The sequence below is a fragment of the Oncorhynchus tshawytscha genome, linkage group LG29 (assembly GCF_018296145.1).
Source record: "Oncorhynchus tshawytscha isolate Ot180627B linkage group LG29, Otsh_v2.0, whole genome shotgun sequence".
In the NCBI taxonomy this organism is placed as follows: Eukaryota; Metazoa; Chordata; class Actinopteri; order Salmoniformes; family Salmonidae; genus Oncorhynchus; species Oncorhynchus tshawytscha.
The window spans coordinates 28,829,524-28,890,471 of NC_056457.1; the positions used below are offsets into that span (position 1 = coordinate 28,829,524).

At 46.7% G+C, this 60,948-nt stretch overlaps 1 protein-coding gene across 1 annotated transcript; it reads right to left on the bottom strand.

Annotated features, from left to right (window-relative positions):
* Window positions 1-26,290: 26,290 nt before the first annotated feature.
* Window positions 26,291-55,646, bottom strand: LOC112227520 (aristaless-related homeobox protein). Its single transcript, XM_024392325.2, has 5 exons — window positions 55,335-55,646; window positions 54,347-54,911; window positions 51,474-51,519; window positions 46,396-46,709; window positions 26,291-27,930 (listed from the first exon to the last, which is right to left on the bottom strand). Exons 1-5 carry the CDS (start codon window positions 55,519-55,521, stop codon window positions 27,675-27,677), a joined length of 1,368 nt encoding a protein of 455 aa, XP_024248093.2. The 5' UTR covers window positions 55,522-55,646; the 3' UTR covers window positions 26,291-27,674.
* Window positions 55,647-60,948: the final 5,302 nt, after the last annotated feature.

Below are 60,948 nucleotides of genomic sequence, written 5' to 3' on the forward strand. Positions count from 1 at the left end.
TCATACTTGTCATGTTCACTTGCATAGCAGAGGGAAGTGCATCTATACTATGGTGGTGTGGTGCAGATCTGGTGAGGGGTTAGTTAGCAGGGGGATTGGGCGGGTGGCAGGGGGGTTGTTCACTCCCAGAGAGGCAATTTCACAGCTGGTTTGCTCTTTAGGCAGCCAGGCTGAAAAAGCAGCAGATTTGTGGTGCAAATTGAAATTGTGTCAGTACAGGAACAAAGCACTGAGCCGAATGATAATGGGAGTGTGTGGGAAAGTGTGTGAGCACTGTAAATTCAATAACTACCTGTGACACCTTTAGCCACGCCTCTTTGACACCTGTCAGTCAAGTCCTGTGTGTGTGCTGCGTTGGCACTGTTAACCGAGGGATGCGTTTTTGGTAGTTGACCAGACCACACAGCTGTGGGCATCGCATGGGAGTAGAGGGCAATTACACACACACACACACACACACGCACACACACACGCGAACACACTCACACCAAACACTACACACATCCATTAATAGACAATGAAGACACAACCCATAAGCTGACACCCTGTGCACCATGTACACCCTATACACCCTATACACCCTGTACACCCTGTACACCCTATACACCCTATACATTCTATACACCCTATACATTCTATACACCCTATACATTCTATACACCCTATACACCCTATACACCCTATACATTCTATACATTCTATACACCCTATACATTCTATACACCCTATACACCCTATACACCCTATACATTCTATACACCCTATACACCCTATACACCCTATACATTCTATACATTCTATACACCCTATACACTCTATACACCCTGTACACCTTATACACCCTGTACACTATTTACACCCTATATATGCTATACACCCTATATACCCTGTACATTCTATATACCCTGTACATTCTATACACCCTGTACACCCTATACACCCTATAAATTCTATACACCATGTATTTTCTATTAACCCTATACACCCTATACATTCAATACACCCTAATCACCCTATACAACTATGCCCTGTACACCCTATACACCCAATATAATTTCTATACACCCTACACACCCTGTACACCCTATACACCCTATTCACCCAAGGTTTTCTATACACCCTGTGCACCCTATATATTATATACATCCTACACACTCTGTACACACTATACTTTCTATACACCCTATATTTTCTATACGCCCTGTACACACTGTACACCCCAAACATTCTATTCACCATATACTTCCTATACACCCTTTACATTCTATACATTCTATACACCCTATACATTATATACACCCTGTACATTATATACACCCTATACATTCTATACACCACATACATTCTATACATCCTAGACACCCTTTACATTCTATACACCCTATACATTCTATACACCCTATACATTCTATACACCCTATACATTCTATACACCCTTTACATTCTATACATTCTATACATTCTATACACCCTATACATTCTATACATTCTATACATTCTATACATTCTATACATTCTATACATTCTATACATTCTATACACCCGAAAGACACTGTGCACCATGTACACCCGATACATTCTATACACCCTATACACCTTATACATTCCATACACCCTGTACATTTTATACAATTTCACATTGATTAGTGTTTTGTAAAATATTTTTATTGTACTAATATTTTGTGTATATGTATATACACACACCAAGTGATGACACTATTCAGAAACCTATATAGCACTTCCCAGTCCTAAACAGACACACTACTGTAACAAGACTGTATGTGACTACATACACTCGCCCTGTCAGCACACACACCCTCGCTTTGCTCAGACTGGGATAACTGTAGGTCCAGCGGTAGAGAAACTACTACATCCTCATACTTGAGTAAAAGTAAAGATACTTTCGTAGAAAGTCAGAAAGTAAAATACTACTTGAGTAAAGATCTAAAAGTATTTGGCTTTAAATATACTTATGTATCAAAAGTAAATGAAAAAGTATGAATATTTAAGCAAACCAGACTGTTGACTTGTTTTTTTATTTATTTATGGATAGTCAGGGTCACAGTCCAACACTCAGACATTATTTACAGATAGCCAGGGTCACAGTCCAACACTCAGACATTATTTACAGATAGTCAGGGTCACAGTCCAACACTCAGACATTATTTACAGATAGTCAGGGTCACAGTCCAACACTCAGACATGATTTACAGATAGCCAGGGTCACAGTCCAACACTCAGACATTATTTACAGATAGCCAGGGTCACAGTCCAACACTCAGACATTATTTACAGATAGTCAGGGTCACAGTCCAACACTCAGACATTATTTACAGATAGCCAGGGTCACAGTCCAACACTCAGACATTATTTACAGATAGTCAGGGTCACAGTCCAACACTCAGACATTATTTACAGATAGCCAGGGTCACAGTCCAACACTCAGACATTATTTACAGATAGCCAGGGTCACAGTCCAACACTCAGACATTATTTACAGATAGCCAGGGTCACAGTCCAACACTCAGACATTATTTACAGATAGTCAGGGTCAGGGTCACAGTCCAACACTCAGACATTATTTACAGATAGCCAGGGTCACAGTCCAACACTCAGACATGATTTACAGATAGCCAGGGTCACAGTCCAACACTCAGACATTATTTACAGATAGCCAGGGTCACAGTCCAACACTCAGCATATCGATTGCGCAACCAGGGCTGGAAAAACCTTGGATCACTGCTATTCTAACTTCCGTGACGCGTATAAGGCCCTGCCCCGCCCTCCTTTCGGAAATTGCTGACCACGACTCCATTTTGTTGATCCTTGCCTACAGACAGAAACTAAAACAAGAAGCTCCCGCGCTGAGGTCTGTTCAACGCTGGTCCGACCAATCTGATTCCACACTCCAAGACTGCTTCCATCACGTGGACTGGGATATGTTTCGTATTGCGTCAGACAACAACATTGACGAATACGCTGATTCGGTGAGCAAGTTCATCAGAACATGCGTTGAAGATGTCGTTCCCATAGCAACGATTAAAACATTCCCAAACCAGAAACCGTGGATTGATGGCAGCATTCGCGTGAAACTGAAAGCCTGAACCACTGCTTTTAATCAGGGCAAGGTGACCGGAAACATGACCGAATACAAACAGTGTAACTATTCCCTCCGCAAGGAAATCAAACAAGCTAAGCGTCAGTATAGAGACAAAGTAGAATCTCAATTCAACGGCTCAGACACAAGAGGTATGTGGCAGGGTCTACAGTCAATCACGGATTACAAAAAGAAAACCAGCCCCGTCACGGACCAGGATGTCTTGCTCCCAGGCAGACTAAATAACTTTTTTGCCCGCTTTGAGGACAATACAGTGCTACTGACACGGCCCGCAACGAAAACATGCGGACTCTCCTTCACTGCAGCCGACGTGAGGAAAACATTTAAACGTGTCAACCCTCGCAAGGCTGCAGGCCCAGACGGCATCGCCAGCCGGGCCCTCAGAGCATGCGCAGACCAGCTGGCTGGTGTGTTTACGGACATATTCAATCAATCCCTATCCCAGTCTGTTGTTCCCACATGCTTCAAGAGGGCCACCATTGTTCCTGTTCCCAAGAAAGCTAAGGTAACTGAGCTAAACGACTACCGCCCCGTAGCACTCACTTCCGTCATCATGAAGTGCTTTGAGAGACTAGTCAAGGACCATATCACCTCCACCCTACCTGACACCCTAGACCCACTCCAATTTGCTTACCACCCAAATAGGTCCACAGACGATGCAATCTCAACCACACTGCACACTGCCCTAACCCATCTGGACAAGAGGAATACCTATGTGAGAATGCTGTTCATTGACTACAGCTCGGCATTTAACACCATAGTGCCCTCCAAGCTCGTCATCAAGCTCGAAACCCTGGGTCTCGACCCCGCCCTGTGCAACTGGGTGCTGGACTTCCTGACGGACCGCCCCCAGGTGGTGAGGGTAGGCAACAACATTTCCACCCCGCTGATCCCCACAAATGTGCGTTCTGAGCCCTCTCCTGTACTCCTTGTTCACCCACGACTGCGTGGCCACGCACGCCTCCAACTCAATCATCAAGTTTGCGGACGACACAACAGTGGTAGGCTTGATTACCAACAACGACGAGACGGCCTACAGGGAGGAGGTGAGGGCCCTCGGAGTGTGGTGTCAGGAAAATAACCTCACACTCAACGTCAACAAAACTAAGGAGATGATTGTGGACTTCAGGAAATAGCAGAGGGAACACCCCCCTATCCACATCGATGGAACAGTAGTGGAGAGGGTAGTAAGTTTTAAGTTCCTCGGCGTACACATCACAGACAAACTGAATTGGTCCACCCACATAGACAGCATCGTGAAGAAGGCGCAGCAGCGCCTCTTCAACCTCAGGAGGCTGAAGAAATTCGGCTTGTCACCAAAAGCACTCACAAACTTCTACAGATGCACAATCGAGAGCATCCTGTCGGGCTGTATCACCACCTGGTACGGCAACTGCTCCGCCCACAACCGTAAGGCTCTCCAGAGGGTAGTGAGGTCTGCACAACGCATCACCGGGGGCAAACTACCTGCCCTCCAGGACACCTACACCACCCGATGTCACAGGAAGGCCATAAAGATCATCAAGGACAACAACCACACGAGCCACTGCCTGTTCACCCCGCTATCATCCAGAAGGTGAGGTCAGTACAGGTGCATCAAAGCTGGGACCGAGAGACTGAAAAACAGCTTCTATCTCAAGGCCATCAGACTGTTAAACAGCCACCACTAACATTGAGTGGCTGCTGCCAACACACTGACTCAACTCCAGCCACTTTAATAATGGAAATTGATGGGAATTGATGTAAAATATATCACTAGCTACTTTAAACAATGCTACCTTATATAATGTTACTTACCCTACATTATTCATCTCATATGCATACGTAGATACTGTACTCTATATCATCGACTGCATCCTTATGTAATACATGTATCACTAGCCACTTTAACTATGCCACTTTGTTTACATACTCATCTCATATGTATATACTGTACTCAATACCACCTACTGTATCTTGCCTATGCCGCTCTGTACCATCACTCATTCATATATCTTTATGTACATATTCTTTATCCCCTTACACTTGTGTCTATAAGGTAGTAGTTCTGGAATTGTTAGCTAGATTACTTGTTGGTTATTACTGCATTGTTGGAACTAGAAGCACAAGCATTTCGCTACACTCGCATTAACATCTGCTAACCATGTGTATGTGACAAATAAAATTTGATTTGATTTGATGATTTACGGATAGCCAGGGTCACAGTCCAACACTCAGACATGATTTAAAAACAAAGTATTTGTGTTTAGTGAGTCTGCCAGATCAGAGGCAGTAAGGATGACCAGGGATGTTCTCTTGATAAGTGTGCAAATTGGACCATTTTCTGTCCTGCTAAGCATTCAGAATGTAACGAGTACTTTTGGGTGTCAGGGAAAATGTATGGAGTAAAAAGTACATTATTTTCTTTTAGGGATGTAGTGAAATAAAAGTGAAAGTTGTCAAAAATATAAATAGTAAAGTACAGATACCCCCCCAAAATACTTAAGTAGTACTTAAGTAAAATACTTTTTAAGTACTTTACACCACTGTGTAGGTGGGACTGTATTAGTGAACTGGGAGGTCTCTCATACACAGACCCTCGCTTCACTCAGACTGGGATAACTGTAGGTGGGACTGTATTACTGAACTGGGAGGTCTCTCATACACAGACCCTCACTTCACTCAGACTGGGATAACTCTAGGTGGGACTGTATTAGTGAACTGGGAGGTCTCTCATACACAGACCCTCACTTCACTCAGACTGGGATAACTCTAGGTGGGACTGTATTAGTGAACTGGGAGGTCTCATACACAGACCCTCACTTCACTCAGACTGGGATAACTCTAGGTGGGACTGTATTAGTGAACTAATACTCTACACTTTTTGCCATGCAGTTGAGAGAAAATGCTGCAGTTTTAAAGCAAGTTATGTGATTCTACATATTCTGCCATGGAGCTGAGAGAACATTTAGCCATTTTAAAGCTAATTTCCAGCAATTCTATGCATTTTGCAATGGCTAATACTGTGTTCTTTTGCTCAAACATAATAACAAAATATATACTGCTAAATTCATTGTTTTGGGAAGTTTCAATTCTCCCTGACTGTCAATCTTTTATTTCGGTGATTGATAGTTCTCAAAGATTATATTACAAAAAAATATATATAGGTCCATTATCTTAGTCATGTATTTATCCTCTTCAGACGACACAAATAAAATGAGCTTTTGCAGCTTTTGTTTGTCAGATTTATTTCTACACATTTTACAAACACAGCTTTTGTTTTTTACGAAAGTAGTTACAGAGATAGAATAAAGTAATTTGATGTACATTACATCTGGATAGATAGTACTTATACATTATACATCCTGTTTTCAGTCTTAACTGTTATAGAATATGAGCTTTGAACCCCACCCTCAGCTACTCTCAGTCCATCCCACCTATCACCTTAACCCCACCCCTCAGCTACTCTCAGTCCATCCCACCTATCACCTTAACCCCACCCCTCAGCTACTCTCAGTCCATCCCACCTATCACCTTAACCCCACCCTCAGCTACTCTCAGTCCATCCCACCTATCACCTTAACCCCACCCCTCAGCTACTCTCAGTCCATCCCACCTATCACCTTAACCCCACCCCTCAGCTACTCTCAGTCCATCCCACCTATCACCTTAACCCCACCCCTCAGCTACTCTCAGTCCATCCCACCTTAACCCCACCCTTCAGCTACTCAGTCCATCCCACCTATCACCTTAACCCCACCCCCATCAGCTACTCAGTCCATCCGACCTATCACCTTAACCCCGCCCCTCAGCTACTCTCAGTCCATCCCACCTATCACCTTAACCCACCCCTCAGCTACTCTCAGTCCATCCCCTACACTATCACCTTAACCCACCCCTCAGCTACTCAGTCCATCCCATCCCACCTATCACCTTAACCCCACCCCTCAGCTACTCAGTCCATCCCACCTATCACCTTAACCCCACCCCTCAGCTACTCAGTCCATCCCACCTATCACCTTAACCCCACCCCTCAGCTACTCAGTCCATCCCACCTATGACCTTAACCCCACCCCTCAGCTACTCTCAGTCCATCCCACCTATCACCTTAACCCACCCCTCAGCTACTCTCAGTCCATCCCACCTTAACCCCACCCCTCAGCTACTCTCAGTCCATCCCACCTATCACCTTAACCCACCCCTCAGCTACTCTCAGTCCATCCCACCTTAACCCCACCCCTCAGCTACTCTCAGTCCATCCCACCTATCACCTTAACCCCACCCCTCAGCTACTCTCAGTCCATCCATCCCACCTATCACCTTAACCCCACCCCTCAGCTACTCTCAGTCCATCCCACCTATCACCTTAACCCCACCCCACCCCTCAGCTACTCTCAGTCCATCCCACCTATCATCTTAACCCCACCCCTCAGCTACTCTCAGTCCATCCCACCTATCACCTTAACCCCACCCCTCAGCTACTCTCAGTCCATCCCACCTATCACCTTAGACCCACCCCTCAGCTACTCTCAGTCCATCCTACCTATCACCTTAACCCCACCCCTCAGCTACTCTCAGTCCATCCCACCTATCACCTTAACCCCACCCCTCAGCTACTCTCAGTCCATCCCACCTATCACCTTAACCCCACCCCTCAGCTACTCTCAGTCCATCCCACCTATCACCTTAACCCCACCCCTCAGCTACTCTCAGTCCATCCCACCTATCACCTTAACCCCACCCCTCAGCTACTCTCAGTCCATCCCACCTATCACCTTAACCCCACCCCTCAGCTACTCTCAGTCCATCCCACCTATCACCTTAACCCCACCCTCAGCTACTCTCAGTCCATCCCACCTATCACCTTAACCCCACCCTCAGCTACTCTCAGTCCATCCCACCTATCACCTTATCCCTTACCCCACCCCTCAGCTACTCTCAGTCCATCCCACCTATCACCTTAACCCCACCCTCAGCTACTCTCAGTCCATCCCACCTATCACCTTAACCCCACCCCTCAGCTACTCTCAGTCCATCCCACCTATCACCTTAACCCCACCCCTCAGCTACTCTCAGTCCATCCCACCTATCACCTTAACCCCACCCCTCAGCTACTCTCAGTCCATCCCACCTATCACCTTAACCCCACCCCTCAGCTACTCTCAGTCCATCCCACCTATCACCTTAACCCCACCCTCAGCTACTCTCAGTCCATCCCACCTATCACCTTAACCCCACCCCTCAGCTACTCTCAGTCCATCCCACCTATCACCTTAACCCCACCCCTCAGCTACTCTCAGTCCATCCCACCTATCACCTTAACCCCACCCTCAGCTACTCTCAGTCCATCCCACTTATCACCTTAACCCCACCCTCAGCTACTCTCAGTCCATCCCACCTATCACCTTAATCCCACCCCTCAGCTACTCTCAGTCCATCCCACCTATCACCTTAACCCCACCCTCAGCTACTCTCAGTCCATCCCACCTATCACCTTAACCCCACCCCTCAGCTACTCTCAGTCCATCCCACCTATCACCTTAACCCCACCCCTCAGCTACTCTCAGTCCATCCGGGTTCGAAGTTCAGAGACACTGCTCATGCGTACAATGTGAGAAGAGGATCATGGGTCACGTCTGACGTTGGATCAACTAGATACGTTGATAAATGTATAAACTAGCTATAAATATGTTTTATTATCTCCGAAAACTGCCCTCATGATTTCCTTGTGTCATATATTTTTCAACTGTGCTGTTTCACATCAGTTCTGAACCTTTCTAATCTCAGAGTCTGTACAGATTGTGAGTTAAAGATATTTTTTTTACTAAAAGTATTATTATATTGTTGATTGGTTGACTCTGGCTTTCCAAGTCTCCCAACACTGCTATTATTTATTTTCAGCCATTCCCTGAACTTGTGACCAGAAACAAGCTACATAGGGTGATTCTGTCTGTTTGTAGCAAAATCTGCAGAGCTGTGATGGTTCTATGCCCCATATACATAACATTCTCTTTGCTGCAAGCATTGTGTATGATCATTTAAATTGAAAAAAACATGTGCCACGGAAACATTTCCATATATTTTTGTCCATTGGGGTATCTGTCCATTATCCCTTCCTCCACACCAGTCCACATAAGGACAGTAAATCTGTGTGTGATTGTCAAATCAATTATTCTTTCTGTGCAATTACCCTCGCACAAAGAAGTTCCCCCTTCCTAACCGTGCTCCACCATGCTCCGACGGGTGATTCAATTAACTGCTGTCCCAGCTGCCCGCTACGCTAGCTGCTAACAGCCATCCACTAATAGAATATTATTCATGTTAGCGTTGGTGATCACTATGGCCCGGCTGCATTAACTTCATCACACACACTTAATTATACCCTTGTTATTGTATTTACACCTAGTTAGACCGGCGCAGCGCACGGCCCTGATAACTGCAGACAGGCCGGCTGTGTGTGTGGGGGGGGGAGGTTGTCTCTTTCTCCTGACTGTTCCTGTCTTTTTTTCATTCTGTTTCTCCTTTTGCTTTCTCTTCCATTCCTCTTTCTCTCCCTCCTATCTTTCTTTCTCTCCCTCCTATCTTTCTTTTTCTCCTTCCTCTCTCGGAGGGAGGACGTTTATTTAAACTGAAGTCTCTACTGAGCACTGGGCTCTGTATATTTCTCTCCCTCCCTCCTTCCCCTCACCCCCTCTCTCCCTCCCTCTCTCCTTCCCCTCTCCCCTCCCTCCCTCTCTCCTTCCCCTCACCCCCTCTCTCCCTCCCTCTCTCCTTCCCCTCACCCCCTCTCTCTCTCGCTCTCTCCTTCCCCTCACCCCCTCTCTCCCTCCCTCTCTCCTTCCCCTCACCCCCTCTCTCCCTCCCTCTCTCCTTCCCCTCACCCCTCTCCCCTCCCTCTCTCCTTTCCCTCACTCCCTCTCTTGGAGGGAGGACATTTATTTAAACTGAAGTCCCTACTGAGCACTGGGCTCTGTATATTTCTCTCCCTCCCTCCTTCCCCTCACCCCTCTCTCCCTCCCTCCTTCCCCTCACCCCCTCTCTCCCTCCCTCTCTCCTTCCCCTCACCCCCTCTCTCCCTCCCTCTCTCCTTCCCCTCACCCCTCTCTCCCACCCTCACTCCTTCCCCTCACTCCCTCTCTTGGAGGGAGGACATTTATTTAAACTGAAGTCCCTACTGAGCACTGGGCTCTGTATGTTTCTCTCCCTCCCTCCTTCCCCTCACCCCCTCTCCCCTCCCTCCTTCCCCTCACCCCCCTCTCTCCTCCCTCCTTCCCCTCACCCCTCTCTCCCTCCCTCTCTCTTTCCCTCACCCCCCTCTCTCCCTCCCTCTCTCTCTTCCCCTCACCCTCTCTCTCTCCCCCTCTCTCTCTCCCTCCTCTCTTCCCCTCACCCCTCTCTCCCTCCCTCCTTTCCCTCACCCTCTCTTGGAGGGAGGGACATTTATTCAGCACTGGGCTCTCCTTCCCCTCACCCTCCCCTCCCTCCCTCCCTCTCTCCTTCCCCTCACCCCCTCTCTCCCTCCCTCTCTCCTTCCCCTCACCCCCTCTCTCCCTCCCTCTCTCCTTCCCCTCACTCCCTCTCTTGGAGGGAGGACATTTATTTAAACTGAAGTCCCTACTGAGCACTGGGCTCTGTATATTTCTCTCCCTCCCTCCCTCCTTCCCTCTCCTCTTAAGTCGTTATTTTATACATCCCAGTGGTTAAGGGGGAAAGAATGAAGAAATACAGCAGGAGGAAAAGAGACAAATATAATTGTTTTCTCCTTTCAGAAATGATGACATGATTGCTTTACCTTGATCATGCATCATCTTCTCTCTATTCCTCTTCTCTCTATTCCCCCTCTCTATTCCTCTTCTCTCTATTCCTATTCTCTCTATCCCCCTCTCTATTCCTCTTCTCCTCTTCTCCTCGCTATCCCTCTCATCTCTCCTTATCTCCTCTCTATTCCTCTCCTTTCTATTCCTCTCATCTCTCCTCTCCATTCCTCCTCTCCTCTCCTCTCTATTCCTCTTATCTCTATTCCGACCACTCTATGCCTCTCCTCTCTATTCCTCTTCTCTCTATTCCCCCTCTCTATTCCTCTCCTCTCTATTCATCTCCTTTCTATTCCTCTCCTCTCTACTCCTCTCCCGTCTCCTCTCTACTCCTCTCCTCTCTATTCCTCTCCTCTCTCCTCTCTCCTCTCTACTTCTCTCCTCTCCTCTCTACTCCTCTCCTCTCTACTCTCCTCTCTCCTCTCTACTCCTCTCCTCTCTCCTCTCTACTCCTCTCCTCTCCTCTCGCCTCCTCTCTACTCCTCTCCTCTCTCCTCTCTATTCATCTCCTCTCTATTCCTCTCCATTCCTCTCTCCTTTCTATTCCTCTCCTCTTTCCTCCTCTCCTCTCTATTCTTCAACTCTCTCCACCTCTCCTCTCTATTCCTCTCCTTTCTATTCCTTGACTCTCTCCTCCTCTAATCTCTCCTCTCTATTCATCTCCTCTCTCTTCCCCCCTTTCTATTCCTCTCTTCTTTATTCCTATCCTCTCTCCTCCTCTTCTCTCTATCCCTCTCATATCTCCTTATCTCCTCTCTATTCCTCTCCTTTCTATTCCTGTCCTCTCTCCTCCTCTCATCTCTCCTCCTCTCCTCTCTATTCCTCTCATCTCTCCTCCTCTCATCTCTCCTCCTCTCATCTCTATTCCTTTCCTCTCTCCTCTCCTCCTCTCATCTCTATTACTTTCCTCTCTCATCTCCTCCTCTCATCTCTATTACTTTCTTCTCTACTCTCATCTCTATTCCTTTCCTCTCTCCTCCTCTCATCTCTAGTCCTTTCCTCTCTCCTCCCCTCCTCTCTATTCCTTTCCTCTCTCATCTCCTCCTCTCTCATCTCTGTACTTTCTTCTCTACTCTCATCTCTATTCCTTTCCTCTCTCCTCCTCTCCTCTCTATTCCTTTCCTCTCTCCTCCCTCCTCTCTATTCCTTTCCTCTCTCCTCCCCTCCCTCTCTCTCATTTCCTCTCTCCTCCTCATCTCTATTCCTTTCCTCTCTCCTCCTCTCATCTCTATTCCTTTCCTCTCTCCTCCTCTCTCCTCCTCTCATCTCTATTCCTTTCCTCTCTCCTCTACCATTCTGCTTTTCCTTTATAACCCTTCTGTCTTTTTCCTTCCCCCTCTCTCTTCCCTATCCCCCTCTCATCCCTCCTCTCTCCTTCCTTTCCCCCTCTCCTTCCTTCCCCCTCTCTCCCTCCCTCTCTCTTCCCCTCCCCCTCTCTCCCTCCCTCTCTCCTTCCTTTCCCCCTCTCTCCTTCCTCTTCCCCCTCTCTCCCTCCCTCTCTCCTTCCCTTCCCCCCTCTCTCCCTCCCTCTCTCCTCCTTCCCCTTCTCTCTCCCTCCTTTCTCCTTCCTTCCTCCCTCTCTCCCTCCCTCCCTTGGAGGAGGACATCCTTCCCTTCCCCTGGATGTCCTCCCTCTGTCCTTCTCCCTCTCTCCCTCCCTTTTTTTGTTGATCCTGGGCTCTGATCCCTCCCTCCTCTCCACTCTTCTCTCCCAGTATTTAATTTTCCCCCAGTGGTCTCCCTCCTTCTCATAATTTTGATTCCCCCTCTCTCCCTCTTCTCTCAGTTCCCTCTCTATTCCCTCTCTTTCCCTTCCTCCCTCTCTCCTCCCCCTCTCCTTCCCTTCTCTCTATTCCCTCTTCACTCTTCCCCAAAAACTCTCCTCCCTCTCTCCTTCCTTCCCCCTCTCTCCCTCCCTCTCTCTTCCTTCCCCTCTCCCCTCTCTCTTTCCCCCTCTCTCCTCCCTCTCCTTCCCTTCCCCCTCTCTCCCTCCCTCTCTCCTTCCCTTCCCCCTCTCTCCCTCCCTCTCTCCTTCCCTCCCCCTCTCTCCCTCCCTCTCTCCTTCCCCTCCCCCTCTCTCCCTCCTCTCTATTCCCTTTTCCCCTCTCTCTCTTATCCCTCTTCCCTTCCCCCTCTCTCCCTCCCTCTCCTATTGATCCCTCTCTCCCTCCCTTCCTTCCCTTCCTCCTCTCTCCTCCCTCTCTCCTTCCCTTCCTCCCACTCTCTCTCCCTCCCTCTCTCCTTCCCTTCCCCCTCTCCCTCCCTCTCTCCTTCCCTTCCTCCCTCTCTCCCTCCCTCTCTCCTTCCCTTCCTCCTCCCACTCTCTCCCCCTCCCTCCCTCTCCCCTTCCCTTCCTCCCTCTCTCCCTCCCTCTCTCCTTCCCTTCCTCCCTCTCTCTCTCCCTCCCCTCTCTCCTTCCCTTCCTCCCCTCTCTCCCTCCCTCTCTCCTTCCCTTCCTCCCACTCTCTCTCCCTCCCTCTCTCCTTCCCCTCCCCCTCTCTCCCTCCCCTCACTCCTTCCCTTCCTCCCTCTCTCCCTCCCTCCCTCTCTCCTTCCCTTCCTCCCTCTCTCTCTCCCTCCCTCACTCCTTCCTTCCCTCACTCCTTCCCTTCCTCCCTCTCTCCCTCCCTCTCTCCTTCCCTTCCTCCCTCTCTCCCCCTCCCTCTCTCCTTCCCTTCCTCCCTCTCTCTCTCCCCTCCCCTCACTCCTTCCTTCCTCCTCTCTCTCCCTCCCTCTCTCCTTCCCTTCCTCCCTCTCCTCTCCCTCTCCTCCCTCTCCTTCCCTTCCTCCTCTCTCCCTCCCTCTCTCCTTCCCTTCAGCTCCTCCCATCTCTCTCCCTCCCTCTCTCCTTCCCTTCCCCCTCTCTCCCTCCCTCACTCCTTCCCCTTCCTCCCTCTCTCCCTTTAGGACAATAATCTCCTCCTTCCCTCCCTCCTCTCTCTCTCCCTCCCTCATCCTTTCCCTTCCTCCCTCTCTCCCTCCTCTCTCCTTCCTTCCTCCTCTCTCTCTCCCTCCCTCACTCCTTCCCTTCCTCCCTCTCTCTCTCCCTCCCTCTCTCCACACTTTGTACAAAATAATAAAATGCAGTACCACAGGATATGTCTTAACGTAGCTCTTTATTAGCTATAACTGGCATGTTCACGTATCGCCAACCAGGATCAAACTGACCATGACCTAACCATGTGGGTGGTTTTAACCAATCATAGCACAGTATGATATGGCGGTAAAATGCATCCAATTACAATTCAGTATGTTTACACATATGAATATTACATAGTCTAGAGAATATGTGCTGTGTTCTCTATTCCTCACTAGCTGTTTATAATGACACAATGATCATTTTTACTCCGTTCTATTTCAATGAATCAGAAATACATTTTTCTGCCAACCTCAGACTCATGATACAAACTTTAAGTTCAACACTTTCTCTCCATTTATTTAACCTTTATTTAACCAGGCAAATCAGTTAAGAACAAATTCTTATTTTCAATGACGGCCTAGGAACAGTGGGTTAACTGCCTTGTTCAGGGGCAGAACGAAATTCCATATCGCAACCTTCCAGATAATAGTCCAACCCTCTAACCACTAGGCTACCTGCCTCCCCCCTCTAACCACTAGGCTACCTGCCTCCCCCCTCTAACCACTAGGTTACCTGCCTCCCCCTCTAACCACTAGGCTACCTGCCTCCCCCTCTAACCACTAGGCTACCTGCCTCCCCCTCTAACCACTAGGCTACCTGCCTCCCCCTCTAACCACTAGGCTACCTGCCTCCCCTCTAACCACTAGGCTACCTGCCTCCCCTCTAACCACTAGGCTACCTGCCTCCCCTCTAACCACTAGGCTACCTGCCTCCCCCTCTAACCACTAGGCTACCTGCCTCCCCTCTAACCACTAGGCTACCTGCCTCCCCCTCTAACCACTAGGCTACCTGCCTCCCCCTCTAACCACTAGGCTACCTGCCTCCCCTCTAACCACTAGGCTACCTGCCTCTCTAACCACTAGGCTACCTGCCTCCCCTCTAACCACTAGGCTACCTGCCTCCCCTCTAACCACTAGGCTACCTGCCTCCTCTAACCACTAGGCTACCTGCCTCCCCTCTAACCACTAGGCTACCTGCCTCCCCCTCTAACCACTAGGCTACCTGCCTCCCCTCTAACCACTAGGCTACCTGCCTCCCACTCTCTAACCACTAGGCTACCTGCCTCCCTCTAACCACTAGGCTACCTGCCTCCCCTCTAACCACTAGGCTACCTGCCTCCCCTCTAACCACTAGGCTACCTGCCTCCCCCTCTAACCACTAGGCTACCTGCCTCCCCCTCTAACCACTAGGCTACCTGCCTCTCACTAGGCTACCTCTAACCACTAGGCTACCTGCCTCCCTCTCTAACCACTAGGCTACCTGCCTCCCCTCTAACCACTAGGCTACCTGCCTCCCCTCTAACCACTAGGCTACCTGCCTCCTCTAACCACTAGGCTACCTGCCTCCCCCTCTAACCACTAGGCCTCTCTAACCACTAGGCTACCTGCCTCCCCTAACCACTAGGCTACCTGCCTCCCCTCTAACCACTAGGCTACCTGCCTCCCCTCTAACCACTAGGCTACCTGCCTCCCCTCTAACCACTAGGCTACCTGCCTCCCCTCTAACCACTAGGCTACCTGCCTCCTCTAACCACTAGGCTACCTGCCTCCCCTCTAACCACTAGGCTACCTGCCTCCCCTCTAACCACTAGGCTACCTGCCTCCCCTCTAACCACTAGGCTACCTGCCTCCTCCTCTAACCACTAGGCTACCTGCCTCCCCTCTAACCACTAGGCTACCTGCCTCCCCTCTAACCACTAGGCTACCTGCCTCTAACCCCTACCTCTAACCACTAGGCTACCTGCCTCCCCTCTAACCACTAGGCTACCTGCCTCTCCCCTCTAACCACTAGGCTACCTGCCTCCCCTCTAACCACTAGGCTACCTGCCTCCCCTCTAACCACTAGGCTACCTGCCTCCCCCTCTAACCACTAGGCTACCTGCCTCCCCCTCCACTAACCACTAGGCTACCTGCCTCCCCCTCTAACCACTAGGCTACCTGCCTCCCCTCTAACCACTAGGCTACCTGCCTCCCCTCTAACCACTAGGCTACCTGCCTCCCCTCTAACCACTAGGCTACCTGCCTCTCTCTCTAACCACTAGGCTACCTGCCTCCCCTCTAACCACTAGGCTACCTGCCTCCCTGCCTCCTCTAACCACTAGGCTACCTGCCTCCCCCTCTAACCACTAGGCTACCTGCCTCCCCCTCTAACCACTAGGCTACCTGCCTCCCCTCTAACCACTAGGCTACCTGCCTCCCCTCTAACCACTAGGCTACCTGCCTCCCCTCTAACCACTAGGCTACCTGCCTCCCCTCTAACCACTAGGCTACCTGCCTCCCCCTCTAACCACTAGGCTACCTGCCTCTCTCTCTAACCACTAGGCTACCTGCCTCCCCCCTCTAACCACTAGGCTACCTGCCTCCCCTCTAACCACTAGGCTACCTGCCTCCCCTCTAACCACTAGGCTACCTGCCTCCCCTCTAACCACTAGGCTACCTGCCTCCCCCTCTAACCACTAGGCTACCTGCCTCCCCTCTAACCACTAGGCTACCTGCCTCCCCCTCTAACCACTAGGCTACCTGCCTCCCCCTCTAACCACTAGGCTACCTGCCTCCCCCTCTAACCACTAGGCTACCTGCCTCCCCTCTAACCACTAGGCTACCTGCCTCCTCTAACCCCTCTAACCACTAGGCTACCTGCCTCCCTCTAACCACTAGGCTACCTGCCTCCCCCCTCTAACCACTAGGCTACCTGCCTCCCCCTCTAACCACTAGGCTACCTGCCTCCCTCTCTAACCACTAGGCTACCTGCCTCCCCTCTCTAACCACTAGGCTACCTGCCTCCCCCTCTAACCACTAGGCTACCTGCCTCCCCTCTCTAACCACTAGGCTACCTGCCTCCCCTCTAACCACTAGGCCTAACCACTGGCTACCTGCCTCCCTAACCACTAGGCTACCTGCCTCCCCTCTAACCACTAGGCTACCTGCCTCCCCCTCTAACCACTAGGCTACCTGCCTCCCCTCTAACCACTAGGCTACCTGCCTCCTCCCCCTCTAACCACTAGGCTACCTGCCTCCCCCCTCTAACCACTAGGCTACCTGCCTCCCCTCTAACCACTAGGCTACCTGCCTCCCCTAACCACTAGGCTACCTGCCTCCTCTCTAACCACTAGGCTACCTGCCTCCCCCCTCTAACCACTAGGCTACCTGCCTCCCTCTCTCTAACCACTAGGCTACCTGCCTCCCCTCTAACCACTAGGCTACCTGCCTCCCCTCTAACCACTAGGCTACCTGCCTCCCCCTCTAACCACTAGGCTACCTGCCTCCCCCTAACCACTAGGCTACCTGCCTCCCCCTCTAACCACTAGGCTACCTGCCTCCCCCTCTAACCACTAGGCTACCTGCCTCCCCTAGGCTACCTCTAACCACTAGGCTACCTGCCTCCCCTCTAACCACTAGGCTACCTGCCTCCCCTCTAACCACTAGGCTACCTGCCTCCCTCTAACCACTAGGCTACCTGCCTCCCCTCTAACCACTAGGCTACCTGCCTCCCCCTCTAACCACTAGGCTACCTGCCTCCCCTAACCACTAGGCTACCTGCCCCCCCTCTAACCACTAGGCTACCTGCCTCCCCCTCTAACCACTAGGCTACCTGCCTCCCCCTCTAACCACTAGGCTACCTGCCTCCCCTCTAACCACTAGGCTACCTGCCTCCCCTAACCACTAGGCTACCTGCCTAACCACTAGGCTAACTGCCTCTCTAACCACTAGGCTACCTGCCTCCCTCTAACCACTAGGCTACCTGCCTCCCCTCTAACCACTAGGCTACCTGCCTCCCCTCTAACCACTAGGCTACCTGCCTCCCCCTCTAACCACTAGGCTACCTGCCTCCCCTCTAACCACTAGGCTACCTGCCTCCCCTCTAACCACTAGGCTACCTGCCTCCCCCTCTAACCACTAGGCTACCTGCCTCCCCCTCTAACCACTAGGCTACCTGCCTCCCCTCTAACCACTAGGCTACCTGCCTCCCCTCTAACCACTAGGCTACCTGCCTCCCCCTCTAACCACTAGGCTACCTGCCTCCCTCTCTCTAACCACTAGGCTACCTGCCTCCCCTCTAACCACTAGGCTACCTGCCTCCCCTCTCTAACCACTAGGCTACCTGCCTCTCTCTAACCACTAGGCTACCTGCCTCTCCCTCTAACCACTAGGCTACCTGCTGCCCCCTCTAACCACTAGGCCCCTCTAACCACTAGGCTACCTGCCTCCCTCTCTAACCACTAGGCTACCTGCCTCCCCTAACCACTAGGCTACCTGCCTCCCCCTCTAACCACTAGGCTACCTGCCTCCCCTCTAACCACTAGGCTACCTGCCTCCCCCTCTAACCACTAGGCTACCTGCCTCCCCTCTAACCACTAGGCTACCTGCCTCCTCTAACCACTAGGCTACCTGCCTCCCCCTCTAACCACTAGGCTACCTGCCTCCTCTAACCACTAGGCTACCTGCCTCCCCCTCTAACCACTAGGCTACCTGCCTCCCCTCTAACCACTAGGCTACCTGCCTCCCCTCTAACCACTAGGCTACCTGCCTCCCCCCCTCTAACCACTAGGCTACCTGCCTCTCTCCTCTAACCACTAGGCTACCTGCCTCCCCTCTAACCACTAGGCTACCTGCCTCCCCTCTAACCACTAGGCTACCTGCCTCCCCTCTAACCACTAGGCTACCTGCCTCCCTCTCTAACCACTAGGCTACCTGCCTCCCCCTCTAACCACTAGGCTACCTGCCTCTCTCTCTAACCACTAGGCTACCTGCCTCCCCCTCTAACCACTAGGCTACCTGCCTCCCTCTCTAACCACTAGGCTACCTGCCTCCCCCTCTAACCACTAGGCTACCTGCCTCCCCTCTAACCACTAGGCTACCTGCCTCCCCTCTAACCACTAGGCTACCTGCCTCCCTCTCTAACCACTAGGCTACCTGCCTCCCTCTCTAACCACTAGGCTACCTGCCTCCCACTCTCTAACCACTAGGCTACCTGCCTCCCCTCTAACCACTAGGCTACCTGCCTCTCTCTCTCTCTCTAACCACTAGGCTACCTGCCTCCCCCTCTAACCACTAGGCTACCTGCCTCTCCCCTACCTCTAACCACTAGGCTACCTGCCTCCCCCCCTCTAACCACTAGGCTACCTGCCTCCCCTCTAACCACTAGGCTACCTGCCTCTCCTCTAACCACTAGGCTACCTGCCACCCCCTCTCTAACCACTAGGCTACCTGCCTCCCCCCTCTAACCACTAGGCTACCTGCCTCCTCTAACCACTAGGCTACCTGCCTCCCCCTCTAACCACTAGGCTACCTGCCTCCCCCTCTAACCACTAGGCTACCTGCCTCCCCCCTGCTCTCTAACCACTAGGCTACCTGCCTCCCCCTAACCACTAGGCTACCTGCCTCCCCCTCTAACCACTAGGCTACCTGCCTCCCCTCTAACCACTAGGCTACCTGCCTCCCCTCTAACCACTAGGCTACCTGCCTCCCCCTCTAACCACTAGGCTACCTGCCTCTCTCTCTCTAACCACTAGGCTACCTGCCTCTCTCTCTCTAACCACTAGGCTACCTGCCTCTCTCTCTCTAACCACTAGGCTACCTGCCTCTCCCCCTCTAACCATACAGGAACTCAAATCCTTCTGTTCACCTGATTTAGAATTCCTCACAATCAAATGTAGACCGCATTATCTACCAAGAGAATTCTCTTCGATTATAATCACAGCCGTATATATCCCCCCCCAAGCAGACACATCGATGGCTCTGAACGAACTTTATTTAACTCTCTGCAAACTGGAAACGAATTTATCCGGAGGCTGCATTCATTGTAGCTGGGGATTTTAACAAGGCTAATCTGAAAACAAGACTCCCTAAATTTTATCAGCATATCGATTGCGCAACCAGGGGTGGAAAGACCCTGGATCATTGTTACTCTAACTTCCGCGACGCATATAAGGCCCTGCCCCGCCCCCTTTCGGAAAAGCTGACCACGACTCCATTTTGTTGATCCCTGCCTACAGACAGAAACTAAAACAAGAAGCTCCCACGCTGAGGTCTGTCCAACGCTGGTCCACTAAGCTGACTCCACACTCCAAGACTGCTTCCATCAACCACTGGGAGATGTTTCCCCCTCTAACCACTAGGCGACATACAACAACATTGAACCACTACGCTGATACGGTGTGCTCTAACCATTAGAACGTGCGTTGAAGATGTCGTTCCCACCACTAGGCTAAAACATTCCCTAACCAGAAACCGTGGATTGATGGCAGCATTACCTGTGAAACTGAAGGCACGAACCACTGCTTTTAATCAGGGCAAGGTGTCTGGTAACATGGCTGAATACAAACAGTGCAGCTATTCCCTCCTAAGGCTATCAAACAAGCTAAGCGCCAGTACAGAACAAAGTAGAATCTCAATTCAACGGCTCAGACACAAGAGGTATGTGGCAGGGTCTACAGTCAATCACGGACTACAGGAAGAAACCCAGCCCAGTCACGGACCAGGATGTCCTGCTCCCAGGCAGACTAAATAACTTTTTTGCCCGCTTTGAGGACAATACAGTGCCACTGACACGGCCTGCAACGGAAACATGCGGTCTCTCCTTCACTGCAGCCGAAGTGAGTAAGACATTTAAACGTGTTAACCCTCGCAAGGCTGCAGGCCCAGACGGCATCCCCAGCCGCGCCCTCAGAGCATGCGTAGACCAGCTGGCCGGTGTGTTCACGGACATATTCAATCAATCCCTATACCAGTCTGCTGTTCCCACATGCTTCAAGAGGGCCACCATTGTTCCTGTTCCCAAGAAAGCTAAGGTAACTGAGCTAAACGACTACCGCCCCGTAGCACTCACATCCGTCATCATGAAGTGCTTTGAGAGACTAGTCAAGGACCATATCACCTCCACCCTACCTGACACCCTTGACCCACTCCAATTTGCTTAACCCCAAATAGGTCCACAGACGATGCAATCTCAACCACACTGCACACTGCCCTAACCCATCTGGACAAGAGGAATACCTATGTGAGAATGCTGTTCATCGACTACAGCTCGGCATTCAACACCATAGTACCCTCCAAGCTCGTCATCAAGCTCGAGACCCTGGGTCTCGACCCCGCCCTGTGCAACTGGGTACTGGACTTCCACTGACGGGCCGCCCCCAGGTGGTGAGGGTAGGCAACAACATCTCCTCCCCGCTGATCCTCAACACTGGGGCCCCAACCACTAGGGTGCGTTCTGAGCCCTCTCCTGTACTCCCTGTTCACCCACGACTGCGTGGCCATGCACGCCCCAACTCAATCATCAAGTTTGCGGACGACACAACAGTGGTAGGCTTGATTACCAACAACGACGAGACGGCCTACAGGGAGGAGGTGAGGGCCCTCGGAGTGTGGTGTCAGGAAAATAACCTCACACTCAACGTCAACAAAACTAAGGAGATGATTGTGGACTTCAGGAAACAGCAGAGGCTACACCCCCATCCACATCGATGGAACAGTAGTGGAGAGGGTAGCAAGTTTTAAGTTCCTCGGCATACACATCACAGACAAACTGAATTGGTCCACTCAACCACAGACAGCATCGTGAACCACTAGGCGCAGCTGCGCCTCTTCAACCTCAGGAGGCTGAAGAAATTCGGCTTGTCACCAAAAGCACTCACAAACTTCTACAGATGCACAATCGAGAGCATCCTGGCGGGCTGTATCACCGCCTGGTATGGCAACTGCACCGCCCTCAACCGTAAGGCTCTCCAGAGGGTAGTGAGGTCTGCACAACGCATCACCGGGGGCAAACTACCTGCCCTCCAGGACACCTACACCACCCGATGCTACAGGAAGGCCATAAAGATCATCAAGGACATCAACCACCCTAGCCACTGCCTGTTCACCCCCTGCCATCCAGAAGGCGAGGTCAGTACAGGTGCATCAAAGCTGGGACCAGAGACTGAAAAACAGCTTCTATCTCAAGGCCATCAGACTGTTAAACAGCCACCACTAACATTGAGTGGCTACTGCCAACACACTGTCAATGACACTGACTCTACTCCAGCCACTTTAATCATGGGAATCGATGGGAAATGATGTAAATATATCACTAGCCACTTTAAACAATGCTACCTTATATAATGTTACTTACCCTACATTGTTCATCTCATATGCATACGTTGATACTGTACTCTATATCATCGACTGCATCCTTATGTAATACATGTATCACTAGCCACTTTAACTATGCCACTTGGTTTACATACTTATCTCATATGTATATACTGTACTCGATATCATCTACTGTATCTTGCCTATGCTGCTCTGTACCATCACTCATTCATATATCCTTATGTACATATTCTTTATCCCCTTACACTGTGTATGACAGTAGTTTTTTTTGGAATTGTTAGTTAGATTACTTGCTCGTTATTACTGCATTGTCGGAACTAGAAGCACAAGCATTTCGCTACACTCGCATTAACATCTGCTAACCATGTGTATGTGACAAATAAAATTTGATTTGATTTGATGATTTGATTTGATTTAACCACTAGGCTACCTGCCTCCCCTCTCTAACCACTAGGCTACCTGCCTCCCCCCTCTAACCACTAGGCTTCCTGCTGCCCAGTTCCCTGTCCTTAGTGTGTGTGTGCTCGTACATGTTTTAGCATTACACGTGTATATGTATTAAATCACATAATGGAGGCAGTTTAACAGGGCTTGTTTCATTCTACTTTTACCAGATGAAATAATCAGTGACGCGAGAGTCTGATGTTGTTTGGTTTTTTATTTATACATTCCACAGGGGGGGCTCACAGCATCACTGCGTCTTCAGTGGCAGCGACGTGCACGTCTATCTGGGACTGTTCGTGAGAAAAGTCCTGGGTTTTTCAATAAGGCCTTGATTCCCAAATCCCCTTCCGAACGAGCTGCGTTTTAATTCGACCTCGTCATAAGCTAATAAAGAGCGAACGAGACGTTGTAGGCCATTGTGTGTGTGATGTTTAAGCTTTATTGGCGGCGTTGAGCAAAGCGTCGCATAAGGCCGTCTTTGATGAGGGAATTAGCGGTCTATTCTGTCCCTATTATTCATAGCGCGGTGGAACATGTAAGTACCAGGAAGGGTGTCAAAAGGAGAGCCGGTATTATTGCAGAGTGTCCCCCTTGTTCGTCCTGAAAGGGCCGCTATGAGATGATAAACCGCTTAATACAGACAACTAATTGGATGAGAGCGAAGGAGAGCGGAGGGAATTACGGGGAAAAGAACCGGTGCCAGAGGCCTCGTTATTCACTCCTTTTATTCACCTCCATCTCATCTCTCTCCCAAACTCCTCTCATCAGTCTGCGTCGATAGACCGAGGGGGGGGCGAGGTGGCTTCATCAAAGGGGCTTTAAGAGAGCCTCTCCCGGGGACGGGGTGAGGAGTGATCTGGGTGAGGAGAGGACTGATTGGAGCTATTCTCTCGGAAAGGCTCGCTGGGAGATGGGGGTCCTGGAGAAGCGGGAAATCAGCGGTCAAATCAGTCCTGCAGAGAGAGCAGGGATGGAGATGATGAAAATGGGTTGGTCATTGTGGAAAGCAATTTTAAACATCTAATAGGCAACCTTTATAAGAAGATTGTGGTCGTGTCCATAGTCTCTTTTTTTCTATTTGAAAATGTAATTTGATTGTATTCAGACACTATTTATAGGCCCATCTTAAAATAGAATTTTCATTATTCGATTTAAAGACCTAACCTTTGGCCAATTCAAAGTCGTTTGAATCTCAGAGCCTATAGCCTATGCCCTATATCCAATCTACAGGCCATCAGCCTATGCCAAGGCTACAGCCTATCGTGCGCGCACCCAACAACAAGTGAGAATTCTTCGGACCCCGGAGGCGCGCGCCCCTGGCTAGGACAACTCATTTCAGTCTTGTCGCTCTGAAAAGAAAGTGAAAGCCTCGAGCGCAGTGGGTCACCCGCCTAATGCGAAGCCCCAGGCATTCCCCAGATATTAGGGGCAAATTGGTTTGCCATTCATTAGTAATGTGCACAATAAGATTAAAGCGCCCCGGACAATCTCATATAACATCCTATTTCAGGAGAATTTTCAAAACACACAGAAAATTGGTTTCTTCGTTTATTTCAGTCATTCTTTTGCATAATGCCCCTTTGAACGCAGAGAACGAGTGTGAGGTTGTCATGCGTGCTTGGCAAGTGAGACGGCGCGTAAAGCGGGATCGAGGCGGGTGCCAAGGGGAGTCCTTAGCGCGCTGTATGGGAATATTAAGTGTCGAATTAGGACTGATCCAGCTGGAGAAAGTTGAGATAATTTCTCGCTCTTTCCCTCTTTCTCTTTCCCTCCCTCTCTTTCTCTCACTCTCTCTCTTTCCCTCACTCGCACTCCCCCTCCCTCCCTCACTTTCTCTGCCCCCCCTCTCTCTCTCTCTCTCTCTCTCTCTCTCTCTCTCTCTCTCACACACCATCTCCATATTTAATTGCTTTATTATTCCCGCCCATGTGATCTGATGTCATTCTGGCTCGGATTAGCAGGTGTAGTGAGAGACTATAAAAGAGGACCAAATGAATCCGAGGTAATTTCACGCGCTTTGGTCCGATACCATGGACGGGTAAAACGGGTGAGAATGGCTTCGGTGAAAGGAAGCGCATTGATGGCCCCTAATAGAACCCTTTATAAGGATTTGGGGAATTAAGTCGTGGATGGATGGATGGAAGCAGGGAGGGGGGGGGCAAGTCTTTATGATTAAGTGATTTGTTACTTCATTAATGACAAAGGGACTCGCTTCCATCGACATGGCATTACAGATGTCAACACTAATTTAGCGCCTTTAAAAGTTTTTAAAGCGCGTTTTGTAAAGAGGGCCCCGGATAAAGTGGACGATCTAATTGAAAACCCCTCGCCTTTGTCGCCCGTTTCACACGTGGAGATTCTGCTCATGAATATATGGGTCTGTATTTTGTCAACTCGGCTGGAGAGACTTTCAGTTGGCCTGTCCAGCAGTGTGGCCAGCCACCATACAAATGAGACCGGTAGCGCTATACTCCCGTTCTCAGTTCCTCACATTAACAACTTAATTATCTTCTCCTCTGGTGAGCCTCTCTTTTTTTTCTCAATTAATTTGGAAAACAATTAACATGCATTTTGGACCTAATTTCCAAACGACTTTTCAAAATTCACATGAATGTTAAATAATATGAACATTAATGAATTTACAGAATGGAATCATACAATTATTTTGATTTGAAGCATTCATAAACCTAGGTCTATCTATATCATTTCTAAATATATGCAATACTTAAAACGTCAGTTTCTTCATAACACTTTTATTAATAGTTCTATAATTCTATTTCACATGTTTAAAATGGCTGGCTTTTGTCAGTTCTATAATGGATTGAAATAATAATCTAAGCAATATTTAATTTCACCACTCATTTATTAAATTATGTTTTTTTTCTATCTATTATTAAACCAGGAAATGTACAATCACTTTAAGAATAAAAAAAAAACCCTGCCCTGTTGGGAACATGTTTCCATGACACCCTGCCCTGTTGGGAACATGTTTCCATGACACCCTGCCCTGTTGGGAACATGTTTCCATGACACCCTGCCCTGTTGGGAACATGTGACACCCTGCCCTGTTGGGAACATGTTTCCATGACACCCTGCCCTGTTGGGAACATGTTTCCATGACACCCTGCCCTGTTGGGAACATGTTTCCATGACACCCTGCCCTGTTGGGAACATGTTTCCATGACACCCTGCCCTGTTGGGAACATGTTTCCATGACACCCTGTTGGGAACATGTTTCCATGACACCCTTGGGGAACATGTTTCCATGACACCCTGCCCTGTTGGGAACATGTTTCCATGACACCCTGCCCTGTTGGGAACATGTTTCCATGACACCCTGCCCTGTTGGGAACATGTTTCCATGACACCCTGCCCTGTTGGGAACATGTTTCCATGACACCCTGCCCTGTTGGGAACATGTTTCCATTCCATGAACATGTTTCCATGACCTGCCCTGTTGGGAACATGTTTCCATGACACCCTGCCCTGTTGGGAACATGTTTCCATGACATGTTTCCATGACCCTGCTTGGGAACCCTGTTGGGAACATGTTTCCATGACACCCTGCCCTGTTGGGAACATGTTTCCATGACACCCTGCCCTGTTGGGAACATGTTTCCATGACACCCTGCCCTGTTGGGAACATGTTTCCATGACACATGTTTCCATGCCCTGTTGGGAACATGTTTCCACCCTGACATGTTTCCATGACACCCTGCCCTGTTGGGAACATGTTTCCATGACACCCTGCCCTGTTGGGAACATGTTTCCATGACACCCTGCCCTGTTGGGAACATGTTTCCATGACACCCTGCCCTGTTGGGAACATGTTTCCATGACACCCTGCCCTGTTGGGGAACAGTTTTGACATAAATTATAATGTAAAAACCTATGATAGCTCATAACCATGGGGGACCTCTCAGGGCCACGTTTAAATCCATACAACTTTACACCAAGTGCAACTTCTCAAGCATGGTCTCTTTTCAAATAGGCTATGTTTTGAACATTATGTTTTTTGTTAGTTTTCCCCCCTCATTTTTTTTACAATAATATTTACACCAGTTTACTTTTCTTTCTCAGTTCAGCCATAAGAGACACTGGATAGAATCTAAAATGTACGTAATTTGTCCATAAATTAAAACTCAATTTGCCGAAAGCCTGAAAAGTATATTTTGTTTACTCCAAAATGATCAATCGTGTGCTGCTTAATGATGTTGGGAACTGAAAAGGAAGACAGAAGAACAAACTTGATGCAGGTTAGATTGAGCCAGTAGGTTCAGGTTGGGTTGCAGAGTAGGACAGGAAGGTCTGTGGACAGGTTGCTTTGGCTTGGATGTAGACCTCAGACTCTGCTTTGGCACTGGGTTCACGTGGTCCACTGAATTAACTGTTTTTAGTTCTGGTACTTGCTCTTTCTCTGGACTCGAGAAAGAATGTGTGTGTGTGTGTGTGTGTGTGTGTGTGTGTGTGTGTGTGTGTGTGTGTGTGTGTGTGTGTGTGTGTGTGCGTGTTCGTGTGTGTCCGTGTCCAAGCAGCAGGTGTCATGGAGTTGACCCCCCTGAGTTTTTAATTTGTCACAAAAAAGTGGACTTAGTGAAACAGGAAGCATGAGCTAGAGAAGGGGTTAACACAGTATGGAGGTTTGTTGGTGTGTGTGTGTCAGGGGATTCTTGGTGAAATGGATCTATAGCTAAGGAATAAGTTCAATCAGGAGACCTGGAGGGGTGATGATGATGATGCTTTCACACACACACAAACACACGCATTAACACACACACACACACACACACACACACACACACACACACACACACACACACACACACACACACACACACACACACACACACACACACACACACACACACACACACAGCGCTCCGGTTTGCCAGTGCTCTTTGAATTTGGTTGTGCTTTTTGTTTGGGGCTAAGAATTATGGGGAAGGGGTGGGGAAGTTAGAAGATCAGAGGTTAGAGATAAGGGTTGGATCCACCCACCACACCACTGCAGAGGTATGAGAGGTAAGAGGGGGACAGGTGAGGGACAAAAGCCCAGGAGAGAGAGAAAAGGTTGGGATAACAGCTATTCAGCACACCTCCTTCCCTGGAGCTCTGCTGGGCAGTATGTGGATCTGGGCAGAGTGCTCTTTAGCCTTCAGCCTCAGAGCTGCAATACTGGATGCTCTGCGGTCTGCTGCAGCCGAGGAGGAGGGCGATGGGGAGGAGGAAGGGTCAGAGAGGACCGGGGGAGGGATGGAGGGAGTCTTGATGGACGGGGCAGGCTGGCTGAGGAGTGCAGCAACGGTGGATGCACTGGTCAGAGGGCCCATACTGGAGAAGATCCTGAGAGAGAGTGAGGGGGGTGAGGGAGAAGACTGTTAGACCAGATTGTGATCACCAGCATTTTTACACCAGCGCAAATGAATAAAAAAAGGCGATAAGGAGAGGAAGCGCCTTAAACTATTGAGATACTCATGTTTCGAGTGTGTATTTCTGTTTTGGCACTTCGGGTACACGTGTTTGGAGTGTGTATGTCTGTTTTGGCACTTCAGGTAACAGCTTGTGTATCAACATCACACTCAGCTAATTACCGTCAATACTGACAAGGCAGAGTGATAATGTGTCTGATGCCATGTACACGGAAGGATAGTCTAGTGGTTAGAGCTTTGGACTAGTAACTGGAAGGTTGCAAGTTCAAACCCCCGAGCTGACAAGGTACAAATCTGTTGTTCTGCCCCTGAACAGGCAGTTAACTCACTGTTCCTAGGCCGTCATTGAAAATAAGAATTTGTTCTTAACTGACTTGCCTAGTTAAATAAAGGTAAAATAAATAAAACACACACAGTCTCATGAGCCATGTTAAGGGTTGTAAACTAGCACACTTCCATCTTACTGAAACCAACAAAGGTAGATGTCGGGGGTGCCTGTCAAATAAAATCAAATAAAAATGTATTGGTCTTGTACACAGATTTGCAGGTGCAGGGAAATGCTCTTGTTTCTAGCTCCAACAGTGTAGTAATACCTAGTAATACAATACACACATAATGAAAAAAGGTAAACATTTACGAAATTGAGAAATATCAGAACGAGCTATGTCAGTGTCCTGTATATATACAGTAACAGTCAAACGTTTGGACACACCTACTCAACGGAGTTTCTTTATTTTTACTATTTTCTACATTGTAGAATAATAGTGAAGACGTGAAAACTATGGAATAACACATACGGAATCATGTAGTAACCCGAAAAAGTGTTAAACAAATCAAAATATATTTTATATTTGAGATTCTTCAAAGTAGCCACCCTTTGCCTTGACGGCTTTGCACACTTTTGGCATTCTTTCATCCAGCTTCACCTGGAATGCTTTTCCAACGGTCTTGAAGGAGTTCCCACATATGCTGAGCACTTGTTGGCTGCTTTTCCTTCACTCTGCGGTCCAACTCATCCCAAACCATCTCAATTGAGTTGAGGTCGGGTGATTGTGGAGGCCAGGTCATCTGATGCAGCACTCCATCACTCTCCTTCTTGGTAAAATAGCCCTTACACAGCCTGGAGGTGTGTTGGGTCATTGTCCTGTTGAAAAACAAATGATAGTCCCACTAAGTGCAAACCAGATGGGATGGCGTATCGCTACAGAATGCTGTGGTAGCCATGCTGGTTAAGTGGGCCTTAAATTCTAAATAAATGGATGGAGTATCAATACAGGCATCCTTCCCGAACTCAGTCGTCAGAGAAGAAGGAAACCACTCAGCGATTTCACCATGAGGCCAATGGTGAATTTAAAACATTTACAGAGTTTAATGGCTGTGATAGGAGAAAACTGTGTAATTACTCCACAATACTAACCTAACTGACAGAGTGAAAAGAAGGAAGCCTGTACAGATACAAATATTCCAAAACATGCATCCTGTTTGTAACGAGGCACGAAAGTAATACTGCAAAAAATGTGGCAAAGCAATTAACTTTTTGTCCTGAATACAAAGTATTATGTTTGGGGCAAATCCAATGAAACACATTACTGAGTACCGCTTCAAGAATAGTGGTGACTGCATCATGTTATGGGTATGCTTGTAATCGTTAAGGACTTTTTCAGGATAAAAATAAACAGAATGGAGCTAAGCACAGGCAAAAACCTAGAGGAAAACTTGGTTTAGTCTTCTTTCCACCATTCACTGTGAGATCAATTAACCTTTCAACAGGGCAATAACCTAAAATACTAAGCCAAATCTACACTGGAGTTGCTTACCAAGAAGACAGTGAATGTTCCTGAGTGGCCGCATTACAGTTTTGATTTAAATCTACTTGTAAATCTATGGCAAGACCTGAAAATGGTTGTCTGGCAATGATCAACAACCAATTTGACAGAGCTTGAATGATTTTGAAAAGAATAATGGGCAAATGTTGCACAATCCAGGTGGGGAAAGCTGTTAGAGACTTACCCAGAAAGACTCACAGCTGTAATCACTGACAAAGATGCTTCTACAAAGTATCGGGTGTGAATATTTATGTAAATGAGATATTTCTGTATTTAAGTTTCAATACATTTGCAAAAATGTTAAAAACATGTTTTCACTTTGTCATTATGGGGTATTTTGTGTAGATGGGTGAGAGAAAATATATTTAATCCATTTTGAATTCAAGCTATAACAACAAAATGTCAAGGAGTATGAATACTTTCTTGAAGGCACTGTACATATAAAGTGGGTAAAAACAGCATGACTAGAACACAGTATATACATACAGAATAAAGTGGGTGAAAACAGCATGACTAGAACACAGTATATACATACAGAATAAAGTGGGTGAAAACAGCATGTAAACGTTATTAAAGTGAACAGTGTTCAATGACTATGTACAGTGGGGTCAACAAGTATTTGATACACTGCCGATTTTGCAGGTTTTCCTACTTACAAAGCATGTAGAGGTCTGTAATTTTTATCATAGGTTCACTTCAACTGTGACAGACGGAATCTAAAACATAAATCCAGAAAATCACATTGTATAATTTTTAAATACTTAATTAGCATTTTATTGCATGACATAAGTATTTGATCACCTACCAACCAGTAAGAATTCTGGCTCTCACAGACCTGTTAGTTTTTCTTTAAGAATCCCTCCTGTTCTCCACTCATTACCTGTATTAACTGCACCTGTTTGAACTCGTTACCTGTATAAAAGACACCTGTCCACACACTCAATCAAACAGACTCCAACCTCTCCACAATGGCCAAGACCAGAGAGCTGTGTAAAGGTCATGAGGGATACAATTATAGACCTGCACAAGGCTGGGATGGGCTACAGGACAATGGGCAAACAGCTTGGTGAGAAGGCAACAACTGTTGGCGCAATTATTAGAAAATGGAAGAAGTTCAAGATGACGGTCAATCACCCTCAGTCTGGGGCTCCATGCAAGATCTCACCTCGGGGGGCATCAATGATCATGAGGAAGGTGAGGGATCAGCCCAGAACTACACGGCAGGACCTGGTCAATGACCTGAAGAGAGCTGGGACCACAGTCTCAAAGAAAACCATTAGTAACACACTACGCCGTCATGGATTAAAATCCTGCAGCGCACGCAAGGTCCCCCTGCTCAAGCCAGCGCATGTCCAGGCCCGTCTGAAGTTTGCCAATGACCATCTGGATGATCCAGAGGAGGAATGGGGGAAGGTCATGTGGTCTGATGAGACAAAAAATAGAGCTTTTTGGTCTAAACTCCACTCGCCGTGTTTGGAGGAAGAAGAAGGATGAGTACAACCCCAAGAACACCATCCCAACCGTGAAGCATGGAGGTGGAAACATCATTCTTTGGGGATGCTTTTCTGCAAAGGGGACAGGACGACTGCACCGTATTGAGGGGAGGATGGATGGGGCCATGTATCGCGAGATCGTGGCCAACAACCTCCTTCCCTCAGTAAGAGCATTGAAGATGGGTCGTGGCTGGGTCTTCCAGCATGACAACGACCCGAAACACACAGCCAGGGCAACTAAGGAGTGGCTCCGTAAGAAGCATCTCAAGGTCCTGGAGTGGCCTATCCAGTCTCCAGACCTGAACCCAATAGAAAATCTTTGGAGGGAGCTGAAAGTCCGTATTGCCCAGCGACAGCCCCGAAACCTGAAGGATCAGGAGAAGGTCTGTATGGAGGAGTGGGCCAAAATCCCTGCTGCAGTGTGTGCAAACCTGGTCAAGAACTACAGGAAACATATGATCTCTGTAATTGCAAACAAAGGTTTCTATACCAAATATTAAGTTCTGCTTTTCTGATGTATCAAATACTTATGTCATGCAATAAAATGCAAATTAATTACTTAAAAATGTGATTTTCTGGATTTTTGTTTTAGATTCCGTCTCTCACAGTTGAGGTGTATCTATCATAAAAATGACAGACCTCTACATGCTTTGTAAGTAGGAAAACCTGCAAAATCGGCAGTGTATCAAATACTTGTTCTCCCCACTGTACATAGGGCAGAAGTCTCTAAGGTGCAGGGTAGAGTACCGTGTGGTAACCGGCTAGTAACAGTGACTAAGGTTCAGAGCAGGGTACTTTTTCTTTTGCGACTGTTTGATTTGGATTTGCATTTTTAATTGGTTGCAAGGGAACCAATGAAATTGGTTTACCTGATGACGTTTGTTTCCCGATTTTCTTTACATTTTCCTATCATGATTTATTCAAACAGTAATGTGCAATTGACCAAAAATCAACAAACATTCTGAAGAGGAAACAACCTATATGAGCTTTATGTCTTTATGTAGCCGTTAGCGCCACTAATGCCAATGATGATGCTGATGATAATGCTAATGATGATGCTAATGCTAATGATGATGCTGATGATAATGATGACGCTTATGATCATGCTAATGATGATGCTAATGATAATGATGATGATAACGCTAATGATAATGCTAATGCTGATGATAATGCTAATGCTAATGCTAGCCTCTCCTCCATACAGAAATAAATAAAGTCAATAAAAAACAAGCTACTACATCAGAAAGCATGATTTGGTGACAGAGGATGAACTTGGGATTGTTTTAAGTCGCATTGCCTACAGTCAGAAGGGCCCGCAATTTGGACAGTGCGCTTGGCAAATACCACATATATAATTGTTGAGTTGCGACTGTCAGCCCCATCCACGTTGATGCTCTCTCTGCTGTCTCCTGTAGTCCACTATCAGCTCCTGTATATTGTTGACATTGAGAGGTTATTTTCCTTGCACCTCTCCGCCAGTGCTTTCACCTCCCTGTAGGCTGTCTCGTCGTTGTTGGTATTCAGGCCTACCACTGTTGTGTCAACAGCAAATTTAATGATTGAGTTGGAGACGTGCGGGGCTGAGCACGGACCTTTGTGGGGACCCTGTGTTGAGGATCAGCAACGGCGGACCTGTTGTTGCCTACCTTCAACATCTGGGATTGGAACATCAGAAAGTCTAGGACCAAGGTGCATAGGGCGGGGATCAGAGCCAGGGCCCTGAGCTTAGTGATGAGCTTGGATGGCACTCTGGTGTTGAGAGCTGAGCTGTAGTCGAGGAAAAGCGTTCTTACACAGGTAGACAGTCCTTATGAGCAGCGGGGGGCCACGTCAGTGGCTCAATGTTGTTTTCCACAAAGTGGAATAGTAAGGATGATTATGGATGCTGACGGTCACTAGTGTGAGGTGATATTATAGTGGACAGTACAGGTGTGAGGTAATATAGAGGACAGTACAGGTGTGAGGTAATATTATAGAGGACAGTACAGGTGTGAGATGGTTTTATAGGTAGAGAACAGTACAGGTGTGAGATGGTGTTATAGAGGACAGTACAGGTGTGAGATTGTGTTATAGAGGACAGTACAGGTGTGAGGTGGTTTTATAGGTAGAGGACAATACAGGTGTGAGATGGTGTTATAGAGGACAGTACAGGTGTGAGGTGGTTTTATAGGTAGAGGACAGTACAGGTGTGAGATGGTGTTATAGAGGACAGTACAGGAGTGAGGTGGTTTTATAGGTAGAGAACAGTACAGGTGTGAGATGGTGTTATAGAGGACAGTACAGGTGTGAGATTGTGTTATAGAGGACAGTACAGGTGTGAGGTGGTGTTACAGGTAGTGGACAGTACAGGTGAGGGGTGGTGTTATAGAGGACAGTACAGGTGTGAGGTGGTGTTACAGGTAGTGGACAGTACAGGTGTGAGGTGGTGTTATAGAGGACAGTACAGGTGTGAGGTGGTGTTACAGGTACTGGACAGTACAGGTGTGAGGTGGTGTTATAGAGGACAGAACAGGTGTGAGGTGGTGTTATAGAGGACAGTACAGGTGTGAGGTGGTATTATAGGTAGAGGCCAGTACAGGTGTGAGGTGGTGTTATAGAGGACAATACAGGTGTGAGGTGGTGTTATAGGCAGAAGACAGTACATGTGTGAGGTGTTGTTATAGAGGACAGTACAGGTGTGAGGTGGTGTTATAGAGGACAGTACAGGTGTGAGGTGGTGTTATAGAGGACAGTACAGGTGTGAGGTGGTGTTATAGAGGACAGTACAGGTGTGAGGGTGGTGTTATAGAGGACAGTACAGGTGTGAGGTGGTATTATAGGTAGAGGCCAGTACAGGTGTGAGATGGTGTTATAGAGGACAGTACAGGTGTGAGGTGGTATTATAGGTAGAGGACAGTACAGGTGTGAGGTGGTATTATAGGTAGAGGACAGTACAGGTGTGAGGTGGTATTATAGGTAGAGGACAGTACAGGTGTGAGGTGGTGTTGAAGAGGACAGTACAGGTGTGAGGTGGTGTTGAAGAGGACAGTACAGGTGTAAGGTGGTGTTATAGTTAGAGGACAGTTCAGGTGTGAGGTGGTGTTGAAGAGGACAGTAAAGGTGTGAGGTGGTGTTGAAGAGGACAGTACAGGTGTGAGGTGGTATTATAGGTAGAGGACAGTACAGGTGTGAGGTGGTGTTATAGAGGACAGTACAGGTGTGAGGTGATGTTATAGAGGACAGTTCAGGTGTGAGGTGGTGTTATAGAGGACAATAAAGGTGTGAGGTGGTGTTGAAGAGGACAGTACAGGTGTGAGGTGGTGTTATAGTTAGAGGACAGTACAGGTGAGGGGTGGTTTTATAGGTAGAGGACAGTACAGGTGTGAGGTGGTGTTATAGAGGACAGTTCAGGTGTGAGGTGGTGTTATAGAGGACAATAAAGGTGTGAGGTGGTGTTGAAGAGGACAGTACAGGTGTGAGGTGGTGTTATAGTTAGAGGACAGTTCAGGTGTGAGGTGGTGTTATAGAGGACAATACAGGTGTGAGGTGGTGTTATAGAGGACAGTACAGGTGTGAGGTGGTGTTATAGAGGACAGTACAGGTGTGAGGTGGTGTTATAGAGGACAGTACAGGTGTGAGGTGGTGTTATAGTGGACAGTACAGGTGTGAGGTGGTGTTATAGAGGACAGTACAGGTGTGAGGTGGTATTATAGGTAGAGGACAGTACAGGTGTGAGGTGGTGTTATAGAGGACAATACAGGTGTGAGGTGGTGTTATAGGCAGAGGACAGTACAGGTGTGAGGTGGTGTTATAGGTAGAGGACAGTACAGGTGTGAGGTGGTGTTATAGAGGACAGTACAGGTGTGTGGTGGTGTTATAGAGGACAGTACAGGTGTGAGGTGGTGTTATAGAGGACAGTACAGGTGTGAGGTGGTGTTATAGGTACTGGACAGTACAGGTGTGAGGTGGTGTTATAGAGGACAGTACAGGTGTGAGGTGGTGTTATAGAGGACAGTACAGGTATGAGGTAATATTATAGAGAACAGTACAGGTGTGAGGTAATAGGTGGTTTGAGGTGGTGTTATAGAGGACAGTACAGGTGTGAGGTGAGGTGGTGTGAGGTAATATTATAGAGGACAGTACAGGTGTGAGGTGGTGTTATAGAGGACAGTACAGGTGTGAGGTGGTGTTATAGAGGACAGTACAGGTGTGAGATGGTGTTATAGTGGACAGTACAGGTGTGAGGTGGTGTTATAGAGGACAGTACAGGTGTGAGGTGGTATTATAGGTAGAGGCCAGTACAGGTGTGAGGTGGTGTTATAGAGGACAATACAGGTGTGAGGTGGTGTTATAGGCAGAAGACAGTACATGTGTGAGGTGTTGTTATTGAGGACAGTACAGGTGTGAGGTGGTGTTATAGAGGACAGTACAGGTGTGTGGTGGGTGTGAGGACAGTACAGGTGGAGGTGGTGTTATAGAGGACAGTACAGGTGTGAGGTGGTGTTATAGAGGACAGTACAGGTGTGAGGTGGTATTATAGGTAGAGGCCAGTACAGGTGTGAGATGGTGTTATAGAGGACAGTACAGGTGTGAGGTGGTGTTATAGGCAGAAGACAGTACAGGTGTGAGGTGTTGTTATTGAGGACAGTACAGGTGTGAGGTGGTGTTATAGAGGACAGTACAGGTGTGAGGTGGTGTTATAGAGGACAGTACAGGTGTGAGGTGGTGTATATAGAGGACAGTACAGGTGTGAGGTGGTGTTGAAGAGGACAGTACAGGTGTGAGGTGGTGTTGAAGAGGACAGTACAGGTGTGAGGTGTTATAGTTTGAGGACAGTTCAGGTGTGAGGTGGTGTTGAAGAGGACATTAAAGGTGTGAGGTGGTGTTGAAGAGTTTAGTACAGGTGTGAGGTGGTATTATAGGTAGAGGACAGTACAGGTGTGAGGTGGTATTATAGGTAGAGGACAGTACAGGTGTGAGGTGGTATTATAGAGGACAGTACAGGTGTAAGGTGGTGTTATAGAGGACAGTACAGGTGTGAGGTGGTGTTATAGAGGACAGTTCAGGTGTGAGGTGGTGTTATAGAGGACAATAAGGTGTGAGGTGGTGTTGAAGAGGACAGTACAGGTGTGAGGTGGTGTTATAGTTAGAGGACAGTTCAGGTGTGAGTGGTGTTATAGAGGACAGTACAGGTGTGAGGTGGTGTTATAGAGGACAGTACAGGTGTGAGGTGGTGTTATAGAGGACAGTACAGGTGTGAGGTGGTGTTATAGAGGACAGTACAGGTGTGAGGTGGTGTTATACAGGACAATAAAGGTGTGAGGTGGTGTTGAAGAGGACAGTACAGGTGTGAGGTGGTGTTATAGAGGACAGTACAGGTGTGAGGTGGTATTATAGGTAGAGGACAGTACAGGTGTAAGGTGGTGTTATAGAGGACAATAAAGGTGTGAGGTGGTGTTGAAGAGGACAGTACAGGTGTGAGGTGGTGTTATAGTGGACAGTACAGGTGTGAGGTGGTATTATAGGTAGAGGACAGTACAGGTGTAAGGTGGTGTTATAGAGGACAGTACAGGTGTGAGGTGGTGTTATAGAGGACAGTACAGGTGTGAGGTGGTGTTATAGAGGACAGTACAGGTGTGAGGTGGTGTTATAGAGGACACTACAGGTGTGAGGGGGTGTTATAGGTAAAGGTGTGAGGTGGTGTTGAAGAGGACAGTACAAGTGTGAGGTGTTGTTACAGAGGACAATAAAGGTGTGAGGTGGTGTTATAGAGGACAGTACAGGTGTGAGGTGGTATTATAGAGGACAGTACAGGTGTGAGGTGGTGTTATTGAGGACAATACAGGTGTGAGGTGGTGTAATAGAAGACAGTACAGGTGTGAGGTGGTGTTATTGAGGACAGTACAGGTGTGAGGTGGTGTTATAGAGGACAGAACAGGTGTGAGGTGGTGTTATAGAGGACAGTACAGGTGTGAGGTAGTGTTATAGAGGACAGTACAGGTGTGAGGTGGTATTATAGGTAGAGGACAGTACAGGTGTGAGGTGGTATTATAGGTAGAGGACAGTACAGGTGTGAGGTGGTATTATAGAGGACAGTACAGGTGTAAGGTGGTGTTATAGAGGACAGTACAGGTGTGAGGTGGTGTTAGAGGACAGTACAGGTGTGAGGTGGTGTTATAGAGGACAGTACAGGTGTGAGGTGGTGTTGTAGAGGACAGACAGGTGGTGGTGTTATAGAGGACAGTACAGGTGTGAGGTGGTTTTATAGGTAGAGGACAGTACAGGTGTGAGGTGGTGTTATAAGTACAGTACAGGTGTGAGGTGGTGTTATAGAGGACAGTACAGGTGTGAGATGGTGTTATAGAGGACAGTACAGGTGTGAGGTGGTTTTATAGGTAGAGAACAGTACAGGTGTGAGATGGTGTTATAGAGGACAGTACAGGTGTGAGATTGTGTTATAGAGGACAGTACAGGTGTGAGGTGGTTTTATAGGTAGAGAACAGTACAGGTGTGAGATTGTGTTATAGAGGACAGTACAGGTGTGAGGTGGTGTTACAGGTAGTGGACAGTACAGGTGAGGGGTGGTGTTATAGAGGACAATACAGGTGTGAGGTGGTGTTATAGGCAGAAGACAGTACATGTGTGAGGTGTTGTTATTGAGGACAGTACAGGTGTGAGGTGGTGTTATAGAGGACAGTACAGGTGTAGGTGGTGTTATAGAGGACAGTACAGGTGTGAGGTGGTGTTATAGAGGACAGTACAGGTGTGAGGTGGTATTATAGGTAGAGGCCAGGGTGTGAGATGGTGTTATAGAGGACAGTACAGGTGTGAGGTGGCATTATAGGTAGAGGACAGTGGTGTGAGGTGGTATTATAGGTAGGACAGTACAGGTGTGAGGTGGTGTTATAGGTAGAGGCCAGTACAGGTGTGAGGTGGTGTTGAAGAGGACAGTACAGGTGTAGGTGGTGTTATAGTTAGAGGACAGTACAGGTGTGAGGTGGTGTTAAGAGGACAGTACAAAGTGTGAGGTGGTGTTATAGAGGACAGTACAGGTGTGAGGTGGTATTATAGAGGGACAGTACAGGTGTGAGGTGGTGTTATAGAGGACAATACAGGTGTGAGGTGGTGTAATAGAAGACAGTACAGGTGTGAGGTGGTGTTATAGAGGACAGTACAGGTGTGAGGTGGTGTTAGGTGGGTTGAAGAGGACAGTACAGGTGTGAGATGGTGTTATAGTTAGAGGACAGTACAGGTGTGAGGTGGTTTTATAGGTAGAGGACAGTACAGGTGTGAGATGGTGTTATAGAGGACAGTACAGGTGTGAGGTGGTGTTACATGTAGTGGACAGTACAGGTGAGGGGTGGTGTTATAGAGGACAGTACAGGTGTGAGGTGGTTTTATAGGTAGAGGACAGTACAGGTGTGAGATGGTGTTATAGAGGACAGTACAGGTGTGAGGTGGTTTTATAGGTAGAGGACAGTACAGGTGTGAGATGGTGTTATAGAGGACATTACAGGTGTGAGATTGTGTTATAGAGGACAGTACAGGTGTGAGGTGGTGTTACAGGTAGTGGACAGTACAGGTGTGAGGTGGTGTTATAGAGGACAGTACAGGTGTTAGGTGGTGTTACAGGTACTGGACAGTACAGGTGTGAGGTGGTGTTATAGAGGACAGTACAGGTGTGAGGTGGTGTTATAGAGGAGAGTACAGGTATGAGGTAATATTATAGAGAACAGTACAGGTGTGAGGTAATATTATAGAGGACAACACAGGTGTGAGGTGGTGTTATAGAGGACAGTACAGGTGTGAGGTAATATTATAGAGGACAGTACAGGTGTGAGGTAATATTATAGAGGACAGTACAGGTGTGAGGTGGTGTTATAGAGGACAGTACAGGTGTGAGGTGGTTTTATAGGTAGAGGACAGTACAGGTGTGAGATGGTGTTATAGTGGACAGTACAGGTGTGAGGTGGTGTTATAGAGGACAGTACAGGTGTGAGGTGGTATTATAGGTAGAGGCCAGTACAGGTGTGAGGTGGTGTTACAGAGGACAATACAGGTGTGAGGTGGTATTATAGGCAGAAGACAGTACAGGTGTGAGGTGGTGTGAGGTATAGAGGACAGTACAGGTGTGTGGTGGTGTTATAGAGGACAGTACAGGTGTGAGGTGGTGTTATAGAGGACAGTACAGGTGTGAGGTGGTGTTATAGAGGACAGTACAGGTGTGAGGTGGTATTATAGGTAGAGGCCAGTACAGGTGTGAGATGGTGTTATAGAGGACAGTACAGGTGTGAGGTGGTGTGGTGAAGAGGACAGTACAGGTGTAAGGTGGTGTTATAGTTAGAGGACAGTTCAGGTGTGAGGTGGTGTTGAAGAGGACAGTAAAGGTGTGAGGTGGTGTTGAAGAGTTTAGTACAGGTGTGAGGTGGTATTATAGGTAGAGGACAGTACAGGTGTGAGGTGGTATTATAGGTAGAGGACAATAAAGGTGTGAGGTGGTGTTGAAGAGGACAGTACAGGTGTGAGGTGGTGTTATAGTTAGAGGACAGTTCAGGTGTGAGGTGGTGTTATAGAGGACAGTACAGGTGTGAGGTGGTGTTATAGAGGACAGTACAGGTGTGAGGTGGTGTTATAGAGGACAGTACAGGTGTGAGGTGGTGTTATAGAGGACAGTACAGGTGTGAGGTGGTGTTATAGAGGACAGTACAGGTGTGAGGTGGTAATATAGGTAGAGGACAGTACAGGTGTGAGGTGGTGTTGAAGAGGACAGTACAGGTGTGAGGTGGTGTTGAAGAGGACAGTACAGGTGTAAGGTGGTGTTATAGTTAGAGGACAGTTCAGGTGTGAGGTGGTGTTGAAGAGGACAGTAAAGGTGTGAGGTGGTGTTGAAGAGTTTAGTACAGGTGTGAGGTGGTATTATAGGTAGAGGACAGTACAGGTGTGAGGTGGTATTATAGGTAGAGGACAATAAAGGTGTGAGGTGGTGTTGAAGAGGACAGTACAGGTGTGAGGTGGTGTTATAGTTAGAGGACAGTTCAGGTGTGAGGTGGTGTTATAGAGGACAGTACAGGTGTGAGGTGGTGTTATAGAGGACAGTACAGGTGTGAGGTGGTGTTATAGAGGACAGTACAGGTGTGAGGTGGTGTTATAGAGGACAGTAAAGGTGTGAGGTGGTGTTGAACGGGACAGTACAGGTGTGAGGTGGTATTATAGGTAGAGGACAGTACAGGTGTGAGGTGGTGTTATAGAGGACAGTACAGGTGTGAGGTGGTGTTATAGAGGACAGTTCAGGTGTGAGGTGGTGTTATAGAGGACAATAAAGGTGTGAGGTGGTGTTGAAGAGGACAGTACAGGTGTGAGGTGGTGTTATAGTTAGAGGACAGTACAGGTGAGGGGTGGTTTTATAGGTAGAGGACAGTACATGTGTGAGATGGTGTTATAGAGGACAGTACAGGTGTGAGGTGGTTTTATAGGTAGAGGACAGTACAGGTGTGAGATGGTGTTATAGAGGACAGTACAGGTGTGAGGTGGTTTTATAGGTAGAGGACAGTACAGGTGTGAGATGGTGTTATAGAGGACATTACAGGTGTGAGATTGTGTTATAGAGGACAGTACAGGTGTGAGGTGGTGTTACAGGTAGTGGACAGTACAGGTGAGGGGTGGTGTTGTAGAGGACAGTACAGGTGTGAGGTGGTGTTACAGGTAGTGGACAGTACAGGTGTGAGGTGGTGTTATAGAGGACAGTACAGGTGTTAGGTGGTGTTACAGGTACTGGACAGTACAGGTGTGAGGTGGTGTTATAGAGGACAGTACAGGTGTGAGGTGGTGTTATAGAGGACAGTACAGGTATGAGGTAATATTATAGAGAACAGTACAGGTGTGAGGTAATATTATAGAGGACAACACAGGTGTGAGGTGGTGTTATAGAGGACAGTACAGGTGTGAGGTAATATTATAGAGGACAGTACAGGTGTGAGGTAATATTATAGAGGACAGTACAGGTGTGAGGTGGTGTTATAGAGGACAGTACAGGTGTGAGGTGATGTTATAGAGGACAGTTCAGGTGTGAGGTGGTGTTATAGAGGACAATAAAGGTGTGAGGTGGTGTTGAAGAGGACAGTACAGGTGTGAGGTGTGTTATAGAGAGGACAGTACAGGTGAGGGTGGTTTTATAGGTAGAGGACAGTACAGGTGTGAGATGGTGTTATAGAGGACAGTACAGGTGTGAGGTGGTGTTACAGGTGGACAGTACAGGTGAGGGGTGGTGTTATAGAGGACAGTACAGGTGTGAGGTGGTTTTATAGGTAGAGGACAGTACAGGTGTGAGGTGGTGTTATAGAGGACAGTACAGGTGTGAGGTGGTTTTATAGGTAGAGGACAGTACAGGTGTGAGATGGTGTTATAGAGGACAGTACAGGTGTGAGGTGTGTTATAGAGGACAGTACAGGTGTGAGGTGGTGTTACAGGTAGTGGACAGTACAGGTGTGAGGTGGTGTTATAGAGGACAGTACAGGTGTTAGGTGGTGTTACAGGTACTGGACAGTACAGGTGTGAGGTGGTGTTATAGAGGACAGTACAGGTGTGAGGTGGTGTTATAGAGGAGAGTACAGGTATGAGGTAATATTATAGAGAACAGTACAGGTGTGAGGTGGGACAACACAGGTGTGAGGTGGTGTTATAGAGGACAGTACAGGTGTGAGGTAATATTATAGTACAGGTGTGAGGTAATATTATAGAGGACAGTACAGGTGTGAGGTGGTGTTATAGAGGACAGTACAGGTGTGAGGTGGTTTTATAGGTAGAGGACAGTACAGGTGTGAGATGGTGTTATAGTGGACAGTACAGGTGTGAGGTGGTGTTATAGAGGACAGTACAGGTGTGAGGTGGTATTATAGGTAGAGGCCAGTACAGGTGTGAGGTGGTGTTATAGAGGACAATACAGGTGTGAGGTGGTATTATAGGCAGAAGACAGTACATGTGTGAGGTGTTGTTATTGAGGACAGTACAGGTGTGAGGTGGTGTTATAGAGGACAGTACAGGTGTGTGGTGGTGTTATAGAGGACAGTACAGGTGTGAGGTGGTGTTATAGAGGACAGTACAGGTGTGAGGTGGTGTTATAGAGGACAGTACAGGTGTGAGGTGGTATTATAGGTAGAGGCCAGTACAGGTGTGAGATGGTGTTATAGAGGACAGTACAGGTGTGAGGTGGTATTATAGGTAGAGGACAGTACAGGTGTTAGGTGGTGTTGAAGAGGACAGTACAGGTGTAAGGTGGTGTTATAGTTAGAGGACAGTTCAGGTGTGAGGTGGTGTTGAAGAGGACAGTAAAGGTGTGAGGTGGTGTTGAAGAGTTTAGTACAGGTGTGAGGTGGTATTATAGGTAGAGGACAGTACAGGTGTGAGGTGGTATTATAGGTAGAGGACAATAAAGGTGTGAGGTGGTGTTGAAGAGGACAGTACAGGTGTGAGGTGGTGTTATAGTTAGGGACAGTTCAGGTGTGAGGTGGTGTTATAGAGGACAGTACAGGTGTGAGGTGGTGTTATAGAGGACAGTACAGGTGTGAGGTGGTGTTATAGAGGACAGTACAGGTGTGAGGTGGTGTTATAGAGGACAGTACAGGTGTGAGGTGGTGTTATAGAGGACAGTACAGGTGTGAGGTGGTAATATAGGTAGAGGACAGTACAGGTGTGAGGTGGTGTTGAAGAGGACAGTACAGGTGTGAGGTGGTGTTGAAGAGGACAGTACAGGTGTAAGGTGGTGTTATAGTTAGGACAGTTCAGGTGTGAGGTGGTGTTGAAGAGGACAGTAAGGTGTGAGGTGGTGTTGAAGAGTTTAGTACAGGTGTGAGGTGGTATTATAGGTAGAGGACAGTACAGGTGTGAGGTGGTATTATAGGTAGAGGACAATAAGGTGTGAGGTGGTGTTGAAGAGGACAGTACAGGTGTGAGGTGGTGTTATAGTTAGAGGACAGTTCAGGTGTGAGGTGGTGTTATAGAGGACAGTACAGGTGTGAGGTGGTGTTATAGAGGACAGTACAGGTGTGAGGTGGTGTTATAGAGGACAGTACAGGTGTGAGGTGGTGTTATAGAGGACAGTAAAGGTGTGAGGTGGTGTTGAACGGTGGTGTGAGGTGGTATTATAGGTAGGACAGTACAGGTGTGAGGTGGTGTTATAGGTAGAGGACAGTACAGGTGTGAGGTGGTGTTATAGAGGACAGTACAGGTGTGGTGGTGTTGATAGAGGACAGTGGTGTGAGGTGGTGTTAGTTAGAGGACAGTACAGGTGTGAGGTGGTGTTATAGGTAGGACAGTACAGGTGTGAGGTGGTGTTATAGAGGACAGTACAGGTGTGACAGGGTGGTGGTGTTATAGAGGACAGTACAGGTGTGAGGTGTGAGGTACAGGTGTGAGATGGTGTTATAGAGGACAGTACAGGTGTGAGGTGGTGTTATAGAGGACAGTACAGGTGTGAGGTGGTGTTATAGAGGACAGTACAGGTGTGAGGTGGTGTTATAGAGGACAGTACAGGTGTGAGGTGGTGTTATAGAGGACAGTACAGGTGGTGTTAGGTGGTGTTACAGGTACTGGACAGTACAGGTGTGAGGTGGTGTTATAGAGGACAGTACAGGTGTGAGGTGGTGTTATAGAGGACAGTACAGGTGAGGTGGTGTGAGGTGGTGTTATAGAGGGTGTGACAGTGTGAGGTGTTATAGAGGACAGTACAGGTGTGGTGGTGTTATAGAGGACAGTACAGGTGTGAGGTGGTTTTATAGGTAGGACAGTACAGGTGTGAGGTGGTGTTATAGTGGACAGTACAGGTGTGAGGTGGTGTTATAGAGGACAGTACAGGTGTGAGGTGGTATTATAGGTAGAGGACAGTACAGGTGAGGTGTGAGGACAGGTGGTGTTATAGGCAGAGGACAGTACAGGTGTGAGGTGGTGTTTATAGAGGACAGTACAGGTGTGTGGTGGTGTTATAGAGGACAGTACAGGTGAGGTGGTGTTATAGAGGACAGTACAGGTGTTATAGTTATAGAGGACAGTACAGGTGTGAGGTGGTGTTATAGGTAGAGGACAGTACAGGTGTGAGGTGTTGAAGAGGACAGTACAGGTGTGAGGTGGTGTTGAAGAGACAGTACAGGTGTGAGGTGGTGTTATAGTTAGAGGACAGTTCAGGTGTGAGGTGGTGTTGAAGAGGACAGTAAAGGTGTGAGTGGTGTTGAAGAGTTTAGTACAGGTGTGAGGTGGTGTTATAGGTAGAGGACAGTACAGGTGTGAGGTGGTTTTATAGGTAGAGGACAGTACAGGTGTGAGATGGTGTTATAGAGGACAGTACAGGTGTGAGGTGGTTTTATAGGTAGAGGACAGTACAGGTGTGAGGTGGTGTTATAGAGGACAGTAAAGGTGTGAGGTGGTGTTGAAGAGGACAGTACAGGTGTGAGGTGGTGTTGAAGAGGACAGTACAGGTGTGAGGTGGTGTTATAGAGGACAGTACAGGTGTGAGGTGGTATTATAGGTAGAGGACAGTACAGGTGTGAGATGGTGTTATAGAGGACATTACAGGTGTGAGATTGTGTTATAGTGGACAGTACAGGTGTGAGGTGGTGTTACAGAGGACAGTACAGGTGTAAGGTGGTGTTATAGAGGACAGTACAGGTGTGAGGTGGTGTTATAGAGGACAGTACAGGTGTGAGGTGGTGTTATAGAGGACAGTACAGGTGTGAGGTGGTGTTATAGAGGACAGTACAGGTGTGAGGTGGTGTTATAGAGGACAGTACAGGTGTGAGGGGGTGTTATAGAGGACAATAAAGGTGTGAGGTGGTGTTGAAGAGGACAGTACAAGTGTGAGGTGTTGTTACAGAGGACAATAAAGGTGTGAGGTGGTGTTATAGAGGACAGTACAGGTGTGAGGTGGTATTATAGAGGACAGTACAGGTGTGAGGTGGTATTATTGAGGACAATACAGGTGTGAGGTGGTGTAATAGAAGACAGTACAGGTGTGAGGTGGTGTTATTGAGGACAGTACAGGTGTGAGGTGGTGTTATAGAGGACAGAACAGGTGTGAGGTGGTGTTTTAGAGGACAGTACAGGTGTGAGTTAGTGTTATAGAGGACAGTACAGGTGTGAGGTGGTATTATAGGTAGAGGACAGTACAGGTGTGAGGTGGTATTATAGGTAGAGGACAGTACAGGTGTGAGGTGGTATTATAGAGGACAGTACAGGTGTAAGGTGGTGTTATAGAGGACAGTACAGGTGTGAGGTGGTGTTATAGAGGACAGTACAGGTGTGAGGTGGTGTTAATGAGGACAGTACAGGTGTGAGGTGGTATTATAGAGGACAGTACAGGTGTGAGGTGGTTTTATAGGTAGAGACAGTACAGGTGGTGTTATAGAGTGGTTTTGGGTTATAGAGGACAGTACAGGTTTGAGGTGGTGTTATAGAGGACAGTACAGGTGTGAGGTGGTGTTATAGTGGACAGTACCGGTGTGAGGTGGTGTTATAGAGGACAGTACAGGTGTGAGGTGGTGTTATAGAGGACAGTACAGGTGTGAGATGGTGTTATAGAGGACAGTACAGGTGTGAGGTGTTGTTACAGGTAGAGGACAGTACGGGTGTAAGGTGGTGTTATAGAGGACACTACAGTTGTGAGGTGGTGTTATAGAGGACAGTACAGGTGTGAGGTGGTGTTATAGGTAGAGGACAGTACAGGTGTAAGGTGGTGTTATAGAGGACAGTACGGGTGTAATGTGGTGTTATAGAGGACAGTACGGGTGTAAGGTGGTGTTATAGAGGACAGTACGGGTGTAAGGTGGTGTTATAGAGGACAGTACAGGTGTGAGGTGGTGTTACAGGTAGAGGACAGTACGGGTGTGAGGTGGTGTTATAGAGGACAGTACACCTGTATGGAATTATGTGATCCTTCCTTAACCCATAGGAATACCCACCCAATTATTATTGTTGTAAACAGTTAAAATCCTCAATGACGCTGCCCGTGCTATTATTTGTTTTTGATCTCTTGAGTCCTCTGTCTATATCTATGGGTATACAGGGTTACATAGGTAGAGGTACCTATTATCTCACCTGCCGAAGGTGGGCCCGATGAAGGTGGGGTGACGGAACATGGCAGCTGCACCCAGGAATGTTCCAAGGCCCAGCGGTGTCCCTTGCTGCTGGGCCGAGTGGTTGCTATGGTGAGGAGCTAGACCAGGAAACGCGGCGGTCCAGGCAGACTCCAGGGCGGGGTGGTGGTGCGTGGAGAAGGGACCCCCATCCAGGTAGTGGCTGAGGGGGTGCGTGGCAGACAGGGGACCGGGGAAAGGGTGGCCAGGGGGGTATGTCTGGACACCTGCCTTCTCACGCTTACGCCACTTAGCACGACGATTCTGAAACCACACCTGTGGAAAGAGAGTGGGAGTGAGGTCAGAGGTTAGCTAGAACATATAGGCCTCATGTAATTATGTAGGTTTAGTTTCTGTAGATTGAGTGAAGGGCACAGAATACTCTGTAAATCTTTTCCCTGTTAAAATGTACAGTATTATACCGGCAGCAGAGTTGCCAGCTTAAGTCTGTCATTTTTCTTACCAGCAGAGATGCTGTAACATACACTCACCGTGCAGATTATTGGACATTTGTATTTATTAGGTACACCACCCTGTTCACTAGAATGGGTCGCTTCCGACAGTCCCTTGGCTGTGTCTTATTTTAAGCAGACAGACAGGCATCGAGGCATTCAGTTACTGTTTCATTGACTATTAGAATGGGCAAAACCAGTGACCTAAGAGACGTTGAGCGCGGTATGATCGTCGTCTCCAGGCACGCCGGATCCAGTATCTCAGAAACGGACGGCTTCCTGGGCTTTTCACGCACAACAGTGTCTAGGGTTTACTGAGAATGGTGCGACAAACAAACAACATCAAGTCAGCGGCAGTCCTGTGGGCGAGAACAGCTTGTTGATGAGAGAGGTTCGAAGGAGAATGGCAAGAATCGTGCAAGCTAACAGGCGGGCTACAAACAGACAAATAACGGCGCAGTACAACAGTGGTGTGCAGAACGGCATCACGGAGAGCACAAATCCTCAATCCTAGTTCACGGATGGGTTCTTGCAGTAGACGCCCACACCGGGTTCCACTTCTCTATCAGCTAAAAACAACAAGAAGCGGCTCCAGGGGGGCCATCACCCACCAACACTGGACAACTGAGGAGTGGAAAAATATTGCCTGGATCATGACAGTGAGTTCAGTTTACTTGAGTGGCCTGGTCAGTCCCCAGACCTCAACCCAATAGAGCATAATGGGATGACATGGGACAGGCTGTTGGCAGCATGAAGGCAGCTTGATACTACACCGGTGCACTGGCATTCTCGTTAGGTTTAGTGGCTCATGAGTACGGCCCACAATTTAGTTTAGAGGTATGTGTAAAGTGTGATATATGTTAATATATGGTAATATATGGGTCATATCTTTTGAACTGATAGAATCAAGACACTTGTCTGTAGTAATGGTGAAAACATACCTGTCAATTATTATCAAGGTGATGTTTTTCTGTCTCACTGCAAGACATTTACGAGCAATTTTAGAGCAGACCGAAATGGCTTGTGTCAACTTCAGCTAGCTAACGTTAACTAGCTAACATTAGCTAGCTAGCGAGGTTAGCTAATAAAACATACAGTAATTCAATGTTGGCAAGCAATAAAGATACCTATAAACAAGTCAAGGTTTATACCCAGCAGCTGCTGAAAATATTTTTCCACTTCACAGCCACTTCAAGAAGATACACTATATATACAGGGGCGGCAGGGTAGCCTAGTGGTTAGAGCGTTGGACTAGTAACCGGAAGGTTGCAAGTTCAAACCCCGAGCTGACAAGCTACAAATCTGTCGTTCTGCCCCTGAACAAGGCAGTTAACCACTGTTCCTAGGCCGTCATTGAAAATAAGAAATTGTTCTTAACTGACTTGCCTAGTTAAATAAAGGTTAAAAAATACCTCTTCAAATTAGGGGATTTGGCAGTTTCAGCCACACGCTTTGTTGACAGATGTTAAAATCAAGGACACCGCCATGCAATCTCCATAGACAAACATTGGCAGTAGAATGGTGCGGACTGAAGATCTCAGTGACCTTTAACGTCGCACCGTCATAGGATGCCACCTTTCCAACAAGTCAGTTCGTCAAATTCCTGCCCTGCTAGAGCTGCCCCGGGCAACTGTCAGTGCTGTTATTGAGAAATGGAAACATCTAGGAGCAACAACGACTAAGCCGCAAAGTGGTAGGCCACACAATCTCACAGAGTAGGACCGAGTAGCGAGTACAAATGATTTGTCCTCAGTTACAACACTCACTAGTGAGGTTCAATCTGCTTCTGGAAGCGACATCAGCACAAGAACTGTTCGGGCCCCTCAGTTCCAGTGAAGGGACATCTTAATGCTACCGCATACAATGACGGTCCTGTGCTTCCAACTTTTGTGGCAACAGTTTGGGGAAGGGCCTTTCGAGGTTTGTTGATATTGTCGAGAACTTGACAGGCCTGCACAGAGCCCTGACCTCAACCCCATCGATCACCTTAGGGATGAATTGGAACACCGACTGCGAACCAGGCCTAATCACCCAGCATCAGTGCCTGACCTCCCTCATGCTCTTGTGGCTGAAATGAAGAAAGTCCCGGCAGCAATATTCCAACATCTAGTGGAAAGCCTTCCCAGAAAAGTTGCGGCTGTTATAGCAGTTGCGGCTGTTATAAATGCCCATGATTTCGGGAATGGCATGTTCGACGAGCACGTGCCCACATACGTTTTGGCCATGTAGTGTACGTGGTGACATAAATTTGTTTGGAATCCAAGGAAACCCTCTGACACATTGATCCTGATCCGGTGGAAGTTCCTGTGTAAACGGAAGATCCCATCTCCCAGTGAGGTGACAAACAGGCGGAAAGTCAGCGGTAATTACACGTGCACTAAAACCCGCGTGCCCTCTCGGTCAGTTAGTTTAAAGTTAACTAATTAAAATCAGTTCCCCCTGCAGTCTAACTGAGAGACTGAGATCGGTGTGGCACACGGTAATTAAGAATTGTGTTCACAAAAGGTGGGGAGAATAACGGCTGAACAGAGTCCAATAGCAATTAGACTAATGCGCTTTAAATTAAATTCTTCAAAATGTGGAACAAGTCATACCCAAAGAATATTTAACTTTCCCACGCCCCTCCCTTTCCCACGCCCACGCCCTCCCCCTTTCCTAGTTTGAGACAGGAGTCTACAAATGTCAACAGTAAGAGAAAGTGAACGATATTAGCCCTGCACACACACACACACACACACACACACACCCACACACACACACACGCTATTCCCGTTGAAAGTGTTTAGCATTACATGGCCCCTCGGGAATTTATGAGTTTTTATCACCTCCCGATGCGCCCGTTAAGTGCCTTGTTCACCGACAGTTCTGCGAGGGGACATCTGTTGTTTTATACCGGCTATAACCCCAGACGGAGCATCGCCGTGTTTGAACTGTCTCTTTGGTTATGAGCCCCGGGCCAAGCCACGCTCTCAATGGATAGATGGGATAGGAGGGGGAGAGAAGGGGGGAGGGGTAAAGGGGGAGCAAACACCTTTAATGGTCTCTCTCATTGGCTCCAAGTGCAAAGCATCGGTTCAATGAGTCTCTATTGCAATCACAAAATGGGAAATCAAATAACATTATCCCAGCCACCCTTCTGCCCTTCTTTGTCTCTCTCCATCTCCCTCTCTCTCTCTCACTCCCTCTCTCTCTCTCTCACTCACTCCCTCTCCACCTCTTATACCTTTCTCTCTCTTTCTCTCTCTGTCTCTCTCTGTCTCTCTCTCTCTCTCTGTCTCTCTCTTTCTCTCTCTCTGTCTGTCTCTCTCCATCTCCCCCTCACTCTCTCACTCCCTCTCCACCTCTTATACCTTTCTCTTTCTCTCGCTCTCTCTCTCTCTGTCTTTCTCCATCTCCATCTCTGCCTCCCTCTCTCTCTCTCACTCCCTCTCCACCTCTTATACCTTTCTCTCTCTCTCGCTCTCTCTCTCTCTTTCTCTCTCTCTCTCTGTCTCTCTCTCTCTTTCTCTCTCTCTCTCTCAATTTCAATTCATTGTAAAGTGCTTTATTGTCAAAGCAAATGAAATAGATAATAAACAAAAGTGAAATAAACAATAAAAAAATAACAGTTAACATTACACTAACAAAAGTTCCAAAAGAATAAAGACATTTCAAATGTCATATTATGTGTATATACAGTGTTGTAATGATGTGCAAATAGTCTCTCTCTCACTCTCTGTCACTCTCCCTCTCCCCTATCTCATTCCCGCAATGGGAATTCAAACACAATTTTCTCCCTGAGAATAGCCCATGTTTGCTCTCACGCTAAGTGCGCTTTTATAAATCGTCCGTATCCGCTTAATTGCCGTTAAAACGTCCCTTGGCGCATGTAATAACTTCCAATAACAGGAAGGAGCTTCGCTACGCAGCGATTGGGGTCATTTAACACATTTTGGGTTAATAAATCACTCAGACTCTCATAAAGACTTTTCTCCGGCTACTGTCTGGTAAGGTGAGGCGGCAGGTAGCCTAATGGTTAGAGCGTTGGACTTGTTGCAAGAGCTGACAAGGTACAAATCTGTCGTTCTGCCCCTGAACAAGGCAGTTAACTCACTGTTCCTAGGCCGTCATTGAAAATAATAATTTGTTCTTAACTGGCTTGCCCAGTTAAATAAAGGTTAAAAAAAAAACATTTATAAAAAGGTCTGAATTGTAGCCTGGTGTATGCATCATTTCACAAAACTATATAAATAATAATGTAAGCATATTGGAAATAAAAAATAATTATAGACTTTGTAAACGTATTATTCTATAGTCTAATGAAGGTATGTAAATCTGAATATGCTTTTAAATTATGCTATAGGCCTACATTGTATAAATATGCATCAGATGTTTTATTTGAATTATTATAACATAAACTAGAACAGCCTAATAATAAAGAGGGTATTATTTCATCTTATTCTAAGTGGTACTGTTCTTTAAATTCGTTTCTAATGTGGTATCCTATATATTTCAATTACCCATTTGAAATGTGTAAGTGTTAAGGCGTTTTAGTTGAAAGCGACAGACAGCCATAATTGCAGCAATAAAACGTTAAAAGGCCACTTACTTGCACGCGCGCCTCGGTCAGATCCAGCCGCATCGCAAGCTCCTCTCTGAAAAGGCAGGAAAATAGGTTACCTTTTGTGACCGAGAACTAGGCTGTTTTTTTTCTTCTTCTGTCCTAGCCCCACTGGTAACAATACAAGAAAAATAGTTATTTTTCAGACATGGAAAACCCACAGCGAAATGAAGGTCCTTTGTGCTATTTTCCCTGCGAAGGTTTGAGAGAAATTGTCGGGTTGATTGTATTGTAATCTGTCTTTTCTTCGCCATAATAGCTCCCTTATACAACGGGTTTTCTTTAGAGTCAATGGAAATACTGCTATCCAAACTTTTACAAAGACATCGAGTGCTTGGCTGAAAGAGAATTCTATAGGCTGCACAGATCGATGACCACAATTTCGCCTTAAAAACAATGAATGCACATAGATACAGAAACATGGACCAACAACAACCTATGTATTATTTGCTTCATGATGCCAGTGTTAAAATAATATATTTTTTAAATCGATTACTCCATTGTTTAAAACGTCACAAGTTCCATTCACCATCTTAAATGTGTCCTATAGATGATTTACCTTGCTGAAAGCGATTGGCTAACAGAATCCACCTGCCTGTCTGATATGTATATCCACCTGCCTGTCTGATATGTATATATAGTTTATATATATATAGTTTATATATATATAGTTTATATATATATAGTTTATAAATATATAGTTGATATATATATATATATATATATATATTTATATATATATATATATATATATATATATTTATATATATATAGTTTATATATATATAGTTTATTATATATATATAGTTTATATATATAGTTTATATATATAGATGGATGGGAATTAATTTTGTCTGACATTCTGAATCCTGTTGTAAATGCACCACTGAATAGTAATATTACATTATGTAATATTATACAACTATAATAAGAGAAATGTCATCTCAAATCTAAATATTCAAAGCTACATGTTCATGGGGTCCTGAAAACACATAGGTTAGCTAAATATATTTGTTTTATAGAACAATATTAGGCTTTCATGTTTGGCTGAAAAAAAATAGATATATTTGAAATTCACCTCTATACATTTAATTGCATCAAAAAATAAATAGCACCAACTCATTTACCTCCACAAAAAAACACTCATCTAGACCAGCCTAAGCAGTGACTCACTCATCTAGACCAGCCTAAGCAGTGACTCATTCATCTAGACCAGCCTAAGCAGTGACTCACTCATCTAGACCAGCCTAAGCAGTGACTCACTCATCTAGACCTCACTCATCTAGACCAGCCTAAGCAGTGACTCACTCATCTAGACCAGCCTAAGCAGTGACTCACTCATCTAGACTCACTCATCTAGACCAGCCTAAGCAGTGACTCACTCATCTAGACCAGCCTAAGCAGTGACTCACTCATCTACACCAGCCTAAGCAGTGACTCAAGCAGTGACTCACTCATCTAGACCAGCCTAAGCAGTGACTCACTCATCTAGACCAGCCTAAGCAGTGACTCACTCATCTAGACCAGCCTAAGCAGTGACTCACTCATCTAGACCAGCCTAAGCAGTGACTCACTCATCATTCTTCATGAAGCTTCATTCGAAAAACTGATTTGCCTTTGCGTGAAAGTCAGTAACAGGTGGATTTGTGTAGACTTGCTCGAAATGTATGTGTTTTCCCTCTAGATGCGTAGCCTGCACCAGCTAATGGAGGGAAACAACGGAGTTGAGGTGCGCATCACCGTGTGTGTGTGTTTGTGTGTTTGTGTGTGTGTGTGTGTGTGTGTGTGTGTGTGTGTGTGTGTGTGTGTGTGTGTGTGTGTGTGTGTGTGTGTGTGTGTGTGTGTGTGTGTGTGTGTGTGTGTGTGTGTGTGTGTGTGTGTGGTGTGTGCGTGTGTGTGTGCGTGCGTGTTGTACCCTTGCGCTTGGGCAGGCCCAGAAACGTAATTTGCGTTGAATAGAACAGCATTACGCACACGGTAAATCGAGCTGCAACCAGTTTATTTTCCCTTCGAGAATAATATCCATATCGTCGAAAACAAAGAGATGAGGTAAATGTGACAAAACGGTTTGGTGTTCCCACTTTGGGCCTTAAGTAAGGCCCGGGTTCGGCTGGGCCGTATACCTGTCAATGCGCCAGTGTCAAATTACAGACGGGCTGAAATACGTTATCAGTGGATAAACAATTGACTGTTTTCAAGAAACAAACAAAAATATAATAATACTTATAAGATAAATGGTATGATGATAAAGGGTTTTAATGTCGTTACCCCAGACATATCTATATTAAAATAGTAATCAGAAATTATAACTTGCAGGCCAGGTTTATGCATGAATTGATCTCATGTCCAACCCAATCTCACACTCAATTCGTGCAAATATGTAAAACAATGTAATATACACCAGCTTTGTGAAATTCTTTCACAATTTTCGGAGATATATGTTTGCCTCTGGTATTTGTATCTCAGGCCCTGTAAAGATAAAACAATGTTATTTTTTTTACCAACTTTAATTATTCCGTAATTACTATTATTATTATTATTATCATTATTATAACAGCCTACTGCTACTTGCTTTTCGTTGATGTAGCCTACACGATAAATTGTAAGGTGAAATAGAAACGTCTATCCAAATCGTGTATTTAAAGAAATGTTATGAGACTTTGTTGGGTAACATTGTTGTATATACGGTTGAATAAATGATTTCGTTCATATGAGACACGTCTCATATGAATACTTGAGTTTGTGCTGTAGCCTGGGTGACAGTGTGTTACTGTTCTCTTGCCCACTCCTACACGTTTTTGGCTTGACAATGACAACCGAGTAGGCAAAAACACCAAACAGCTATTGGACTGTGACTGTACCTGGTGAAGACGTCGGGGTAGTGTGTCTTCCGGAAAGCCTTCTCCAGCTCCTCCAGCTGATAGCTGGTGAATGTAGTCCTGTATCTTCTTTGCTTGCGTTTTAGCATCCCTTCGTCCGAGTCACTGCCTGCCGACAGACACACGCTGTCCTCGCCGTCCCTCACGTCTCCATCCCCGGCGTGGATGCTCTCCCTCTCCTCGTCCTTCGGGGAGAGACCCATCGCCTCCCCACAGCTCTCCTCTTCTTTCCCCGCGTCCTCGAACTTCATCAGCCCTAGTCTATCCTCCGGCACACCAGCGGGGCTCTGACTTCCCTCTCCCCGGCTTACTGACGCGTTCTCCCGGTATGACTTGCTCCGGCTAATGCTCACCTGTGGAGCCTGGTTGATTTTGAGACTCTCGCAGGCTTGCTCCACCAGAAGCCTTTCCCTATCCAATTTCTCATCGAGGTCGTGAACTAAAACCCGTCCGTGGTCCAGGTACTTCCCGCCTGGTCCGTAGAGTCGGCGCAGCTTTGGTGGAAGGTGCATGTCTGTGTCTGTTGATAGGTGGTCTTTAGTTGAGCCTATGGGGAGGGTGACAGAAGTATGGATAGGTTGAAGTGACATGTGTCAACAGGCCTGCGCATTGTTCAACGCAAAGCTTCGCACAAGGCATCATTGATAATGTTCGAATAGACTTGAGCATGTATTATTTCTGTCTACAGTTTCATGCACCTTAGAGTATGTATATCGTATTGACGATAAAGTTTACTTTTGGTTTCTGAAAAAGTGCTTGAAAGGGACAAATATCCTATTTTCAACACAGTCACACAACCTCAGACACTCTCGGTGGACCCAATGCTGTCGATGGTTTATTAACATGTTAAAGACACACACCGTATTGCCTATATTCAACACCAAAAATGTTTTCCCGGAACATGTACAAACCTTTCCCCAGATGGAAAGCCATGCATGTTTTCATGAACGTTTAGCGGTGGTTGTCTTACCTTCGGTCTGCTTGTCGTCCTCCTGTCTCCCGGGTAGAGCTGTCAAACTTTGCGCCCCTATCAGCCTGACTTTACAGGGGCTCCGTCGGCCCAGAATACTGTCGATGCAGTAGGAGGAGAGCAGAGTGAGCGGTTTACTCTTACTGTCTCCCCGGTCGTGGATATCTTCTTCGAATTGACTAGTCATTTTTTATCCGTTTAGTGAAACGCTTAGTTGGAAGTAGCCTAAATGTATTTCTCACTTACTCATTCACTCACTAACTTACTCATTCAACCTCTCTCGCTCTCTCTTTTCTTCTCTCTGTCTGTCGCTCCGAGATCGTTCCTCTCTCTCTCTCTCTCTCTCTCCCTACCCAACCTTTAATTAAAGACACTGTTGGCTGGCTCTCAAACTCCGCTATCTGCTTGCTCACATTGACGTGTGTTATAGCGTCCCTGATTGGTTCATGTGTAGGGGAAAGAGCAGCTTTATATATTTTTGTATATTAAGGTAATTTTGGAGAAACGGAGGAAAAAAACAAAGCTCGCGATGGAACCCTGCTCCCATGGACTGAACTCATATTTGACTCTATGCAAGTGTGGCCCATACTGTTTAACTACAGTTAATGATAGGCTGCTAATAATGATCATAAAAGTAATATTAATAACAATATTAATAACAATAGTCATAATATTCATAATATTGATATTAGTGTAATAATAATATGCATAATCATACATATCTTATTTTGAAATATGTATTATCTTGTTGAGTTAAATAATCACAATTCATCCCTTCAGTTAAGTGGAACCCGTTTGGAGATGTTAAATCTAGTCCTTAGTTTACTGTGAGCCTTTTTCCATACCTCTATAAACCTCAGTGGGCCTTTTTCCATACCTCTATAAACCTCAGTGGGCCTTTTTCCATACCTCTATAAACCTCAGTGGGCCTTTTTCCATACCTCTATAAACCTCAGTGGGCCTTTTTCCATACCTCTATAAACCTCAGTGGGCCTTTTTCCATACCTCTGTAAACCTTTTTTCCATACCTCTATAAACTCCAGTGGGCCTTTTCCCATACCTCTATAAACCTCAGTGGGCCTTTTTCCATACCTCTATAAACTCCAGTGGGCCTTTTTCCATGCCTCTATAAACTCCAGCACCCTCATCTTATACTACTATAACTCAAGTCCTCGGATCAATGTCTAATAATGAGAGAAGAGAAAAATATGTATTTAATCTTATTCCCAATAATAGTGACACATTTGATCCTGCATATAAGGATGAATGTAAACTAAGAGTTGTATGTTGTTTATTCCCATGGCAAATGAAAGAAAACGGGACAAATGTCAAACTATAGATGTTCTGTAATAGAATAAGGCTTTTTACAGTATGTTCTTTTATAGGACAACACTCTTCCTTTCAACTATTAATTGCCTCAGATTATCTTAAAATAGGACCAAAAGATCCCTGAAATAACTACCAGAATTATCATAACAATTTGATAATTTGATTGCTATTGATTACCCCAAAACGCTCTCAAACACTTCTGTAAGCCTTGTGTCACCTTCCATTTCTCTCGCGCCACACACACACACACACACACACACACACACACACACACACACACACACACTGCAACAGGCGAAAACTAATTGCCTGGCCTCTCTCTGGCAATTGCAGAGGCGATCAGATGGTCCGTGCGCCGGATGATTGATTTAAAAAGTAAAGGTGGCGATGATGAGAAGGCGTGAGGGGAGCCGGGACGCCGTGCAGGCTCGCTCCAGAGAGGGGCAGATGGCTCGAGAATGTAATTTTAAATGAAAGTCTATTTAACCCGCTGCGAATAGCGTGACCCCATCCTTCGCCTAGCGAGCCCATCACTGTTAAAAATATCATTTTCTGAATTCAATCCCAAAACTTCAACAAGCTGCAATTTACACTTTTTTCTGATGCTGCTTCTGTCCCTCTGTATAGCTGCCCAGTTACTAAACATGAAACATAACAATAAAACATATATTGAGAAATGTTTAAAAACGTTTTAAAAGTGATAGGTTATAGTTTGAGCTCTCGGTCATGGATTTCCACGAACGGCATAGATTTGTTTGTGAAAATAAAATGAATGTGTTTCTCTGTATAGGGCGCAAGGGTGATCGATCAAGATTAACGTCGAAATTTGACATCTATCCATGTCCCGAGGATGTCTGTAAATGAGCGCTATTACCATCAAGTAGGATTCGGTCTTGCCAGAATAATGTGGACAGGGATGGCAGATGGGCGTAATCACATGTCTCTGGTTCAGAAGGTTACGTGTTCAACCCTAGTATACGATCCTTGTTTTAACCCCGTCCCAACCATTACCTAACCATTCCTAATGAGTGCCCAAACTTAATGTTTTTAACCCTGTCCCAAACTTGAACCCTTATCTTAACCATTCAGAATGAGTGTCTAAACGTAATGTTTTTAACCCTGTCTCAAACCGTAACCCTTACCTAACCATTCAGAATGACTGCCTAAACTTAACCCTTAATTTCGAAATTTGATGTTTGGAGAAATGGAACGATACAGAGCAGTAAGGGCAACAAAAACACGTTAAAAAGTATATTTCTGCAGTGAGACTGTGAGATCTTGTTGAGGGCGCACCGTAGATCCATGGGCAAGGTTCCCCAAGACTAAGTTCTGTCATGAGACAATATTCACTAGGCTATATTGAATTCATTGAATTGAATACAATTCACGATGACATTATTTGTAGGCGTAATCTTGGGCCATTTCAAACGATTCAATCATCTTGGTGCAAATTGCAGGCAGCATATTGTCATGAATTCATTCCAATCAGGCCTCCGACGCGTGGCCGTAACCAAAGGGCTCTAGCCAAATGCTCCTTACTTACTATTAGGCTACCAACAATTCGCCGCGTTTATTGAGTCAGAAACTGCAGGGCTCGTTTTATGCTCTCAGATCAACACAATAATGAGATTTATCAACAATATAAAATGTTCTGTTTTTCCCCCCTGCGCGTCACAAACAGATGCGCGTAATGCAGACGGGTGTTTAGCGTCGCTATGTAATTTGGGGGGCAAAATTTGATTCATTTATCCTCGCTCTATTATTAACCCGTGAAAAGAGAGATGTCAGTCGCCATTTGAGCCAGCAGGACATCCGCGATTTGTATAAACGCACTAATTACGCCAATACACATTCGCGAGGGAAGATATAAGCGCAATTTTCACCGTTTAAAATGTCCCTCTAATAAGAGCGTCGCATGCGGGCTGCAGAAGTTGGGGGAGGAGTGGAGGCAGTGCCTGACCGTGGCTCGTGCTCTTTCCGTTCCCATCTCTCCCCCACTCAGTCACATTTTGCCTCAGTGTCGGTTGTATTTTCATAACACGCTAATTTGATAATTTCTATACCCCCATGCACTTGTGAATTGTGTTGTTTTACAGTTATGGTCCCAATTGGAATTTGTACAAGTGTAGCCTAATGTGCAACACAATAAGTACTAGAAACCATTTTCGCCAGAGGGTCATTTTTAAGACCATTTCTCTGTTTGTTGGCATAATGCAGAATATGCAAGTATTCGGGTCAGTTTCAGCAGACTACTGATTTAGGGCCAGTTCTTCCACACCCCATCTCCAGTATGAGTTCAACAGAAACAGGTCCTTGGGCAGTGGTTAAGGACATGGCCTAACTATGAGTGCCGTTCACAATGCAAAGATGTTGGAACGTTTTCAGCCATGGTTCCATGGGTCACCGCTTAGCCATGTGAGCTTTGTGTGTGTGTGTGTGTGTGTGTGTGTGTGTGTGTGTGTGTGTGTGTGTGTGTGTGTGTGTGTGTGTGTGTGTGTGTGTGCGTGTTTGAGTGCATGCCTCTCTATCTCTCCGTGTCTGTAGCCTAGTCATACTGTGTCGTCCGCACATATACCGTAAAAGTTTGGACCAACCATCTCCGTATCATTTCCATCCATTCCAAGGGCGCCATCTTCTGGACTAAACAACCTGTCCGTCATTGCATCTGGAGAGACGGAGAAATAGATCTGCCTAATAACCCACTAATAATAATCAGAGACTATGAACTGGAGTAATATTTAACTGGCAAGTGCTCATTACGAAATGTGAGGGTTTACGTCTCGATTTTAATTAATTAACATATTTTATTCAGTTGGTTAAGGCTGAAAATTACGCATAATTGCATAATTAATCAACAAGCCGAACTGGTGTTTTCCTTGGTAGTTAATGTGGTTTATCTTCTGCCATCAAACCACGTGATGATTCATGTCGCCTTCTACAAATGTTATGTTGGGGAAGAATGATTGTAGAATGTATGCGATTCAGGTATCATGTTCATTCTATGCACTGTGACTGTCTGAGATATATTATTTTGTGTATAGCTTATAAGCTCCAATTGTTTGCATGTCCAAGCAAGCCATGTTGACTTCAGGGGTCATGGCTAAAAGGGATCCAGCTTTTGTCAAATTAAGGCCCAAAGTATATGTATATATACAGTATATAGCATTTCAGCTAACCCTAACCCTTTTCCAAACCGTAAACTAATGATCCTAACCTGCTACGTTAATTATCCTAACCTGCTGAGTAAATGATCCTAACCTGCTGAGTAAATTATCCTAACCTGCTGAGTAAATTATCTGAACCTGCTACGTTAATTATCCTAACCTGCTGAGTAAATGATCCTAACCTGCTACGTTAATTATCCTAACCTGCTGAGTAAATTATCTTATCCTGCTACGTTAACTATCCTAACCTGCTAACCTGCTAAACATTACACATACAGAAGTTTCAAAGCAGTAAAGACATTACAAATGTCATATTATATATATATATACAGTGTTTTAACAATGTACAAATGGTTAAAGGACACAAGATAAAATAAATAAGCATAAATATGGGTTGTATTTACAATGGTGCTTGTTCTTCACTGGTTGCCCTTTTCTCGTGGCAACAGGTCACAAATCTTGCTGCTGTGATGGCACACTGTGGAATTTCACACAGTAGATATGGGAGTTTTTCAAAATTGGATTTGTTTTCGAATTCTTTGTGGATCTGTGTAATCTGAGGGAAATATGTCTCTCTAATATGGTCATACATTGGGCAGGAGGTTAGGAAGTGCAGCTCAGTTTCCACCTCATTTTGTGGGCAGTGAGCACATAGCCTGTCTTCTCTTGAGAGCCATGTCTGCCTACGGCGGCCTTTCTCAATAGCAAGGCTATGCTCACTGAGTCTGTACACAGTCAAAGCTTTCCTTAATTTTGGGTCAGTCACAGTGGTCAGGTATTCTGCCGCTGTGTACTCTCTGTGTAGGGCCAAATAGCATTTTAGTTTGCTCTGTTTTTTTTGTTAATTCTTTCCAATGTGTTAAGTAATTATCTTTTTGTTTTCTCATGATTTGGTTGGGTCTAATTGTGCTGTTGTCCTGGGGCTCTGTAGGGTGTGTTTGTGTTTGTGAACAGAGCCCCAGGACCAGCTTGCTTAGGGGACTCTTCTCCAGGTTCATCTCTCTGTAGGTGATGGCTTTGTTATGGAATGTTTGTGAATCGCTTCCTTTTAGGTGGTTGTAGAATTTAACGGCTCTTTTCTGGATTTTGATAATTAGTGGGTATCGGCCTAATTCTGCTCT

Bases quoted from the DNA above. Each gene is read 5' to 3' on its own strand.
- LOC112227520 (XM_024392325.2), bottom strand. From the start codon at position 55,521: ATGACTAGTCAATTCGAAGAAGATATCCACGACCGGGGAGACAGTAAG. The intron at 54,912-55,334 runs GTAAGACAACCA...CCCTCCCCATAG, and splicing joins GGACGACAAGCAGACCGAAG to GCTCAACTAAAGACCACCTA. The intron at 27,931-46,395 runs GTGAGATAATAG...ACTCTCTCTCAG, and splicing joins ATCGGGCCCACCTTCGGCAG to GATCTTCTCCAGTATGGGCC.